The following is a 61,657-nucleotide window of genomic DNA, read 5'->3' as shown; positions in this document are numbered from 1 at the left end:
TTGTGACAACATCAGCTCATTATACATGATAGTAAATCCAGCTTTACATGCTAGAACTAAACACGTGGAAACGGACTATCACTTTGTAAGTGGAGAAGGTAGCTGTAGGCGCTCTTGTGACACACTTTGTGAGAACAAAAGATTAACTAGCGTATATTCACACTAAGGCAATGACAAAGCAGAGTTCACAAAATCTCGTAAGTTAGAGAGTGCATACCACCACCTCACAAGGTTGAGGGGAAGTGTTATGCAGATAAGACTCATGCACGGATATGGAGTCTTCCATGCATGAGATAGCCTAGTTGACTTACAATAGGTTAGCTTAGTTTAGTGTATATACAGTTGATATACAAGATGTATTAGGAGTCTATTTCCTAGTTGTTTTATACTTAGGACTCTACAATATTATGTGTATAAATAGAGCTAATTGTATATGATCGTATTAACAATAATACTCAACCTTCTTTCATCTCTTCGGCAGTGTAATTTTTACAGCATCCACAATGTAGTCACTAAATAGTCTCGTTTAGGGTAGATTATTCTCTCAATAGGTTTTATGTTTTTTATATTAATTTTCCCAAACCATATTAAATATTATGCTTCTTGTAGTATAGTTTTCTTTGTCGTCTGATTTATTGTTGTTCAAGGTTTGCAATTATTAGCTTCCGCATGACGCCCTGATTATTTCTATCCCAACAATTGGTATCAGCGCCAATGATTGAAAGAGATTGAAGACAGGTTCAATGTAGATTCAAATCAAGCTGCAACACCAATTTTACAATAATGAAGATTTTATCCGGAATGCTACATGTGGAGACGAAGTTTCAACCATATTTTCAACATTCCTGTTGTTGCATCTTTAAAAATAAAAAATAAAATATTTTAAAACCAATTTAACCCATAATATTTTAAATCCTATTTTTAACCATAACAAGCAGCAGTGATGAAGATTATGTGAAGAAGACGGATCAAGTTTTATCAAGAAAATCTAGGCCAAAAGGGGAGATTTGTTTGGGGTTTGCCCTGATTTTCTTACCATAATTGGATTTTACCTTCTTTTTTTTTTTTTTTTTTTTTTAAGAAAGGACAAAGATTTTACCATAATTGGTTTTACTTTTCCCAAAAGAATTTTTTTAATATTTCATATTTGTGTAACCTCTTTTTGGAGGGAAAAGTTTCGGACCTCTATAAATTGAAGAATCTTTCTCATACAACACAACACAGTAGCATCCACAATGTAGTCACTAAAGAGTCTCGTTTAGGGGGAGATTATTCTCTCAATATGTTTTATGCTTTTTATATTAATTTTCCCAAACCATATTAAATATTATGCCCCTTTTAGTATAGTTTTCTTTGTCGTCTGATTTATCTCTGTTCATGGTTTGCAATTATTAGCTTCTGTATGACGCCCTGATTATTTCGACCCCAACACTATTGGTATGATGTATGACATTTCCATTTTAAGGTTGTATCAAAGTTAAAATCTACAACCATTTACATACAAGTTTAAGTTATATACACATTGACAAAAGATAAATAAATTTTATACCATCATTTCACATTTACTTGCTAAAGCAGATACTATGTTTAATTTTTAAAATTTGTGATTTTGAAAATAAGACAAGGTGGTATGTTACAACAAACCATAATATAGAATGGTGGTGTACAAATTTCTTATACTAACAGAATATATATATATATAATTTGAAGTCCTTATCTATAGTGCAAATCACTGTGGAAAGTGAGGAGATGAAGATAAAATATTGCATGGTTATATGGCATAATGGAGGCTTAGTACTTATCAGATTATATTGAACATACAAAGCATGTTCATGAACCAGGGATGTTTTGATAGTTTTAGAGGAACTATTTAATTGGATTCTAATTATAGTGCATGATAAAATAACTTTTCCAACATTCTTTTTGTTGTTTCTTATTATGCACATCAGTGCTTAATTACGTTGAGAGCATGATTATTATCTTTAGACTACAATAGTTGAATGTGCTTCTTTAGCTGGAAACCTTGCATCATCTAAAACCACCATCGTGCACCAAAACGTTGACTTTCTCTTTTAAATTTTTTCATAGAAAAAATTGTCCTCAAGGGATATATAATCGTTGTGAACCAACTGAAGTGTGATCGTGACCTCTAAAGCTTAAACCGTGACAGAGTGCACGTTTTATCTACTTACATGTCTTTGATTTTATGGCCTGCTTCATATTCATGGCAAAGCACATTGAAATTCTATTTAGTTTGAATAATATATGATAGCAGTAAAATTTGAACCCATATGACTTCTATTATTGAAGTGTCTAACCATCTCATCTAAAAGCTTAAACTATTAGAGGTGGGGTGCGATTACGGAGGGGGAGGAGGAAAGGGGTGTGGGAGCGGGCAGTAGGGTGGGGGTGGGTGAAGTGTTGAGGTTTGGGAAAGACAATCGCATGGAGAGCCACTTATGAAACTTAGCTTGTTTTTCCTACTACATCAGGAAAGTCAATTTCTTGATTTTTAAAAACCTTATTTTCTTAGAAAAAATAATTTAACCAACCAAACATAGAAAATTTTAAAAAACATTCCTTCATACCAAACACACCCTAAAGGACACAATTTCTTGCTCTTTATTTTCCTTGTTTATAAACATTACATTAGAAGAATATCTAGAGAATTGGTTTAAAACTTAAGAAGGGCCCATGTTCCCATAGAAACACGGGAAGTGTACAAATATCCTATTTTAAGTAATATCTGTCCGATATTTTTTTTTTTTTTTTTTTTAAGGCGCGAGTATCCACTGTGCCGCTGAAGCTTGACAACTTCAGACATGCATGTCTGAAAGTTTGGCCTTGTGAAGGGCAAACATCAGACATTTGGTATGGCTTGCCAAGGCAAAGTTCGAACATTTTTTTGCTGAGCGCGTGTAAACATTGGCTTAAATTTCGTTCATGTACGTCTAACCTTCATTCGTACATGACTGAAGTACATGTAAAAGTAGGCTAATATTTCAATCATGTGTGTATGAATCTTTTTTGTCAAAAATAATTTTTTCAATGTATGTGTGTCCCTAAGGCATACATGACTGATATACATATAAAAATGGCTAAAATTTCAGATAGATGCGCCTGTACAAAAAATAATAATTTGTTCTTCAAATTTCAAAATTCCAACACAATTCAACACTCAAGTCTCCTATAAATAAGCTCAAATTTGAAACATAAGTTCCGTATATCATAAGGAACAAACCCCAATCATCAATTTGTCAAAAATACAACATACCTCATAAACCCATTTAACACACCTTATTTTTTCAAGTATGCCTGCACTTTAGTCATGTAGTATGAACTACATGTAAAAATGGGTTGAAATTTCATACTTATGCACCTGAGCAAGAAGAGCGTGAAGAAGTAATAGGTACTTGTTCAAAAAAACAAAACAAAAAAACGCAAAACAGGTATTACTTAAATAGTGGACCCAAAATAGGATATCCATAAAAAATTACTACTATTAAGAAGAGTGAGTTGTTACTCACTTTCTCGTCGTCCGTCCGTCCCAATTTAATAAAAAAAATTGTGGGCTTCATTGTGGGCCCTATATATTATATTTAACAACAATTAATATTTATTAAAAAAAAATGGTGGGCCCCATAATTTAATATATATATATATATATATATATATATATATATATATATATATCCGTTCCAATTTTCACTTTTTTCACTCCAAAGCACTTACCAAAATTATAAAAATAACTCCAATTTGTATTTACGCGCCCATGGCCAAACACAACTTCAATTCACAAATACCATTTTCACTTTGAAAACAATTTTTTTTTCCTTCTATAGACCCCATATATATTAAACAACAACTAATATTAAAAAAATAGTGCAATTAATAATGTCAAAAAAAAAAGTGCCCCCATATTAAAAAATCAAACAATATTCATGTAATTTTCAAAGTATCTCATTAAGTCAATAATGATGTATTCATTGCCACGTGCGTGTTCGTAGCAAACACTAATATAATGAAGTTTTAAATACGGAGAACAAACTACAATATTATATTAATCGTGTTTTAAACATAGTATCCCATATTGACAAAATCAAGCAATTCCGTTCCAATTTTTAAAAAAAAATTATAGACCCCATATATATTAAACAACAACTAATATTAAAAAAATAGTGCAAATTAATAATGTCAAAAAAAAAAAAGTGCCCCCATATTAAAAAATCAAACAATATTCATGTAATTTTCAAAGTATCTCATTAAGTCAATAATGATATATTCATTGCCACGTGCGTGTTCGTAGCAAACACTAATATAATGAAGTTTTAAATACGGAGAACAAACTACAATATTATATTAATCGTGTTTTAAACATAGTATCCCATATTGACAAAATCAAGCAATTAATAAAAAAAATTGTGGGCTTCATTGTGGGCCCTATATATTTAACAACAATTAATATTAAAAAAAATGGTGGGCCCCATAATTCTAATATATATATATATATATCCGTTCCAATTTTTTTTAAAAAAATTATAGACCCCATATATATTAAACAACAACTAATATTAAAAAAATAGTGCAAATTAATAATGTCAAAAAAAAAAGTGCCCCCATATTAAAAAATCAAACAATATTCATGTAATTTTCAAAGTATCTCATTAAGTCAATAATGATGTATTCATTGTCACGTGCGTGTTCGTAGCAAACACTAATATAATGAAGTTTTAAATACGGAGAACAAACTACAATATTATATTAATCGTGTTTTAAACATAGTATCCCATATTGACAAAATCAAGCAATTCCGTTCTCAATTTTTTTAAAAAAATTATAGACCCCATATATATTAAACAACAACTAATATTAAAAAAATAGTGCAAATTAATAATGTCAAAAAAAAAAGTGCCCCCATATTAAAAATCAAACAATATTCATGTAATTTTCAAAGTATCTCATTAAGTCAATAATGATGTATTCATTGCCACGTGCGTGTTCGTAGCAAACACTAATATAATGAAGTTTTAAATACGGAGAACAAACTACAATATTATATTAATCGTGTTTTAAACATAGTATCTCATATTGACAAAATCAAGCAATATATATATATATAAAAAAAAAGTGAATCCCATATTAAAAAAACAAATAATGCAAAAAAAAAAGTGCAAATTGTGGGCCCCATAATTCAAATATATATATATATATAAAAGTGAATCCCATATTAAAAAAATAAACAATGCAAAAAAAAAGTGCAAATTGTGGGCCCCATAATTCAAATATATATATATATATATGGGCCCTATATATTTAACAACAATTAATATTAAAAAAAATGGTGGGCCCCATAATTCTAATATATATATATATATATATATAGTGCAAATTAATAATGTCAAAAAAAAAGTGCACCCCGTATTAAAAAATCAAACAATATTCATATAATTTCCAAAGTATCTCATTAAGTCAATAATGATAGATTCATTGCCGCATGCGTATTTATAGTAAATACCGATATAATAAAGTTTTAAATACGGAGCACAAACTACAATATTATATTAATCGTGTTTTGAACATAGTATCCCATATTGACAAAATCAAGCAATACATATAATAAAAAAAAAGTCAATCCCATATTAAAAAAATAAATAATGTCAAAAAAAAAAAAAAGTACAGACTTTATTGGTAAAAACACTAATATAATAAAGTTTTAGATACTGAAAGACAAATTACAATGTTATATCAATCGTGTTTTGAACATAGTATATATATATATATATATATATATATATATATATATATATATATATATATATATATAATCACTATTCAAAGACAAAAGGGTGGGCCCCATACTAAACAACACCAAGCAATATAAAAAAAAAAAAAAAAAAAAAAAAGAAACTATATAAAGCATGAGTTTAGACCCATGATTCGTCGTCCGTTGTCCCTTAAAAAAAAAAGGTGGGCTCCATACTAAATAACACCGAGCAATAAAAAAAAAAGGAAAAAAAAAAGTGGAACTCACCATCTCCAAACTCTGTAAAAAAAAAAAGTGAACCCCATATTAAAAAATATATAATGTTAAAAAAAAAAGTCCTGGCTTTGTATTCATAGCAAATACTAATATAATAAAATTTTAGATACGGAGCACAAACTACAATGTTATATCAATCGTGTTTTGAACATAGTATATGTATATATATTATATGCATAAAAATAGTACAAACTAATAATGTCCAAAAAAAAAGGTGCACCCCATAAAGGGTAGACCTCATACTAAACAACATCAAGCAATATTTAAAAAATAAAAAATAAAAAAAAAAAAAAAAAGTGGAACAAGCCATCTCCAAACTTACTGTAAAAAAAAAAGGTGGACCCCATATTAACAAAATCAAGCAATATCAAAAAAAAAAAGTGAACCCCATATTAAAAATATAATAATGTAAAAAAAAAGGGCACACTTTGTATTCGTAGTAAACACTAATATACTAAAGTTTTAGATACGGTGTACAAACTACATGTTATATTAATTGTGTTTTGAACATAGTGTGTCTATATATATATATATATATATAGTGCAAATTAATAATGTCAAAAAAAAAAGTGCACTCCATATTAAAAAATCAAACAATATTCATGTAATTTTCAAAGTATCTCATTAAGTCAATAATGATGGATTCATTGCCACATGTGTATCAAATGAAATTGCTTTTCTTCAAAAAGTTACGTAGTCAAACCATGCAGTTTTTTTTTTTATATTAGTCTGAGATCTAATCTAGATATTAAAGTGTTGTATTTGTTATTCCGCCATGTCATTTATTTGTTATGTTCACTAAAATAAATATACTTAAAATATTTATATTTTAAAACAAGATAGAATTTAATTACTTTTTTATTTTTATTCTTATTCTAATAAATGTGAAAAGAGATTAATGTCGTAAAAAAAAAATATCAAATGGAGATCAAATAATGAATAAGGTAAATTAGTCAAATTATAATTCTAATCGACGATTTTTTTAAAAACCATGCAAAAGACAACATGACAAGTAAAATGAGCTAAACCGAGAATATTTACCAAAAATTAAAAAATAGTATTTCTTCGTTTAAATAGAAAATCAATTTCTACTTTGTTTTGTTTTAAACATGTAAAATTAATTTAATAATTTGAATTAGAATTATCCAAATCAAAATTTGATAAAAAATAATAAGTATTTTACACCTTTAAATTAATCGAATTAAAATTGAAAGTATCAACTGATGCTTAAATATTGCTATTGTTTTATCTCAAAGAGAGGAAAATAGTTTCTTTTTAAACAAGTGAAAAATAGTTTCCTTTTAAACAAGTCTTCTCTTTTAAAAAATATTAATAAATTTGCCGAGATTCGTAGCAAACATTAATATAATAAAATTTTATATATGGAGCACAAACTACAATGTTACATTAATCGTATTTTAAACATAATATATATATATATATATATATATATATATATATATATAAATCACTATTCAAAGACAACTACATACACATGATGCACTATAATCTAAAAGTGTTGGTTGCGTGCGCAGCACGGGCATAGACCGTCTAGTTTACCATAGAAATGTGAATGTTTATAGCTGGGCCAGTATATCTAAGACAGACCACAATGTATTCGATTTCAAGCTCATGCCTGCTGAGCCTACTGTGTAGCAGCCCATTTTGTATATCACGTTTCCTGGGGCTCTGAAGTAGGTCCAATTAGGGGGATTGACGTGGGATGCAATTTGCACAACATAGCGCAAATTTTGTTTTTGGCATCTAATAACCCAATAATGTATATCACGCAAATGTATGCAATGAAGTCGGTTCATATTATATGCTTATTATTTCTTCTCGTTTAAATGTCCTATGCTGTGTAGACAAAAGAAATGTTAATTTTCTGACTTTCTATTTTTACAATTGATACAAGTTGTGTCGAGGAAAATAGATTAAACTGGGAAAATTGACGTGGGATGGGTGGGAAGGGAGAGAAAAGTGCCAATTTTTTAAGCTTATGTTTGCTAAACATAATTCTTGGCTAAAAATATACCAATAGTTTCTAAGGAATGTATATAACTGTCAATTGCCAGTCCATTTATACGTAAAAATGTTGTGGGCTGGTCACTTCTTCGTTTGATATTGAATTTTTAGCCAGTGTTTGAAATGTAATTGGAAAAATAGCTAGTTTTTAACTAGGAAGATTTTTTAATCATTATCTTCCTCATTTGAAAGTGGCAAGGACTCGCTTTCACACTCTAGGAAATTTGCATGGAGATTGAATTGCTCATCAATTTTTTATAGAGTTTTGAACTAACATAGTTTAAACTTCAGGAATCTTTTCTTGGTTCTGCGGACAACTAAAAACATTTAACCAACTTCAAATATGACGTATTTAACTATCAATATCATATTGGATTGTTCAGGATTGTAGACTGTGGATTAATAATGAAAGAGCAATATATTAAATTAAACGAGAAGACATACAATGAAAATGACATCGAAATTGGTATTAAAGTTAATATTAAAGGAATTGCCGCGGAATTAAACACATCATTTATAAAGTATTTGTTAAAATCGAGACAGGGACGAGAATTTAGAGAGATAAAAATAATGAGAGAATTCTTTCTACCTTTCATTCATCATAATGATTTTATATATATGTAGGCCTCCTTGCCCTAGTCTAATATGGTAAACTTATTCCAATAATTTACAAATCCTATATTACCATAATTACAAATTCACCATAAATAACACAAACCTATTACAATTAGGCAGAATGTTCCTACTGACGTAGAGATTCACCGACTTATCCTACGTGACCGGATAAACTGGTCCGGTCTCAATAGTAACCAATACTAGATGAGATGAATGGCTTCTCGTAGTTATCCTACGAAGCGAGGCTAGTCAAATAGAATGGGCGCTTCTCGTTCTTTTCTTACGAAGCTAGTACAGTATGTAGGAATTTTACTTGTAGAACTCGAACTTCAAGATAGTGCCATGGATTCGAACTTATAACATTGAACTCCAGGATAGTATTCAATATTTTGAACTTATAAAATTAAACTCTGTGACAATATTTGGAGCTGGTAAATGCTGCATGATTTATTCGGATTTCAGAAAAAATTAATGAAAAAAGTAATCATAGTCCTAAAGAATGGTATAAGGATGAAGATTAATACAAAATTGAACTCTCAGTTAGCACTAAGACAATATGCTTAGATAATCTATTGTCTAAATAAATATGATTAAGCCATCAAAAGAGGGAAAAATAAGAGGGGAAAATATCTTCGAATATCCCATAACAAAAAGAGTCATCATGAGTTGAATACTATTAAAGATCCTAATATATCTAGTCATTACATTTTATATTATGGTTCTTTCGAGAAAAAGTCCTAGAATATGCGAATATCAAAATACAAAGAAGTCTATTATTACTGCTGTGAAGTGGCTTATTTTTTATTATTAGTAAGAAGCTTCTGCATCTAATTATTAATATACCACAAAGTCTGCCATGCATACAATAAGGAATATCATGACTTCTTCTAATTCACACACAAAAAATTATGTGACTCTTTAGAAACGATCTCACGGTGCCACTCTCTTATTTTAATTTCTCCCAAGGTATCTTTTTGCTATTATTATATTATAGTCTGATTATATATATTAACAAACTTGATTCAAGAAGGATCTAAAAATTTAAGTTTTGAATGTAGAATATTACAGTACCTATTAATAATTTGTGATGATGGATGCAAACTTAATATAGATATATACATTTCTTTTAGAAGTTGTTCAATTATATTCTATATATACATTTCTTTTAGAAGTTGTTCAATTATATTCTATATATATGGTTCAAGACTTCAAGTTAGGCAAAGTGGACAGTGGCGGATGTAGTTCTTCGATAACATGTTCATATAAATTCAGTAATTTCGACGTGAAACATAAATATAAATGTAGAAATTCACTAAAATTTGAATGATTATTAGATTTGAACCCATATAAGTTTAGTGTTAAAATTTTTAAAGATCGAACTAGTTTTTTTGGTCAAAGCCCTTTTTGATGAGAAATTTACTGAATAGGTAAACAATAAACTTTAGAACCTATAAAAATCCATAAACTTCAAAGTCTAGATCCACCTCTGCTATAAACTTATCCTTATCTTATTCATGTAAGAGTTAATTAATTTCCAAAAGAATTAAAGTACAAGTCTTATATCACATTATTGTACTGTGCCCCAAAAATATATTATTTCAATCAAGAATGACATACCATGAATGAAAAGTTCATAAGAAATGTCTCCGACGAATGCTGTTATGACTGGGCCTGAACCAGTATTTGTAAATGGGCCAACGGAATGGAATTCATGTTGCTAAATAGTGACTTGTGCGACAAAATAGGTTAAGTTGAAGCTTCTCATCCCTATTCTTTGTTACTGTTTCATTTTTTAATTTTCCTATTTCAGTTCGTTAAATACAATCATCTTCCTTGTTTGAGTATCTGTAATAGTGTTTACTACCAGTGGCGGACCCAGGATTTTAAGGTCTGAGTGCTCACCTTTAACGACAAATTATGGTCGTCTGAAAATGTAAAGTGATGGGAAAAGAGAAACTATTGTGTCCACGTAATTAATGCAAGTGATTTTTTTCCCCCTTTTTTACCACAATTAAGCAAACTAATTAAAAAAAGGAGATTAGAAGTCCAAAAAAGCAAATAAGCAGTGTGAAAGGACGGCCAGCTGGTAAAAATAAAAGGAAGAATCTACCCAAAAAATGAGAAACAACGCTCTAAGCAAGGACTGAACTTGAATCTCAAGCAAGCAATAGCTTTGAGTTCCCTTCTTTAACCAAAGCACTCAACAGCATCTTTGTACAATGGTTAAGCCTTTTATATATCGATTTTGTTGATTTTATATACGGAAAAGGGCCAAATATACCCTTGAACTATTGAAAAAGGGCTAAATATTCCCCTTGTTATACTTAAAGGCCAAATATACCCTTATCATTATATTTTGGGTTCAAATATATCCTTCATTTTAATGGAGGACACGTGTCATCATATTATTGGCCTATTTTAACTATTTTCAAATTAATTAAAAATTGAGGCAAGCTCTATCAATGACACCGCCGTCGCCAGAAGAGAACATGAAATTAGCTACGGCATTTGTCAGTAATCCGTTGCTAAATAGCTCCTCGCTAATTAGATTTTCTTATAATCCGTCGTTAATCCGTAGCTAAATGATATTAGCATGGGATTTTACTGTTTAGCTACGAAATTTTGTCCGTCGCTAATTTCATATTTTCTTGCACCATGCCACCCTCCTCCGCGCCACCTTCCGCCACCTCAAGAAAAAAACTCAATTTTGTTCAAGAAGTAAAAAAGTGGTTCTTTTTTCACTGTAAACCCTGATAAAATTTTGACCCCTGAAAAACAAGTAAAAAATGAGTCTTTTTCCAAGGGGGGTTGTCTCTTGATTTTCTTCAAGAATCATTTTCTAAATTACTTGATTCAAAATGTGTAACTTGTTGTCATCAAGATTTTGGAAATAAGTAATTTTCTGGTGTTTTTCATGACACACAGAAGGTATGCAGCTAGGTGAGAAAGGTGGTGGTGATAATCATAATCATCATCATAATCCAGGGATTTTCAGCTATTCTGAGCTGTTTATAGGGTCTAATGGATTTAGTGAGGATGAAGTTTTAGGAAGTGGTGGATTTGGCAAGGTTTTTAGAGCTATTTTATCTAGTGATGGAATAGTTGTTGCTGTGAAATGTTTAGCCGAAAAAGGAGAGAAATTTGAGAAAACATTTGCTGCTGGATTAGTGAATGAGAAGAAGTTCCGTCGTTATGAAGGTGGCGGCGGAGGAGGGTGGCGTGGTGGTGGTGAATATGTTTTTGACTAGCGCCAGTGACTGCGGCGGCGGCGGCGGATGGTGGCGAAGGTGTCATTGATGGAGCTTGCCTCAATTTTTATTTAATTTGAAAATAGTTAAAATACGCCGATAATATGATGACACGTGTCCTCCGTTAAAATGAAGGGTATATTTGTGCCCAAAGTATAACGGTAAGGGTATATTTTGCCCCAAAGTATAGCGAGGGGTATATTTAGCCCTTTTCCGTTTATATATAAATATGTATAGCTCAGGATGCGGTCAAGCAGCCCGGTTGGCGGAGTCAGGATTTTCACCTAGGGGATTCAAAAATATGAAGAAGTCAATACATGAAAAAGGCAAGGGGTTCAACATTTACTGTATATAAATAAGAGAATAATTTTAGTCTTATACATACACTGTAATTTTTCGCCGAGGGGGTTTAGATGAATCTCCGATAGCCTACCTAGCTCTGCCGCTATGAAGCACCACTTTGCACTATGTGGGTCCGCTCCTGTTTGCTACAAATGCTTCAAGATCTTCCGTTGGAAGCTAATTTTTCGACGAATACGTTCATCAGAAATTGATTTTGATTTGTAGTAATTAATAATGTGATGATATCACCAAAGTTGCTTCTATTTTTCTTTGTTTTCGAGAGATCACAAATTTGACAATGTTCACTTAATTATTGAGCCCAACAAATTAAAAACTTGTCCAATTGTGTAGCCCTACACGTGCAATAATATTGGACTTTTTCAACAAAAAACAAAGATCAGAGCTTTCAGGGAAATAAGTAAAGCTGGCCAATTTATAAAACTTATTACTATCTCTTAGATTGCAACTCGTTATGATGTGTACATTTTATTCAATCAATTCAAGTGAACTTCTTACAATCATCAGGTGAGACAAGGGAGTAAACATAAGTCCTGCATCTAATTGACATTATTGTAAAATCCAAATGATCAATTTATCTTGTCTTATTCATTTATTGTTTGATCAAGCTAAATTTGACTTGTTCACTTAAAAGTCATATGAAGTTAAACTATTAATTCCTGGATTATTTGATAAATTTTGATTTTAGTTCCTATGATATCCAACTAACCACATTAAATTGTCAATTAATTGAATTGTGCATTTATTATCCAGTTGCTTATGAATATTCACAAAATCATGATTTTTAGTCGTACTATCACTTTATTCCTCACATGATATGTTAGATTTGTACTATTATTTTATATTTGACGATAATATAGTACTATAAATGGTCAAATATAACATATTTTTCACATAAAGGGACCAAAAACACACATTCAAATTAAAGGTTAAATATATTGAGCTTAGGGCAATTGCAATAGGAGAATGGAATCAGTTTACCAGGATGCAAATCTGGCTCAAGTCAAGGGCAGTGGATACATGGCTGCAAATATTGTCCAAACTTTATGTACTCGCGCCTTGGGAAGTTTGTCTTTCATAGCAATATATCACCCCATAAAAAAACAGTCTACCAATTCTAAATACATTTAGCGTTTCTTGAGTTGAAAAGGTGATAATAATAAATCTTACAGCTGAGGAGAAATATTGGAATCCTATTAACATTATGGAATTAATCAGTTTCACCAAGCTGACTTCCATACAATACAAGTAGTTTAACTCATCAGTGCTTCGCATGTAAGGGAGTTGAGAAATGTTTTGAGTTGAGAAATGTTTTTTCTTTCTTTGGTAAAAACTTTTGAGAAGAAGCATTCAATTAGACGTTTGAACTTATTTTATCCTAAATTATTAAACTAGTTAACCAACCCGCACTTCGCGTGGTCATACATTTTTTTCCACATATTTAGTTGATATAAAAGAAATAAAAATTCTATAATACCAAAATTAAAAATATATGTAATGTAAGACGTGCATATGATAAAATAAAAAAAACTAATGTTTGACGACAATGTACATATGAAAAATCAAACAGGAAAGCAAATCAAAATAAAGAAAACATTGACTACTTTCTTATAGTTTCATAATTACAGTGTTCTCGAAGAACACTTCTCTCAATTTTAAAAAGTAAAGTTAAACTCTCATTCTATTAAGAAAACCTTACATGCATGTGGTAGGGATCAGTGAAAATCATCCAGTGATATAGATGTTAATAGATCTAATTATTGTAATTTTATTGGAAGTTGGAATAGGATGTTAAATTGATTGCGGTTAAATTCTTTAGGCAACGTGTCTTGCTGCTTTGTTCATGTTTTCTGTTTCTAAAGAGACCAAAAAAGTTGACTTTTGTATGAATAGTTTGAATAGACAGATATAAATAATTTTGTTGGCAAATTCTTTTCAACACTTAGAAATTAAAAGCCCAGTGCAACAACTATCAAGCAACACATTTGATAGAATTGATCAAAAAGTTACTTCTGAAATAAAAATAAAAAAATAGTAATTCTACGGCATTGCAGAATCTTTCAGCAATTTTACTTCATATTTTAACCACTAAATATTGAAAAATATTATAAGAAAACAAACAAACCATATGGTGATCAGAGGCTTCACCTTCGTGTTTCGAAATTGGGTGAGACCACTTTTTTCTTTCGTGTCCTTTCTTTTCTAACGAAAATGAAAGTGAATAACATTTTCCCCCATAATGGAAAAGCAATGAACACAGGAGTAGAACTCAAATATCAATTTTATATAAAAATGTATACACTGTGTTCCGGACACAGGAGATGAAGAGGTCATGCAGAAATTTTTTCAGATTGTATAGCAGCTTCCCTTTCCTTGTCTCTTTTCTTAACAAAGTATGGGGAAAATATTGGTAAGGTTTTACAATGTGTAAATATCTATTATGTAAAAATATTGTGTTGGAGAACAATCCATAAGTCATTTGATCCGAAGAAGATTGCCCATATATTTTGTATTATAATTTACACTTTCTTGACTTCCTCTTTTTGTAATTAATGAGAGCTTTTAGGGACCATTAATGGGGTATTCTAATGGAATCAGTACATGCTTGTAAGTTTTGATTTTCAATAAGGATTATGAAACTTTGGGGTAGTAAATCTATATATAATATAAAGCTAGGCATAGACAAGGTGATGTGGCACCTCTATATGACCACCATTCCTAATTATCTTTTTTCTCATTTTTTTTGGCCTTTTTCCTATTTTTTCACATTTACATGCTATGTAAAAAAAGCTTAATAATCACTCATTAAACTCTCTTTATTATGTCAAATGTGCTTAAGTTTTTACTTCGATGAATGAAACGTTTTGCAACAAATAAATGGCATATCACTTAAGGCAGCAAACTAATTTTTCTATTATATCCTTTCTTCCATCCAAGCAGGCCATGTGGAAAGAATTTACGTTTTGTAGTTACTTGCTCATTAATTTTTGAGTATTTACTTGCATGCCCATAAAGATTCGCCTCTGCTTTGCCTATTAAAGCCCAGATAACCGTTAAAGCCCATGCAGAAATTTTAGCACGAACACATTCTTTCCTTCAATTAGTCTGGAAAATGGAAAGACTCCGTCCTTAATTGTGGAATTCCAAAGGATTTTTTACCATCAAATTTTGAACTCAACTATATATACAAACTTATCTTTTGGCTTTGCTTTGATACGGGTAAGTGGATTTCATCTCTTTTTTGTTTTCATCTAAATACTTATAAAGTATAAATCTTTTTAGTTTGTTTCATTTGAACTAATGATATGCTTTCCTATAGGTGCAAGGTATGAGTATATCATATTTTATCTTTTAATTCAGTATCACAAACTCATGTGCTCCAATTATGTTTCTATCGCAGATTTCAAATGTATTGAATAAGCAATCATTGTGGTATTCGAAAATACATATTTGCACTCTCTAAGTACTTATATATCCACTCGGTATTTACACCAAATTAGGTAACTTATATAATTAAGTGATTTAATGAGGTGAGTGCATGTTAATTAATCATGTTAAACTTCTTTATGCAAATGCGTTATGCATCTATTGACTTGATATATACACCGTGTGCTAAAAGGCTTGGTCTATACACCTTGTGCTAAAAGGCTTTTACCTTTGAACACATGGTGATTACTTGGTTCATGGATATAAGTTATAGATGGATTATAGATTTTACAGTCAAGAGCACCTATTAATTGTTTGGCGTTTCAAAAGTTGTTTCTTTTTGTGTTCTATATTTTTGCAACTTATGCTTACAATAGTTGTGATGAAAGATTGTTGATATAGTTTCCTAGACTTAAAAGACAAAGTCAGTTTACCCTTTCTTTTATCTTTAGGAAAAAAGGTAATAAAAAGGACGGTAGAAAAGAGTAAGAAAAAAGAAAGCAAAAACCAAAGCCAAACACATAAGGTTGCAAAAATTTGTATGGATAAAATTAATATTTGTATGGATATACTTGAGATTTTATTTTTTTCTATTTTGATGGAATCTATTAAAAAAAAAAAAAAAAAAAAAAAAAGAGTTGAATTTATTGATGCATTTCATTTTGCGCAAGCAAATTCAGTAATTTTTTTCTTAAAAGCAAATGTATATTTTTTCTTATGACCGCGCAAAGCGCGGGCTATTTTACTAGTAATACTAATAGTTGTGAGGAAAAAAGATAATTTTCTTTCTTTCACATCACTTATCTATTGCCTAGCTTTATAATTTATTTTTGATTTTCATTCAGTGTCTTCTCATAATTCCCTTATCCAATTTAACATGCTCATTAAATGTACCGGTTACAATACAAAACAAATAACTGTTATTTTGAAAAGCAATTGAAGAATTCACATAAATAAATGCCTTCCAAAAGCATTAAGTGCTAGACTACGTGCACTTAAGCGTTAGTGAGAGCCATAGAAGACCACTGACGAATAATAATGGAGTAATAACGAATAATATAAAAGAAGGTGTATTTTATTTATTTATTTATTGAGATTTTTTGGACATCAAATAAGGGGAAAATTTCAAAAAAATGAGAAAAAAGATATATAAGAATGGCAGTCATAGAGAGGTGTCACATCACCTTGTCTATACATAGTTTTATAATATATATTGATTGATTGATTGATTGTGTAAGAGTTAATAATTTCTAAAAGAGTACAGTACAAGTCATATGCACATGGTACTATACTAATGACATGTCATGTTTGTTGCTCTCATCTCTATTAGTACTAGGCCAAACCCATCAAGAGACACCTGTGGTCATCCACTTCTTTCACTTGAGCACCTAAAGTGCCCCTTGTTCCATTTAGACACTTCAAGTCGACACTTCCTGTTCCACTTAGACACTTTTTGTACTATCAGTCAAGTATATAGAATGAGTGTAATACACTCGCCGATGACGTGTCAAAACAGCGAATTAAGTGAAGACATGTGGCATATATACTAAAAATAATTATTAAAGAATAAAATATGAATAGAAAAATTATTTTAAAACTATTTAGTAAATTAAAAAAAGGAGCCAAAAAAAAACCTATTTTCACCCCACCCACCTAACCCCTCCGTCCTCCACCTCCGTTCCCCCAACCTCACCCTCTTCCTCCATGTTTTTTCTTTCTTTTCTCTCTCGTCCATCTTCTCTATCACTATCGAAATTTCTACTAGATTTTCTCTCTCCTAATTTTCTTACAGATTCATTTCGTTTTCAACAATGATTAATTTATCAAGCAAGCAATTCCAAAGAAAAAACAGCAAACCCAGATGAAAAATTATGCAAAAGCTCATCACACACAGTCATCTACATTATCCAAGTTGAGAGCATAACTTTATGAATCATGAAGATTTTTTGGGTTACAATTAATACTTTACAAAGTTCTTCCATATTTGGGTCTCGAAAACAAGTTAGAAAACTTTTCAATCCCGATGTTATGATTCTTTCTTCTTCGTCACCTATTTCTTGTAGCAAAGAATTTGATTCACCTTAGCTAAACACATTAATCCTATTTTTGGCAACAAACTTCAAATAGTGACAAAATTGAGGCTGAAAAGGAGGCAAAGAGAGAAGAAGAAAAAGAAAACGAAAAAAAAATGGAACTAAAGCTTTCAGAAGTACTACTATACTAATGAAAAAGGAGAAGGAAAAAGTAATTAAAAAAAAAAAACTTGTTGGAAGGAGAGAAGGAGAGAAAAGGAAGAAGAAAAGATTTTTAAAAAAAATCGTAAACTTTAAGGTCCTCACGCGCCTGTTTAGCGTGTAATTCACCCAAGTTGCCATGTCAGTAAAAAATGTCTAAATGACACGCTTGAACCCTACCTCGGATGTCTAAATGGAAGAAGGGGCACTTTAGGTGCTCAAGTGAAAGAAGTGGACGACCACTTGTGTTTGTCGATGAGTTTGACCTTACTCCTATTATCCATAGATGTACATTTCATTTGTTCAAATAAAGACATAGGTTTAATGCAAAAAAAGTAGTTGGCCTTTCTTAAATATATTTCTTAGTACGTGTTTCTTTGATTGTGATGTCATGATGTTCGTTCTTTAACTAATTCATTATTATGTAAGACAAGTAAACATTACTTGAAAAAGCTTGAAATTATTAGGGACGCTCTTATCCAATGCCGTTAGAAATATGAGATTTTCGACAGAATATTTCTGACAAAAATCAATTTTTGATGGATTCTGTCAGAAAATTCCATTTCGAAATTTGAGTTTTTACTTACTTTGGAGTCAACATAAGTCCCTTACTTAATAATACCTATTTTGATATATGGTAAAATCAAAAAGAATTTATCTTGTCTTAATCATAATGAGATCGTGTAATCAACCTAAATTTGACTTGTTTCACTTAAAGTGAGTATACCTAATTGAGATGGTAAAATAAAACGAATTTATCTTGTCTTAATCATACTGTTTTAATCAAACTAAGTTTGACTAATTGCACCTTAAGTCATATGAAGTTAAATTTTAGGAAGATTTTTACATATGCCTCTAAATATTGGTTCCTTCCACTGCTTTGGAGGTTACATTTACGTTCTTTTCATACTCTCCTCATGGTACAACTTCGCCATCAGAATCACTCTACCAAGATGATCGTTAATCAATTGTTGATTCACATAAAACTCTACGTGTCCTATGTTATTTGTGTCAGAGCCTAAACTAGTGATGTTTTCGACCACTAATCTTCCATCATCTAAGATGCATCATTCAAACTGCTTCGCGTAGCTGCACTAATTATCATAGAGTAAGTGATATTGACATTTCAAAATTATTTCTACCGACAATGTAATATGCATGCACAACAACGTGAACAATTTTTTCTTGAAAACACATCAATCCCTCTAAATCAAGAATTTATTAGTCCACTCTCTACTTGTACATAATTAAATCCCACTTCACAAGTCTTTGGTCCATGCAAATCACAAGTTGGTGCCAATTAAATTCTTTGGACTTGTCTACCATATGGCCCAACCTTATACTAGTAGATTTTAATTAAATGCAAAACTTGAAAATTCTTAACTAACTTGAAAAGAAAATCAATAATTTTCTTCACTCGTTTTCTTAGAATAGTCATACTTGGTGGCTAATATGTGCCGTTGTCTCCCTATTATCTTTATAATAATTACTTTGATAATGATAGTACTATACTTCTATATTCTATAAATAACAACCTAAAATGAACATCTAAAATATAGCAACTTAATTTCTTGCGTATTCTTGAAAACAAGAAATTAAAAAAAAGTTGTCATTACTCAACAATTATGTCTTTTTTAAGATTTATTGTTGTAGTTCTCTTCTTGGTCTCAGTTTTTGGATCATCAAATGCTCAATTGAGTGCTACATTTTATGCTACCACTTGTCCTAATGTTACAGATATTGTACGTGGTGTCATGGTGCAAACTCAAAGTACTGATGTTCGAGCTGGTGCCAAAATTATTCGCCTTCATTTCCACGATTGCTTCGTTAACGTAATGATTCACTGTATATCATTATTTAAAAAATGTGAATTTCTAACAAACCTTTCCCTCAGAACGCAAGTTGATTGAGAACGTTTTGGACAATCCAATTTTTGATGGATTCCGTTAGAAGTTCGCGTTTTCTTAGTATTGTTTCTTTCTAACTTATGTTTTCATGCATGTTTATGTGTCTTACTGCATTAACTTACGTATTTAAGTTATATAAATTGATGGTGTAAAATATTTTTACATACGTAGTATTGTTTAACATGTAGATTAGTCACCACTTTAACTAAGGACTTAAGTCATATGTATTGGTAGTGTAAAGAATTTTTATACTGCTAGTACAATTTAACCGGTTAAATCAGGTTACTACTCTATTTTCCAAGTTATCATATCAAGCATGATATGTAGAGTTACTTGTTATTGCATCCTATAGGTCTAACCTTGATAATAACAAAATTCTTTGCATTCTCAGTGTCAGTTCACAAAAATAAATTATTTTACTGGAGTTTAAGTTTCACACACTAATAGTATAAAAAATATTTACGCTATTGGTGTGTATAACTTAAATCCATTAGGAAATCACAAATTTTTTGTTTATCATAGAGCTTTAACCTGTAATTCTTACCATATAATAACCTATTTGTATAAATATATTTTACATTGTCAATGCATCCTAACTCAAATAATTGATGGTATTTAATTTTGTATAGGGTTGTGATGGATCCCTTTTGCTAGATAATGCAACTGGGATTGAAAGTGAGAAAGCTGCACCTGCAAATGTAGGTGCTGGAGGATTTGATATTGTGGATGATATTAAAACTGCATTAGAAAATGTTTGCCCTGGTGTTGTATCATGTGCTGATATTTTAGCCCTTGCATCTGAAATTGGAGTTGCCTTGGTAAGTACTCACAAATGTTACATTCTCTAATTTTCTTTTTGTCTCTTGTCTAGTGTTTGGTATCCGTTTTGGTGTCTGCACTAATACGGATCGATTATTTATACATATTTGATTTGGTGTCTCGACCAGAGGCGAAGCGATCGCTATCGTTACGAATTCGACATAATTTATTAGCTTTGTCCCAAATCCTGTAATTACTTTGTATTGAAAAATTTATTTAATATGTATAAATAATCTATTGAGAACACAATAAGCAAAAAAGATTGTGGTCCAGATCCAGCGAACTAAAAATCCTGGATCTATGACCTATTAAAGGGAAACAAGCTCTCTAGTCAAGGAACTTTTTTTCATTATAGAGCTCGAACCCAAGACATCTGATTAAGGGTGGAGGGATCTTATCCATTTCACCGCAATCCTTAGCAGGGCAACGATAGAATACAAATTACCAGTTCATTTGAATCCACTTACTGTATTCTAAAGCCTATATTTATCTTAAGAAATTCATTAAATATTTATAAATTATCATTACACTTCCAATAAATAAATAAATTGAGGATTCTAAATTAAATCTAATTAAATTTTCAGGTTGGAGGTCCATCATGGCAAGTTCTTTTAGGTAGAAGGGATAGCTTAACAGCAAACAGAAGTGGAGCTCTTACTGATATCCCAAGTCCATTTGAAAGCCTTGACCAAATGAGACAACAATTCGGTAACAAGGATATGGATTCTACTGATATTGTTGCTCTATCAGGTACTAATTAAATGAGAAAGAGAGAATATCATTTTTTTCCCTTTAAGAATCCGAAGTCCGGATCTACTAGCCCGGCCAATCCGAATTCACGCTCTAGAAAGTTCATTATGAGCGCTCTTTCACCGGATTACACCCTCAGAGTTCAAATCGGGACCTCTGGATAAGGGTGGAAAACCTTTGCCGTTTGCTAATCCTATTTAGCGACGAATTAGCGACAGATTATCAAAAAAAATTATTAGTTACGAGTAATTTAGAACAGATTACTGATGAAGTTCACAGTTAGTTTCAGTTTTTCTTGTAGATAACTAATCTAACTATGACGACTACTAGAGTTTGAACGGAAGTGATATAAATGGTTCATAGAACTAGTCCTTAGGTTAATTTGAGATTGAAACATAATTGATTGATTTAGCATTAGCAATATATTTTTATATGGATTTAAGTTATATACACTTTGTATCATTAGTATAATTTAATATTTTATAGCAAGTTACCATTTATCCAAACTTACCAATCAATGTTTATTACAGTTAAACCTCTTTATAACAACATCGTTTATCTAGAATTTTTTTAATTGTTTTAGCAAAATATTGTTAAGGAGTACATATAATATCACATAACATAAAAAATCAGTTTCAAAAAGAAACTCGACCGTTATAGTGAAATATATTATGAAAAAGTTCGACTGTATATGGAGTTTATCATAACTAATCACCTTTTAAGTGATCTGATGGTGTAAATATTCATTTTGTATTGTGTAGGTGCACATACATTTGGAAGAGCAAGATGTGGCACATTTGAGCAAAGACTTTTCAACTTCAGTAGCAGTGGTAGCCCTGATCCTACCATAAACTCAACTTTTTTACCAACACTACAAGGAATTTGCCCACAAGGTGGAAATAATGGTGCTACTTTTACAAATCTTGATCGATCAACTCCTGATAATTTTGATAATAACTATTTCACAAATCTTCAAAACCAAGAAGGGCTACTTCAAACTGATCAAGAATTGTTTTCTTCACCTGGATCTGATACAATTGCCATAGTGAATCGTTACGCGAGTAGCCAGACTCAGTTCTTTACTGATTTTGCTAGCTCGATGATTAAATTGGGAAATATTAGTCCGTTAACTGGTACTAATGGAGAGATTAGGACAAATTGCAGGAGGGTTAATTAGTTAAGTGAATTTTCACCAAGAGTGCTTTAATATAATTTATACATGTTCTTGTGTTGTGTTTATGTCCCAAAGAGACAGAGAGATTGTCAAAGTTTGATATGATCTTGAAGTGTAATTTTTGTCTCTTGTTTGTTTTTGTGTAAATGTAGTATGTGCTGAAATAGCAATTCCAAATAAGACATGTTTGTGCTGAAATAGCAATTCCAAATAAGACACGTTTGTGCTGAAATAGCTAGTCCAATAAGGACTTTACCGTCTAATTTATTTTGCACTATTTTCTTTTTGTTTTTTCAATTGGTGTTGAGTATCCGCTTTTATACTAAATGTATATAATAAGTTAAATTCAAACACTACTAGAACTATCAAAGTTAGAATTAAATAAGTTTATTATAAGTACTGATTTTAGGATAAAGCTAGTAAACATCAACAATATAATCATATGAGCTGAGAACATATTCACATTGGTCATATTTGAGAACTATGACCAGTTATCATTTGTCAAGTGCATTAAATGACATTAAGCAAATGGCAATACGTGATTCAGTTGACTATGTCAAATTAAGTCAGCACATGAAGGAGTACTAAACTAGGTGTTGTCTATATTGATCGAATTCTTAAAAATTTTATCGTCATCTGTGTTTGATTTTCAAAATGTTATTTTTAGAGGACTTGACACACACATGTTGATATTTTTTAAAAATCTGAGTAACATAGAATATGATTGTATGAATATTAGAAATTGTATGTAACATAGAGTGCACTAATAGATTAAATTTTGGGGAAAATAGACTTTTGGTAATTAAAAAAAGCCGGGTTTTGATAGAGTAATGCTTGTCCTAAAAGGATTTAAACCCCTTATGTTATAACATGAGTTTTGTGGCAGAACTTTTCAATAATTTACAAAGGCAACAATAAATTGAATTTCTTACGAGAACAAGGATGTGAATATTTTGAGAAGAGAAGTAATTTATTAGGCAAATCTGATAAGTTGTACTGTATATGTTTATGAGGCAAAAGGCAGGTATTTATAAAATCTGTAGGAATCTGTTAAGAGGATAAATATTCTTCATAGACACAACTCCCCTTAATAGGCACTTTAAGAATCATCTTTTAATTTAATTAATACTCCTTCCGCTCTAAGATAATTGAAGTTTTAAGTTTGGACACATGAATTAAGGAATTCACTAACTCCTAAAACTAAGAGGGGTTTTGACTAAAATACCCTTAATTATGATTTTCTTTTCCTTTTAGGTTGACATAATTATTATGGGAATACGTGAATGTGTCAAGGGCAAGTTTGGAAAAGAAAACTAAATATTTTCTTGATTTTGTGAAACATCAATTATTTTGGACCAGTTTTTAGAGACTAAAACCTCAATTATTTTGGACCGGAGTGAGTATATTTAAGTTTTCTTCTTTTCTCTTTTAATTAGGGTTGTCAAATGTGGCTCAAACATTAGTGAACCGTCTAATTTGCCAAGATTATGGGTTGGACACAAAATAATTTAATAATAAATTAAATTTTAATCGCTTTAATCGAATCCATTTTAAAACCATTTTTTTTTGTGTGCAGAGTGCCCTTTAAATGCACTGGTCTTTAATTTTTGCCTTCGCCTAAAATTCCTAGGTTCCAAGTTCGAACTCCCGCCCAGATTTCGCCAAGTAGAACTTGAATTCAAGGTAGAATTTTGCTTTCAAAACTCTACCCTAAGGCAGAATTTCGCGGGCAAAACTCTGCCTTAAGGCAGAATTTTACCTTCATTTTCCGTGTTCTTCAAATCTGATTTTCCAACATTAATCATTGTGATCATGATCTTTGAGAGCACTTAGTGTATGCAAGGGGTGTTCATGGTTCGGTTTGGGTCGGTTATTAATTAAAATCATAACCAAACCAATTTAGTCGGTTTTTAAATGTCTAAAACCATAACCAAACCAAATAAAATAATAACCACCGGTTTGGTTATTGTCGGTTTGGTTCGGTTTAGTTCGATTTTTCGGTTTATGACTAGCAGCCATGAGAGCTATCAAGAAACATTAAAAAGTTGAAAAAGACATGTCTTTTTTTTTTTAAATTCAAACGATAACTTTTATTTATAGTTTAAGGTGGAACATACATCATAAAAACATTTTCACTATTAGTGATAGTGTAGTACTCAAGTTACCCAACGTTGCTAAACTATTACATATAGAGCTAAAAACTAACTTAGTAGTGGCTGCACCATTTTTGTCATCTTAAAACACATACCTGGAAATAAAATAGAGCATAGGAGCTTTTAGTTGTTGTTACAAACATACACATTAATTAAACATAAAGACTACCTAAAAGTAAAATGAAAATATGTGAAATAAAAAAACTTTGTCTGATGATCCCAAACTTTGGGGTAGTACTTGCATCTTGCCTTCAATTCTCCCATTTTATTAAAAAAACTTTGTGTAATGATCCCAAACTTCAGATGTTTTTCTATCATTATCCCCAAGGCTAGGATCTCGACTACAAGGAGTTGTTCTTTTCTGCTTTTTAGGAGGATTACCCACAGAAGAAGTATTAGGGCATTACCATGTGCTTGAGCAAATGTTGATGTTACTAAAGTATCTTCTAACCTCCAAATCTACAACCTCTGTCCTTTTCATATGAAAAATATTAGAAGTTTAGAACTCATTCAGACAAGAAAAAAGAACGGTATAAATTTAAAAAAAAATAAAAAAAATAAAAAAGAAGAAACAACCTAAAATCAAATGGCTGACAAAGAAAGGCTAAAAATTTAAGTTAAAGACATTAGACCCTAACGTGAGCTTCTGTTTGTAGGTTTACACTTAACACTTAAATAGTTAAAAGACTTAAAGACATGGGCTTGGACATATTCTTAAAAACATGGGTCTTAAACAATCATATGAAATAAGTAGACCAAAAATCAAATTAACGATTAAAAGGTATAAAATATTTATAATTATTTATGAAAAACTAATATTATACATATAAATAATTATAAAATTTATGTATATAATTTATCGGTTTGGTTCGGTTATTTATTCGGTTATTTTTTAATAGAACCATAACCAAACCAAATATTATCGGTTTTTAAAATTTAAAACCAAATCAAACCAAACCAAACCAAATATCGGTTTTTTTATTCATTTTGATTAAATTTTCGGTTTGGTTCGTGAACAGCCCTAGTGTATTGAAAAATGATCTGGTGAAAGTATGCTTTCTAAAACGATTTGTGAAAATATGCAAAAATGATCTACATTGTCCCCTTTTACACCTTCATTCATTATGGTTCAGGAAAATTCTGCCTTAAAGTAGAGTTTTGTCCAAAACTCTACCTTAAGGTAGAGTTTGAAACTCCGCCTGAAGTAGGCAAAATTCTGCTTGCAGGCCTAACTTTGGCCCGAATAGGCCTAAGTTTGCTATAAAACTCTATCTTGCGATTTTTTTTTTTTTTTTTTACTGAGCTGGGTTCAAACCCCAAACCTCATGGTATTAGGCGAAGGTCAAAAATTAAAGATCACCAATTTGAGGGACAAAACTTAAAGACCACCCCAAAATAAGGGCATTCTTTGCCCTTTTAAAACAATCCTTTTTTTTTTTTTTGCACGGATTGCCCTTCAGTTGGGGTGGTCTTTAATTTTTGCCCTTCAAATTGGTGGTCTTTAAATTTTAGCCCTCGCCTAACACCCTAAAATTGTGGGTTCGAAAATTTTGCAAATCTACCTAGCGAAATTTTGTCTTAAGGCAAATTGGGCCGCACAGCAGACTTTGCGTAAAACTCGCTCGTGCCATGTAAATTTCGCTGAACACTTATTTTTTTTTTTAAAGACCACCATTTTTAAGCGTAAAAATTAAAGACCACCCCAAAGAAAGGCCAATCCTGCAAATTGCCCAAACAATCTCCAACTTAGCCCATTTCCCAAGGGGCAATTGGCGCGAATGCCCTTCAAATGCGCTGGTCTTTAATTTTTGCCCCCGTAATGCGTGGTCTTTAATATTTGCCCTTCTAAGCTAAAAGATAATAAGAAAAGACTTTACTATCCCTACCCATAACATATAAAAATCTAAAAGTCCGTAATGAACCCCAAACATCCAATTAAACCTATCCATCATTTCAACAACAAACCTTTCAATCGTTCCATCGTTCCAACATTTCACGAGAAATCTCCATTGATTTTGCTGCTACAACATCGAAAAAGATAAAATATATAATATATAGCGTTTCAATTGAATGTAATTCAACTCAATTTCATGCTTTATTAAGTTTAGATTTGTTAATATTTGAAAATAACAACAAATCATCTTCTATGAACTAAACAACTCGATATGCAACTGAGATTCAACATTGCGAATCATAATTTTACTCAACAACATAGAATTGATCAAATTTATTGCTTTGTTCGATTTTTATTAGTTTATACGTTCCATTTGATTAGTATACAATGCTCAATGACTTAGACTTGAAATTATAGTAACTTTAACAAAAAATAATCGTGGGCAAAGTTCGAACAAGTATGTCGGAGGCGTGTTTACTTTACAAAAGAACAAAGTATGTTTTAAATTTCATTTTCATAAGCAAAATAAAAAATACACAAGTATTAAGAATTAGACAAGTATGCCGGAGGAGGCAGAAATTTACATTAGAAAAGAACAAAGTATGTTCGAAAAACTTTCATTTTTATGAGCAAAATAAAAATTTACGCAAGTGTTAAGAACTAGAAAAGTATGTCGGAGGAGGCGTAGTTCACTTTACAAAAGAACAAAGTATTTTATAGGCAACTTTCATTTTCATAAGCAAAATAAAAAATTACACAAGTGTTAAGAATTAGACAAGTATGCCGGGAGGCGAATTTCACTTTACAAAAGAACAAAGTATGCTTTGTTAGAGGCAAGTATCTTGTTAGAGGCAAACTTTCATTTTCATGAGCAAAACAAAAATTTACGCAAGTGTTAAGAACTAGAAAAGTATGCCGAGGAGGCGTAAGTTCACTTTACAAAGAACAAAGTATCTTGTTAGAGGCAACTTTCATTTTCATAAGCAAAATAAAAAAGTACACAAGTGTTAAGATTTAGACAAGTCTCTACGAGGAGGCGAACAAAGTATGTCGTTAGCGGCAAACTTTCATTTTCATAAGCAAAATAAAAAAATAATACACAAGTGTTAAGAATTAGACAAGTCTTTTCACTTTAAAAAATTACAAAGTATGCCGTGAGAGGCAAACTTTCATTTTTCATAACCAAAACAAAAAAATACACAAGTGTTAAGAATTAGACAAGTCTGCCGGAAAAAAAATTACAAAGTATGCCGTGAGAGGCAAACTTTCATTTTTCATAACCAAAACAAAACATTATTAACAAAACAACACCAAAAACACATAAGATTGCATAAAAATCAAAATTATTAACAAGAAAACACCATAAAACCAAGCACACATAAATTAACTTAATTCATGAAGTTATCTTAGGAACAAGCATAACTTTATGCCGGAACCGCATAACTTCCCAAAATCAATAACTCGACTTATGTTGCCTCAAACAAACACATTCTTCACAAAAACCAGATTATTAAATAAAAAAAGAAGCAACAACATAAAACGGAGTTCACAGCAAAACTTCAATGATTCAACAAAGAGAAAACCAAAACGCATATCAAAATCAACTAAAACATATTACGACATTCATAATACGACATTCAAAAAACTAAAATATATACATGGGGAATGAAACTAAAGTTCAAAAAATCATACATACACTATAACAAGACATTATCATTTTAAATAAAAAAGGATCAATTAAATATAAAAAACTGAAGACAAAGATATTAATTCAACAAATAACAATTTAACATAAAAACAAATATTGAAACGAGCAAAAGATCCAAATTCGTACCTACGTTTTAGAACATATGAGACAAACACAAAACAGAGGAGGAAAGAAGAAGCAAAAAAAAAAAGGGGGCAAATGACGAAATAAAAAGGATTTTAATGGGGTAAGGATAATTTCGTCAAAAAACTTTCATTAAACAGGCGGCAAGGGCAAAATTTAAAGAAGACATAAATGAGGGGCAAAATATAAAGACCAGCCCAAAAGAAGGGCACTCCGCGCAAAAAAAAGTTTCCCAAGTGTAACTAAACCCGCTTTGACGGCTTTGTAACAAATACTCCCGACTTCTTTGTTATCGCTCACTAATTAGTCTTCCTCTTATAGTGGAGTCCTTTTTGGTATGAGTGTTAAAATTTCTGGGATCCCGCTCCTCTCTATTTCTCTGCTCTTCATTATTCCCAAGTTCTTACTTGGATCGGTGACATGTGTTCTATTTTAATATCAATAGTCTAGATTAAATTAAATAAACTGAGGGTCTTAACTATAATTAAAGTAATATATATTTTAATATATATTTCCATAGATTTCTCCCAAAATATTTGGTAACCCGCCAATTGAATTACGGATGCAATAATTAATATTCTATTAATAACAAATTATCCTACAGCAATTAACCCCTCCAAATTTTAAGCTTTTATTTTTACAGTTTATTTTTGCCACCTCTCGATTTTTATCATTGAACTTGGATACTTCAAGCTAATCAATTTTGAAAACATCTTTTATTTTTGTTGGTAGTAGAAAGCTACCTTTTGAATTTTTTGAACAACGATATACAACCTATATCAATTAAGAGTTTTTATGGCAAGTGATGTCACAATAAGCATATATAGCAAAAAACAGGAACAAGTGATGTCACAATAAGCATATATAGCAAAAAACAGGAACATACTTTCGAATATGAAGTCAAATTTATAAAAATTAATAACTAATTATTTGTTCAATTTATAGAATAAGAGAAGTTTTTTGAATTGATTAACATCAAACCACCCATGTTCAATGATAAAAGAAAAAAGAAACAGATTAAAATAAAGTCTAAAGATAATAGCTTTAATTTTATAAAAAAAAAAAAAAAATTGGAAGGATTAACTGTAGACGTTTCTGTTATTGACAAAAGATCGTAATTTAGCTGCTATGAATATTGTTAGAATTTTTTAGAGCGAATATATATATTGAAATATTCGGGAGTTCTTTAAACTGAATAAAATATTAATTATCTAAATTACGGTTAGAGCCTTAGTTTAGTTAATTTAATCTAGACCATCAATATTAAAATAGAACATATGTCACCTACCCAAGTTAAAACTTGGGAAAAAATGGAGAGAAGAGAAATCGAGAAGAGCCGGACCCAAATTTCTCACAGTGACCTATTGACGAGTCCATATTTAATCAGGTCAGTAAATTAAGAAACTTTTCTTGTGACGCAAGCACCCTAATTCAGTATCAAAACCCTACAAACAAATCAGGTAACCATCTTAATCATCTATTCATCACCACTTGATTAATCACAAATTAAATTTCTAAGTAATTCAAAGATTTTCTAAGATTTCTTCTCCTATATATGGCGTTAATGAACTTTTTATTGACGGTGATGGGAGCAAGCGCTGCGGTTTTACTGATGAAAAGCGACGTCAAACAGTCTGCCTCCATCTTCAAACGTAACGTCCGTCAAATTCGCCATTGGCTTGAGAAAGAGTCAATGGAGAAGGCAAAGCCAAAGTAGACACCTAAGAAGGACATCCCCAAGGAGGACAAGCATTAGATTTGACTCAGGTAGATATTTTTATCAGACAGGACATGGCACATCTGCAGCTTACGCCTTAAGGAGGACATGACTATAGGGGTTAAGGATTAGGTTAGAAGTAGAGGCGGAGCCAGGATTTGACGCTTGTGGGTTCGGGGTTCTAATTCTTTAAAGTTACTGGGTTCGTAATTAATTATTTGTATATATTTGACAAAAAATTTAATACAAATATATGATTCGGACAAAAGCTACTGGGTTCGGCCGAACCCACACCCAAAGGGCTGGCTCCGCCCCTTGTTAGAAGGATAGTATATAGTCTGAGTGTTGTCTAGTTTTCCTAAGCAGTATTATTATTGTTTCTCATTTACTCTCCTACTATCTTATTCTTCGATTTTATTATCATATGTTGTTTCTTTGATTTCGGTTATCGTATTATTTGTTGTTGATAGTGTTCTTTTCTCAGCCCTTTTCTTACTGATTTTGATATGTTTTACTTGAGCCGAGGGTCAATCAACAACAACGTCCTCTGTACCTTCACAAGGTGGGGTAAGGATTGTGTAGACACCACCCTCCCCAGACCTACTTCGATTTTGGAATTGTAGAACTACTTTAGCGAATCTCGTGTCATTTTACTTCGGATGTTCAGATCGTTTTGATGTCCTTGGTTTGTGATTGATGAAACTTGTTCTCGTTATATATATTGGGATTACGGATTAATTGTACATGAATTATCGTAATGCTTCTGATACAAAGAAGACTATCGAACATTTGTCATGAAAAATGGGGTTTCCAAGTGAGCCAAGCTTCAAGTTAGCGCCCAGAATTATTTTAAATAGATTAAAAATGAACATAAGACACGTAAATTGGAACAACGGAAGTAGATAGTTAAATCCTTGTTGGAATAGTTAAATCCTTGTTGGAATTGCTATTTCAGCATAACATGTCTTATTGGCGATTTGCTATTTCAGCACACATTACATTTACACAAAAACAAACAAGAGACTAAAAATTACACTTCATGATCATATCAAAGTATCAAACTTTGACAATCTCTCTTTCTCTAGGACATAAACAAACACATGAAAACATGCATAAAGTAAAACACACTTGATTGCAAATTAAATTAATTAATTAACTATTAACCCTCTTGCAATCTCTCCTAATCTCTCCCTTAGTACCAGTTAATGGACTTATATTTCCCAATTTAATCATTGAACAAACAAAATCATCAAAGAACTTGCGCTGGTTTTTTGCATAATTGTTCACTATGGCAATTGTATCAGATCCAGATGTAGAAAACAATTCTTGATCAGTTTGAAGAAGCCCTTGATGGTTTTTAAGATTGGTGAAATAGTCATTATCAAATTCATCTGGAGTTGATTTATCAAGATTTGCAAAAGTACCCCCATTTCCACCTTGTGGACAAAGTCTTTGAAGTGTTTGTAAATAAGTTGGGTCTATGGTAGGATCAGGTCTACCACTTCCACTGAAGTTGAAAAGTCTTTGATTGAATGTTCTACATCTTGCTCTTCCAAATGTATGTGCACCTACCCAATAATCATGAATATTCACATGATTAGATCACTTAGAAGATAACGGTAATTAAGTATATGTAATTATGTATACAACAGCACCAACATATTTAGTGTAGTCCCACGATATGTAATTTTGTATAATATAGGATAAATGGTGTAACTTGCTATAAGGTGTCAAATGCTGGTGGTAAAAAGATTTATATTGTTAGTGCATATAACTGAAACTCCATAAGAAAAAGAAATTGTTAACGTTAAATCAACCATGTTTCAATCTCAAATCAGTAAGGACTAGTTATATGAATCCTTTTTATCAATTTCGTTCGGAATCTATTATTCTAAGTAGAACTTAAGTTATATATATTTAATGTGAGGAGTTTTTATATCAAGTTACCATTACTTGTAGCCGGTATTTGTTTTATTTCAAGATTACAAATTTCGCATTTTAGGAAGGCTTACTTGTAAATTTTATTTGAGTGATGACCTGATTGTGTAAAGATTACTTATACCGATGCCTGAAGGTGTATATAACTGATACTCTTCATGAAAGTACTCATCATAGTTAGACTATTTTCACGCATACTGTCAACCTACATGTTGTAATACATGAAATTTTACTAACGAAGGGCTGTGGTGGAATGACAAAAGTTTTTGCGTCCTTTAATTAGAAGTCTCGAGTTCGACCTCTGGGATTGTAGTTCTCTTTGAGCTAAAAGCCTCCATACATAGGGAACTTTCTAAAACACGAATTCAAATAAGTCAAACCGGTTAATTACCTGATAGAGCAACAAGATCAGTTAAATCCATTCCCTTTCTAGTGAATTGTGGTATCATAACAGCAAGGCTTTCAAAGGGGCTTGGGATATCAGTATTAGCTCCGCTTCTGTTTGCTGTTAAGCTGTCTCTTCTCCCTAAAGGAACTTGCCACGATGGACCTCCCGCCTGAAAATTTAATTTGACTTAGAGTTTTGCAATACATTCACTAGTGAGAAAAAAGTAGCTCGGTGCACAAAGTATTTCGTGTTTAGACAAGATTTGGAGAAAGGCCACACCCTAGAGGTGTAATGTTGACAGTCTACCCCAACGCGGGCTTCAATGACAGCTCATATAAAATCATCTTTCTAGCTTTTAGAGCCGAGATAATTTTGAGTTTATTTCCAAATACTTTAAAGCTAATCTTGTAAGTAAATCATCATTAAATAGTTAGAAAAGACTTTAACAACAACATATCCAGTATAATCCCACCAGGTGGGGTCTGGGAAAGTTCGAAAATACTTCAAGAACAGAAAATATGGCATCTTATGGTGAAAATCAATAAGGATAGAGAAGATTTTTCCATCCTTTATCAGAAATTTCGGGTTCGAATCTCAAAAATAGATAATATTCTTATAGGGAGTAATTTCCCCTTTAATCGGCCTGACGCGTCGCGAATTTGGATTAGTCATAGAAATAGCGCTCACTGGCCAACTTTTCAATCCTGTTTTTGAAAATAATCATTATGAAATTTAAAGCTTCATCACAGTGACTATTTTTAAATCATATGAAAAGTGACTATTTGTGAATTTTACCCGAATTACACGGGTGAAACTGCATGATATATATGAATTTTAAAATTTCATGACACGGACTATTTTTTTAATTACTGAGATTAAAAAGTGACTAAAGAGCAGTCCGGTGCACTAAGCTCCTGCTATGCCCAGGATCCGGCGAAGGGCCGGACTACAAATAGTCACAAGACGTTAAAAAGGGACTATTTGTGAATTTCACCTGAATTAATTGGACCAACCAATACGGATACCAAACACCAGACGAAAAATAAAAAGAATTGAGAATGTGACATTAGTGACTTACCAAGACAACTCCAATTTCAGACGCAAGAGCTAAAATATCAGCACAAGATACAACACCAGGGCACACATTTTCTAACGCAGTTTTAATTTCATCCACAATATCAAATCCTCCAGCCCCCACATTTGGTGCTGCAGCCTTCTCACTTGCAATCCCAGTTGCATTATCTAGCAAAATGGATCCATCACAACCCTGTACAAAATTAAATGCCATTAATTGTCTGAGTTATGATACATTGACGATGTAAAATATATTTACATAAATAAATTGATATAAGGTAATTACAACTTAAACACTGTGACAAGCATTTAATTTGTTATTTTGTAGAGTATTTACATTATATACACTGACAACATCATTTTTTTTTTTACATTATCAGCATAGTTTAACCAATGATATAACATGTTAATTACCATTTTTATAATAAGATTATGTATGAATTAATGTGTTATAGAAATTAATTTGTTTGTTACCTTATAAATGAATTGCTTGTGTAATTATTTCCGACACCTTCAACGTGTAAAACTTAAATTCCGGTAAAAGAATTTATTTATTGTGCACAGCTACTGACAGTGCAAAGAATTTGTCACTATTATGTTAGACCTACATGCTACAACAAGAAGTAAACTCTATATATCACGCTCAATACAGTAATCTAACAAATAAAATAATAATTAACCTAATATAATCAGTTCAACATGCACTATAGTGTAAAGATTATTTACACTGCTAGTGCATATTACTTATATTCTCAGTTAAAATGGTAACTAAGCTACAATCATCCACATGTTACACTCTGATAATAGTGTAAAAAAAGGTACTATGTCGTCATGTATAAAACTAAAATGCGTAACTTAGTGCATTAAGACACATAAACATGCATGAAAACATATGTAGGACTAAAAAAGCACGAATTTCCGACTGAATCAAAAATTGAATCATCGAAAATTAATTACGAGAGTAATTACATTAACGAAGCAATCGTGAAAATGGAGGCGAATAATCTTGGCACCAGCTCGAACATCTCTACTTTGAATTTGCGCCATGACACCACGTACAATATCTGTAACATTAGGGCATGTGCGATCATAGAATGTAGGACTTAGTTTATAATGAGCATTTGATACTCCAAAAATTGAAACCAAGAAGAGAATTGCAACTACAAATCTTAAAAAAGACATGATTAATTGACACACTTTTTGATTAATTGAGCTTATTTTTCATGCAAGAATACTTAAGAATAAGTTGCTATTTATAGAATTTAGTAGTGAAGTTGAGCTTCGCTTGATTAGATGCTATAGCTACCACCAATTAAGGTTTGTGGTTGAGTGGTATTACAAAGGCAAAACGAGAATTTTGAGTTTTTGAGTTCTAAATTCTAAGACAGCTTAATTGATTCTTTGATAAAATAATTTCTACATATTAAGTGAAATTTCGTAACACACAAATACAAGTTACTGGGGTTTGTTGAACTTGTAGCTTTCTCTGTAAATAAGCCCCTAAGTGGTAACTATTCTTCTGTCCTAGTTAACCATAGGCAGAGATGGCATTTGAAGTTTATGAGTTCGGGAGTCAAGCTGTTGGATTCTAAATTAATAATTTATACATATTCAATGGATTTTTAAGACAAATACAGAGTTTAAGACAAAACTACTGAGTTTGCACAAATCTATAAGCTATACTCTAGCTCCGCCATTTGACTGTAAATCGATCTCGGGCTCGAGCCCTGGTATGGAGTCACCTTTGGTGATGAAGAACGTTTTACCCTTAAAGTGATTTTTTTTAATATAAATTCGAATTAATCGGGCTCCAGAAGAGATACTGAGAAAACAAAAACATTAGATGCTATGGCTATTATTGCCAAGAAAATTAGGTAGACAGAGGGCCAATTAGCCGCCATGTCACTATTGTAAAGAAACCGAAGTGATTGAGAACCACGTCCATGGACGACTAGTCCAAGAGGATATAATTGATCAACTCGTAGGGATTCAATTGGATAAATGTGATTGTCATTTGCATGGACAAAAGATTGGTTAAGTGGGGGAGACGATTTTATTAGAAATAGTGTAGAATAAATTCTTGACATGAAGTGTGTATCTTTAAAACAAAACAAAAAAGAATTACTCATGTTGTTGTGTATGTTATTTTGGTTTTCTTCGATCGTTGATAAGCGCTTTGAGGTCTGAGTAATCCTGATTTGTGTTGGAAAATTTTGCTAATTAATTTTGCTTTAGAGGGTAAAGCACATCTAGTATCAGGTATGCACTTTAAGGGTAAAGTGCATCAGTGTTCAAAACCTACTTTGGGCCCCGATTAATATTGATCCGCGTTGAAAAATTCCGCTTTCGAGAGTAATAGGCATTCAACGCCTGGTACTTGAATTCGCGCCAGAAAATCCTGCTTTTAAGTGTAAAGCGCATCACTTCCTATCAAACACGACTTTGTTTCAAATTTCGAACCTAAAACCTCTAATTAAAGATGAAATACTTACCATCCGTCACAATCCCTAATGGTGTATATGTTACATTGCCGGTGGAATTATTGAATGCAAATCTTTCAGCGTAATCATATGATTAAGACGACAAATTCGTTTTAGTTTTACCATCTGATCAATTTTATATATCATGACTTAAGGTGAATATAGTCAAACTTAGCTTGAATAAACAATATGATTAAGACAAGATAAATACATGTGTTGATTTTACCAATATGTTGACTAGTTATTAATGCAGATTTAAAAATTGAAGTTTGTGAGTTCTGAATTCTAATTTTTCGGAGTTATTAAATTCTAAATTTATATATAGTTTATACGTTTATGATCTTTTAAGACAAACACAAGCTTTGAATTAAAGTTTACTGAATTTTGCCACGCGTATCATAAGCGGTATTATTGAGGATGGATTTAATGGATTCTCTGACCTAATAATGAATTGGTTAAACAATTTACATCATGAAATCACAATCAAAGAAACACTTACTGATAACTATATTTAATAAAAGCCCAACTACTTTTTTTGCGTGAAACCTCTGTCTTCATTCTTTTTCTTTCTTGAACAGGTCTAGGCCCCAAAAATTGCTACTCCTATAAATGTTTATATAAGAATTTAATACCTTTATTTTCATATATATATATGTTTAAGAAATTTCATCCTCTCTCTCATTAAAACTCGTATTATAATCTACATGCTCAACCAATATTAATTCACAGTATTTCAACTTCGACTTGACATAGATAAGTTAAAGTTGAAAAAGTGACATGTGAAGTATTTCTGGTGAAATCTGCACATCACAAAACTTCGATTTTTTTGTGAAGGTCATAACCAAACCTAATTGCGATTTCTCTATTATCTTTTCCAATTTCAACTTTTACCAAGTATTGTCCTAATGGAATATAAATAATTTGAAATACATATTCTTTTTTATTCTTTATCACGTTTTCTGTTTGACTTTCACGTTCACATAAAAATATATAAATGAATCTTATCTAATATATATTTAATGCTTCGACTTAAATTTGGCTAGGCCACAACTCCATTAAGCCGCCATGTCCACGTGTATGGCTACAAAATTGAATGAGTTTTGTTAGGCTACTTTATGTGGCTATTCAAATATGTCCCCAGAAAAAGAGAGTAACAACAAATCGATAAAAGAGAATTTCTTTGACGATGATATTTGATAAAACACTCAGATAAGTGGCTCTTGATTTCGTAATATTTATGTTGTTGCTTTTTCACTATTAATGAGTAGGCAGTTTTGAATGCTTATGAAAATATGATTGTGATAAAATTCTGCTTAGGTGTGCTTTCTTGGATGCTACTTAAAATAGAGACATCTAAAAATATAATACAAAGGAAAAAACCTTCACGCTTATTGATGCTAAAAATAATTATTTATTTCATTTCGCCTCAAGAATGGATCCTGGCTGTTGGTTTTGATGCTCCTTATTTGGTAGGAGGTTGACTGTTCAAAATTTAAAAGGCTTTTTCTTTTTCTTTTTTTTCCCCCAAAGAGAAGTAAACGGAAAAAAATAGAAAGGATATGAAGCTAGAGTTTTGAATTGGCAAAAATTATGGCAAGTAAGGTAATGAAGTTAAATTAATCAAAATCATAGAATGGGGTTCATATTGAGAGTATTAAATTAATCATTACAACAGTCAGTCTTATAAAAGTGTGAATTTCAGAGCTCATAGTATTCCACTGTATAGAGTTACCGGTTACAATGTGCTGGGGACAAAGAGGGAAAGAAGATTATATCTTGTATTTCCCAAACTTTCCATAATCAAAAACATTATAGGCACTCTGTCTTAACAATATCATATCTACACACTAGTGACACTATGGCGCAATGTGACCAAGAAATCACGGCTACAAGCCATGAAAACAGCCTGTTGCAGAGATGTAAATTTGCATACAATAGACAGTGCGGTTTGGCCCTTCCCCAGACTCCACAAATATCTGCACACTAGTGATACTACGGTGCAATGGTAAGAGGAGTTGTGTTGTAATCGAGAGATCACGAAAGATGTGCCCCAAAAAATGTTCTCTTGCGAGTAAATGTAAAGTTGCATACAATAGTCAATTTGGTCTGACCCTTCTGCGGATCCCATGCATAGAGCGATATTTGTGTACGGGATTCCCTTTACACTACCGCGGTGTGCCTAAGAACCTATGTGCTGCTGTTGTTGCTAGTTATGTGTCTAATAATGCTTCATTAATAGTTCACCGAAAAGGAGCTCATTAGAATCCGGACTTCTTCTCTTTCTTGATGTAAACTTCGTTCTCCCTTAGAAGTTGGAAGACTTGACGTAGACGGTCCACGTAACCCGCCTACTTCACACCTTCTATGATAGAGGAAATACTTCCGCACGAGGCAAATTAATAGAGCTATTTTCAACTAGGAACCAATCTGCTGCTTTTGTTGTTGTTTCTGATGATGTTTCATCAGAAGTTGAGCATATAAAAGCTCATTCCAGGTATCTGGTACACCGGGAAGGCACCAATGGCTGCAATCTTGGTACCTCAACGTCGACCTCCTCTCCTCGTCCGTCATGTTTGGCTTCCTGTACACTGATGGATGTCCATCCTTGCGAAAATCCGTCATTCTAGTAATATTCAAATAGTAAACCGGCGCATTCATCCACCTGATCACATTCTCTAACATCCCCGTTGTTGGAGGATAAAGAGAAGGCGATAAGTCTTTCTCATCGTCTAATGGCTCAGTATCGCCGTCACATTTTCCACCAGAATACCACTCCCCTCCACTGCAAAGGCATCAAATTTCACATTTTCGTTCTCATTACACGTAGTTTATTCTCCCTCTGGGCCCAATTTACGTGGCACAGTTCGAACTTCGAAGTCAAACTTATAAATTTTGACTGTAAATTTGTACATGGAATTTTAATTATTTTGAAATAAAATTTAATATTTGGAAACTACGTTAAAAAGTACTATAAGTCACAATAATTGACTATTCAAAAAAATTTATAAGGCGTATGAAACAATTGTGATAAAAAGGAGAAATTTGACTCTCGAAATTTGAAAGGCGCCACATAAATTGGGACAATGGGAGTAGTAATTGATGGTCTTAATGTCTTATACCGAATAGAGCGTGTAATTACCTAAAATGAGAGACTGAATATCCTCTGAAGAACACTTGAGTCTTGATTGGATCAACATTAGCCTCGATCCATCTTGACCATGTTGTCATTGCCTTTCGAAATGCCTCGACTACATTTAATTCACTATAAACATGGCTACCTTCTTGATAGTAACCTTTCCTACAGAGTTTATCAACATGCTAAATTAGTACTGGCACTTCCTTTCCTTACTACAATATGCCCAAGAAAATAAAAGGAAGTGAAACATATCATAGAGCGATGGCACGATTTTTAAGTGACCTGCGTAACATATGTGAGTGGTAGCCTTACATGGACAATTTGGTAGCCCTTTCAAAAGAAAGAACCGACCACATTGAAATTTATGCAAAGAAGTAGCAAAAATATATCCTTTGTGTAATTCATTTTGCAAACAGATATGTAAGAAAATCCAAATATTAATGAAGAAACAGAGAGGGTACCCTGCAGATGTTTTCTCGTGAGTCCACCAGTGCCCCGTGTTAAATACAAGGATGTCAGCGCCTTTGTATTTGTCCAATGACATTTCAATAAGATCAAGTCTGAGTGTTTCTTTCTTTGATCCGTTCTTATCCGGTACTTCCCATTCTTGAACTAGAAACGGAGAACGAACAAACTCCACTGAACAATTGTAGTCCTGCTCAAACATTTAGCAAAAGATTAGCAGATTGTTCCAAGGACTTAATGAATCTAAATTGGTTGGTTATTAAGGTATGCATATAATAGAACTCCTTATCAAAATTGTTCTCCTTCGAAGAATCAACACATTTTACTCTCATTCGCAAAAGTGTAATAATAACTTCTACCACTATATCCCTCAATCCCAAACAGTTGGGGGTCGGCTATATGAATTCTCACTGATCATGTCGATACATTTAATGAATCAGCATAAACATTTGACATAGTACAAGACAGCTAACTCATGATAGATACTAATCATAGGCGTCATTATGTTAAATTTGGGATTGCATTTATCCACCGTTTGGTTATTGGTATTAGCTACTACCACTATAAATTTTATACCAAAATCTTGGTATTATCCATCCCATATTTATAATCCTGGATTATATAACCCTTTTTTGAACCAAATGACCCCTTATGCACTACGGCCCATTCACTATGATCATCTACAACAACACCATCTAGGCTTCCTCTCACCCCATTAATTCATCGTATCGGTTTACCAAACTTTGCAATACGACAAGAACTACATCTCAATCCCAAACAAGTTGGGTTCGACCATATGAATCTTCACTTCTCTATTTATAATATTTGCAATAACTTTGCCAAAATCATATGATAATGTTGATGAAATCACTAGTCAAAATTGAAGAAAACATACCATGAATATAAAAGAATAAGCACCCTCTTTCTTGAAATCATGTCTACCAGAGGCCTCAAAAACTCTGCTCTTGTCTTCAAGAGAGTTTCTAAGCAAACATACCATTGATTCCCACATATTTCTGTTCAAAGAATCACCAACATAAACTAGTCTTTTACCTCTCAACAGTTCTAACATCTCTTTGGCATTCAACCTTCAAAATGAACCAAAATACGATATCAAAAAATGACGATATCAAAAAATGAACATCAACAAACTGAACTCAATTCAATAAATATAAACACAACAACGACAACTATGCCTCAGTCCAAAACAAGTTGGGATCGAAGTATATTAATATCCGCTACTTCATTTAATCATGAATATATAACTACTACTACGCCTCAGTCTCAAACAAGCAATGGTCGGGTATATGAAAATCCGCTACTTCATTTAATCATGAATATACAACAACAACAACAACAACAACAAACAACTACTACTACTACTACTATTACTCTTCAGTCCTAAATAAGTTTGAATCGGCTATATGAATCTTCAATTCTTCATTTAATCATAAATATGCAACAACAACAACTAAGCCTCAGTACCAAACAAGTTGAGGTCAACTATATGAATCTCTGATTCTTCATTTAATCATACAATATCAAGCAACAAAAAGTATATTTTGTCAAAAGTTTGCTAAGTACCTTGGAATATTACAGTGCTTAGGCTGCCACCTGAACTTCATATATCCATTATCAGGCCTTCCATTTTTATAACAATCAAATGGTTCATCTATATGAGGACATGAACCATGTTCATATAAAGGGCCAGCTTCATCTTTCATCCATTTCCCATTAAAAATATCACAATGACTCATTTTTTCCCACCAAGACTCAATTTTTTCATTTCCATTTAATTTTCCACTATCTTTACTAATCCCATCTCCATTTTTCATATAATTTGATGAAAAATTCAATCTTTGCTTCTGTTTCACTTCTTTTTCTTTGGAAGTACCTTCATTTTCATCATTATTAAAACCCTTTTCACCATTTTCAGTGTTATTGGTTTTAGCAACTGAACTTGACAATCCATTTTGGGAAACAGAAGAATAATTCAAATTCACCCCATTAATTTTTCTTGAAAATTGGGGTGAGTGAACATGAGTGTTTTCAAAAAAGGTGTAAAAATGTGATCTTTTCTCCAAGATTTTCTTGAACCAAATAGAGGAGCGGTTATTAAGTGAAGGATTGTTAAATACAAAGAAGACCACACAAGTAAAAAACAAGAATGTAATACCAAAAGCTAATGTCATTAAACGTTGAGTTCTAAAATATGGAGTCTTGAAAGTTTTTGGTGAAAATAAGCTTTTTTTTAGCTCGGACATAATGGGGTTGTTGTTGTTGTTGTTGCTCTTAATTGTTGTCAATGGCGATGGTGTAGGTGATTTTGCCTTCATGAAGTATATGAACAGATTGTTTGTACAGTCTCTATGGTAAATAGAAGGGAGGAGAAATATGAGAATGAATTATGAACTTATGAGCTTAGTATATGTATGATATATTGATATTTGAGGAGTAAGTTTGTAAAATAATTCTGTAGTTGTAATCCAGAAACAAATGCTTTCCAGAAGAAAGAAAAAAACTAAAAGAACCATTAAGGGTCGTTTCGTGGCTGGTTTGATAGTGAGTAATGATTAATATTATATACTAATATATACTATAAGTTATGAAAAAATTTATCTATTTATTTATGCAGGATAAAAAGTAGAATAAGTAATACATGAATATCTTATGCATGACATTTGAGGATAGGTTTTTTTTATGTCAAAGTGCATAGATACTAGATTTAATTACCTCCATCATAATGTATTGGGTGTGTGTGAAAATTTATATGTCCCCTCACCTCAAAACACCCTTAGACATGCGATGCTTGAGTTTTATGTGGTTGAAATCAGTTATTTTTGTGTGAAGTGCGTAGACATACAACTCAAGTTCACTAATTTTTATTTGAACGTGAGGAGAAAATATCTGAACTTTAATCACATATAATTTTAGATACCATATTTCTGAATTGTTTCAAAATGAATAAACTTGCAAAAAGAATATCTCGTAAAATTTTGCCCCCTTGGGTCGGAATTACTTTATCTAAAAAATGAAAGTTTTCAGTGAAAATTCAAATTAGTCTGTCGCAAAATAAATATTAGACAACAGATAAAAATTAAAAAAAGAAAAGAAAGTAAAATATTAAAAGTCTTTGTAATTCCAATGCCACGTCCAATTTAGTTGTCGGTGAAATAACTATGCTTATCAGAACAAATGTCAACTACTGAACCTAACATTTACTGATGTTCATGTGCCTAAAGGCTTATAGGGGACACTAGGATAGCAAAGTGGCACATCTGAAATTGACAGATTCTGTAAATTACTACTCACTCCAATTGTGGCATATTTTTTCTTTGGTATTTCCTAGGAAGATAGTCATCTTTCTATTCTTCCTATAATAAAAAATAATCTTTATTCTTAATGATAATACTGTAATTTATAGCTATACAATGTGTTAGATTTGTTTTAGATTAAAATATTTAAATTTTTATTTTTTTCTTATACTTTATGTTTAATTAAATCGTGCCACATAAATTGAGAAATAGAATGAACAGTAACCCGATGCCTAAAGCGTTCAACATTTATGCAAGATTTAGAGAATGATTGTGTCTTAAGGACGAATAATATAGACTGTCTATTTAAATGCTAATTAGTTCCATGAGTAAATTTATAATCTATAAATTATATAGAGACAAATTTACTCATTACCCCTAAACTCTCCTTCAAATACTATTTTCCATAATTTAGATTTTTTTTTTTTAAAAAAAAGTAAAAGATGAATAGTTTTCTTTTGTAGTTCCACTGCCACCTCAAATTCAATTGATGGTGACTTTCAAGGACTATTTTATGCCATAAGAACAAATGTCAAATACATAAGCTGCCATCAACTCACCACTTCATGTGCCTAAGGTTTACAGGAACACGAGGATAGAAAAGTGGCACATCCTAGACAGACAATAAATGATCTAAAATTGATAACAAAATTCTTTTTCCCATAAAGGCTAGAATAAGCACAAAGTATTTTGATCGAAAAATTATTCTATGTTAAGTGGTGGTTGATTTCATAACTTGAACACTTAACTTTTGAAGTTGTGATGAAATATTAAGTACTTATTCATTTTTAATTAGAGATATCAATTTTGAGATATGATATAAAATCACTTTGTTAATGCGTATTTTATCTTTCAAAGTGAAACTTTGATGCAATTCTGGATTATTTGAGTCCCGAGTATGAACACCAAGCACAAAAATAAAAAAAGTTATGACAAATGCCAAATATCGAAAATGAAAATCAACCCACTCTACTCGTGTGCCTTAGGTTCCTAAGTATAAAGTGGCACATTACTAGCCAAAGACTAATTGATCTAAAATTGACAAGATTCGGTATTAAGTTAAAAGATTTTCATTATTGTAGACAAAAAATTTGTCTCTTAATACCATAAACATTTTTTAATAGGCTAACAACTAACAAAATTATACACTATAGTGCACAGAAGTTAATCCTCCCATTTTATAACCGACAGTGCTATTACCTTGGTAAAAAGTGTCATTTCATCATCATTTCTCATTAGCCCACGTCTTAATTAACTTCACAAATGGAAAAACTTCATTGATGATAAGCACGGTTAGTGGCTGAGAAAATTAAGAAAATATTGAGACTGTTTACTAAAGGACCATGTGACGCTGAAACTTCTGAACCACTTATCATGCCCTATTCCATGGCATAATGATAGATCTTGCATTAAGATTACTGCACCAATAATAGTTATTCTCAATTTCAAATAAATTACAGTCAGATTATATGAATCCTAGCTAGTTTATTGATATATTTAAGCTCATCTCAAGTTAATATGAAAAAGGCCAGCTCGTGCATAAATCATTCCGCACTCACTCAATGTCCAGGAAAGGACTTATCATTATCAATAACTGATTCCACGATAATATTATACAAATATAGAAATAAAAAGTACTAGAAGTACTCTATATTTTCTGATGGTATATAAATTCAACAAATTTCTTAAAATTATAGGCCTTTTGATATGACTAAAACGTATTCCCAAATGCAACTTAGAATTTTTTCCAATGCCTGATTTCCACGGCATAATCGTAGATCTTGCATTCCGAACTAATTTACTAATTTAGGATTATAATATGAAAAATATATCAGATTGGACTATATATATGGTTTTCTATTTTTCAATCCACTTTGCGTCTCCATTTATTTCCGGGTTTCTGAAATCTGGAAGTTTGTAGGGTTTCAATTTCCCATGTCTTGGTGGTTCAAAGGTTCTTTAACGACCATATGTGAAGGTGGACTGTGGTTGTTTAAGATAGAATGTTAGTAAATAGAAATATTAAAATATTTGAAAAAGTAGAATTTTAAATAATGTTGAAAATGAAAGTTTAAATTTATAGTATATTAGAAGAGGGTGAGCCACATGGATCGTCGACATGTTAATTATTGGAGATTAAAATTCATTTTGAGGGCATTTATTTAAGCCATTGCATAAAGAAGTCATGCGTGGGTCCTCAATGATGTAGTGATATTTTGCGCGGACCAGATCATTACTGCTCCGTTTATATAAGCATAAAATAATAAATATTTACAGTAAGATTTTTTTATTTATTTCATTTTCGAAGAAAAAATTTCAGATATAAAGTATGATTAAATTTTACTTCCACATTTGGTTATTGTACAAAATTAACAGAATATTTAAAAAATGTGTTAATTAATATTCAAAAGATTTTTATATCTCTTAATAAAATAAAAGTAAATTATGTTTAAAGTGTAAGTTGTATTCATTTCTTATTAATAAGTTTCTAAAGATACATGTTTCAGAAATATTTATTCTCTATTTTAATCAAATATGTGAATAAAGCTATTCAAAGAAATATTTATCTTCTTTATTAAATTTCATAAAATAAATACATAATAGCTTCTTATTTACAATTGTAATTTATTTTTAATAATTACATTTTAATATATTTAGTACAAATATACCTCATAGGGTGAAGGTGTATAATTTTCTTAGCGTAGGAGGTATAAGTGTTTGATTTTAAAATATAAGGGGTGCATCCGAAACTGAGTCATAATAAGTTCAAGAAAACTAAAAGTAAAAAAAGTGGATTTAGATTGAACCCGTAAAACACTAAGATGTGTGTACACATATTCTTTGAAAAGTATTAAGATACAGCAGTTGTTTTGTACTTTTTATGTAAAAAAAATTTCTTCGTATTACATCCGGAGAGAGAGCAATTAGGAAAAAAGGAATTATATGCAATTAATGGGATTTGAACAGTGGAAGGCAAAGAGCTCGCCAAAGCTAGCGCTCAACCCCTTAGTCTGTACGTAATAATATAGGATTATAACAAATGCTATATGAATTGTAATTGTGTTTATGTAATAAAATTTTCATAATTTTGTTATCAGACCGACTCATTTTTCGTGCACGGGCTTCGCATTATCTAGTTTTAAATAGTAAAATGACTATGAATCTTAAGAGTTGTTAAAAAAATATATACTCCAATAATGTTAGTAAGTGTACTGCTTTGAACATTCTATAGCACATCAAATTAAAAGAGTGTCATATTTGAATTCATCTTTTGTTGGGTAGATTAAAGAAACAACCTTCTTGGGAACAAAAATTTAAATACAATGAAATGGAAGTACATATGTAAAATGAGAAATGTTTGAAATTTGGAACTGGAAAACCAAATTACAGACAAAAATATTCGAAGTTTGCTTGCACAAACAATATGTCAAACTTCCGACATTTTGTTTGAGTAATGCAACTTCAAACGCAGAATCCCGTAGCTTTGAAGTTGATTTTAAACGGCTAAATTTACAAAGTTTTATGAACTTCGGCTATGGTTGAAATAGCTGTTCTTAAATCGGCTATCTAAGCCTAATTTATCGCACCACATGGGCTGAGCTAATTTATCTTTTGAAGCCCAAACGCAGTCTTGCCCATGGTCCAATCAAATAACGTAGTGAAGCCCATTTTTTCCGGGCAATTTGCAGGACTGTCCTTCACTGCGGGTGGTCTTTACTTTTTGTCCCTCAAATTGGTGGTCATTAATTTTTGTCCTTCACTAAAAAAAATTTGGTTTCGGGTTCGAATCCCCGCTCAATTAAAAATTTTAAAAAAATTCGCAAGATGCAAGGACAGAATTTTGCAAAATTCTGCATGCCTTGCGAAAATTTCTTCTTTTTTTTTTTTTTTTTTTTTTTTTTTTTACTGAGCTGGTGGGTTCGAACCCAAAACCTCAGGATATTAGGCGAAGGGCAAAAATTAGAGACCATCAAGTTGAAGGCCAAAAATCAAAGACCACCCAACTGAAGGACAATCCGAGCAAAAAAAAAAAGAAGATTTTTTCTCCTATGGGCTGCTAATTAGTTATATCTGAGATGCGTGGTATTCCAAAAGTGTCCGGTCTTGAATTTTTGTTCCCGGCTTATTAAATTTGTACGAAATAACCTCAATTTAAAAATAAAAAAAAATTGTTGGGAAGAACTTTTATATCCCATCAGGCAAAAGCAGTGGCAAATATAGGGGGTAAACAAGGGTTACGTGAACACATGGTTACCCGACTAAATTCGGTATATTATGTGTATACTTCTTAAAATATATGTAATATTATTACCTTTTGGAACACATGCTACAAAAAGCTTGGTGATGCACTTTGTTGAAAGCTAAGTAATTTACCTAGAGGTTCGAGGATCAATACCACTTGAAGCTTCTTTTTTTTTCCTTCTTTCTTTAGTAGTGAACTCATCTTATAAAAATTCTAGATTCGTCTCTAGGCATAAGTTCTAGCTTTTACTTCTATTCATCTTCTTTTTCATTGGAAGTAGCCTCATTTTTATCATTATTCAAACCATTTTCAGTGTTATTGGTAGGGGTGTATATGAACCGGGTTGGTTCGAATTTTTTAAACACCAAACCAAACCAATTGCATTGAATTTTTAAATTTATACACCAAACCAAACCAATAAAATTCGGGTTTTCCAACCTCGGGTTTTCTCAGGTTATTCGGTTTTCTTGGGTTTTTGGGTTTTTTTGTTTTCGGAATAGTCTTGATACAAAACATATATCTTTTACTTCAAATATTTCTTTAGTCCTAGTACGATATAACTATATAATTAAGACGTTTCTTAAGAAAATAACACAAAACGTGAGAAGAGTGATGACATTGTATTAAAATATTCAACAAAAGCTAATAAAATCGATTAAAATAAATATTGCTAATTAACAAGCCACAAAGAAAATGACCATAATCTAAAAATATTAAGTCATGCTAAAATAAGTACGGCTAATAAGTATTAATTACATGACAAAGAAAAAAAAAACTTAAGTTATGTATTTTCACTCTCTAAATCAATTATGAAAAACTAAAGAATAGATATCCAACATTATTGTCATTCCTAGTAGTAAATTGAATTTCTTTTATCAAGATTATTAGTTTTGAGTTGGTTTTGGTTTGGACTTTATTTGAGTTACTAACATCCATAGGATATAAAACTTATTGACATTCAAAATTTAATTTCAAGCTTGAATAATATGATAATAGATAAAACAAAAATATATATGAAAAAATTGAAGAAATATTTATAAATTATATTACAAAAAAACTTTTTTATGTATAAAATATTTTAAAAATTGAATACATTTAATGTCGGGTTGATTTGATTCGATTTGACTTTTATTGGTTTTAGGAATTTGAAACTCATTTTGAGAATAAGAAGAATAATTCAATTTCCCAAAACCCCATTATTTTTTCTTGAAAATATGGGAGAATGAGCATAAGGACTTTGAGGAAAAAAATTTGAAAAATGTGACCGTTTCTCCAAGATTGTCTTGAACCAAATAGAGGAATGGTTATTAACTGAAGGATTGTTGAATACAGAAAGTGAAAAACGTGTGAGTCCTAACAGATGGAGTCTTGAAAGTTTTTGGTGAAAAAAGAGTCTTTTTTTTAGCTCTGACATTATGGGGTTGTTGTTGTTGTTCTTGATTATTCTCAATGGTGATGGTGAAGGCATATGAACAAAAACTCCTACAGTCTATATGGGAAATACAGAGGAATTATGAGCTAATATATAATGTATTTGAGGAGTAAGTTTGTAAAATAGTTTTGATGTTGTATCCAAAACAAAATTCAAATTAAAAGAATAGGTAAAGATTTTGGTAGGAAGGTAAGTAGCCTTTATCCCTGATTAGAAGTTTTGAGTTCTAGCTAAATTGAGTCGTCGCCTACGTAAGGTATCACTTAGTAGTTCAGTTGATTGGCTACCTGAATTTTCACCTTATTAGCGAATGTTTGAATCCCCATGTTGTAATTCACTTCCCCATTTCCCCTTCCCGTACCCCTATGTAATTAAAAAAAAAAAAAAAACTATCACTTGCTTCTAAATGCGACTTTTCGCACGAACTCGAATTAATTGCCCCAACAAAGATGAATCAAATTTATTAAACTCTATGAGTTCAACGTTTAGGGATCATTTGGTTTGAAGACAAGTTATGATGAGATTAGTTATGTTGGGATTAGTTATCCTCATATTATTTCTTATTGATTGTTTGGTTTGTCGTATTAAAAGTAACATGCATTGCATAATTTTTAAGAAAAAGTTGGTTGTTTATAAAAATATCCTCCACCTTATTTAGTAGAAAAAGGGTTTAAGGGACCTCAGGACTACTTTTGTCATTTTCATTATTTTATTCTAGGATAACTAGTCTTGGGATTGTTATTCCACCCTCTGTCACGGATAACTTATCCCAGTACAATTTTTAGTAACCAAACAAGGGAGATGGTGATACTAAATTTTATCCCAAGACTATTTTTCCTTATCCATTATACAAAACGATCCCTTAAGGTTTTTACAGTTGAATTCATTATGTTTTAAAAATTAAAGATTTATATACACTATTCATTAGTTGTACTTTCCGCGAATTTATGTTCTGCAATTGAGTACTACACTCAAAATAAATCCGGTACGCAAGGCTAGATCATTTCTGAGCTCCAAAGCGAGTATCGAAGATTAGGTGACAAAACCAATAAAAATAAAAGAGATAATAAATATGTTTTTTATCATTAACTCAAACTAGAATGGAAGTAAAAAAGTGAAAGTGAAAATTTTATTCTTGTAATTTCAATGCCACCACAAATTCAGTTGATGGTGAAATCAAGGACTAGTTTATGTTATAAGAACAAATGTCAAATATTGAAGCTGCCAATAACCCACCCTCTTCATGTGCTGAGGCTTATAGGAACACTAGGATAGCAAATTGTCACATCTAGAGTAGACAAGGTTCCACAAATATTATTTTTAGTGAAAAACAGTTCAGTACACACAATGTTTCATATTTAAATAGGACTTAAAGAAGAGACGCACAATCTATAAAGAAGAGACGCACAATCTATCCCGATGCAAATATTAACGGTTTACTCTTCAGTTCAAACTCGTGATTTATAGATGATAATAAATAATAAATACTTGTTCATTTTTTATCCAAAAATTTTGAGGTCGAGACTTAAACATGAAATCACCTTTGATAAGAAAGTTTTATCTTCCAAAGTCTAAAAAGTTTTCGGATGAAAATTCAAATTAATCATGTCCGAAAATAGTTGTGAATACCGAATGGAAAACCAAAAAGTCATGTGCCAAATATCGAAGATGAATCAACCCTCTCTAGTGTACAAAGTGGCACATCGCTAGGCAAAGACTAAGTTTCTCAGCTCTTTTCAGTACACATTGTGTGATTTTTTTGTGCTTTAGGTACAAATATTTTTATTTAAATTTTATTTTCGTATTGAAAAGTGACCATCCATTACGAGTTGGTGCATGCTTCCACAAAAGTAGTTTTCTGTTATTGCTTCGTAAAGAACAAGATATATCTTGCGCTTTTATTAGATTGTTTATTAAGGACGACCAATCATTTTTTATTAATTGAAATTTTATTTTCGTAAAAATGCTAACTGAATGAAAAAAAAAAAAAAAAAGTGACCATCCATTACGAGTTGGCAAATGAACAAGATGAATCAGATATAAGCTTCCACAAAAGTAGTTTTCTGGTTTTAGCTTCGTAAAGAACAAGATATATCTTATTTATTCGCAATATTTCTTAAATTTTTTCGTAGCTATTATTTATTAGATTGTTTATATAAGGACGACCATTTCTTATCAACAAAAGAAATTCAATTTACCACTTCTAATATATATCTATTCTTTAGTTAATTGAAAGCTACAACGTTCTTTCTTGCCGTAAAAATGCCAACTGAATTATTTTTAGATTATGGTCAAAAAAAAAAAAAAAAAAATTTTAAACAATGAAAAATTTTGAAAAACACCTTAAACATAATTGTATCTTGCTAGGACTAAAGAAATATTTGATTTATATGTTTTGTATCGATCTCATGTATTAGTGCTGGCAAATGAACAAGATGAATCAGATATAGGCAACAATGGAAAATAAATTACGCAAAAATGAATATAGGATCCAAGCTGCATGCATTTAATACGGACAAAAGACGGATAGAGCAACAAATAAAACTAGTGAATCTTCCAAGCGAATATAATATAGTTGTTTTAATATAAAAATAATGACTAAATTCCCCTCCCTCCACTTTTGCACGGCGTAACCGAAAGGAATTACTTATCCACGTAAAATCGAAAAAGTACGACTCTTTACTCTAATTTAATATTAATATGACTTGAGCGTCTTTTTATCATAAGCTGAACTAATCATGTTTCTTAAGAAAATGAGATATTTTAAGAATATAATAGAATTTATAAGATCTTGAACTACGTTATAATTCTTGTTTTCCTAATTTATATTGGATTAATTAAGTCACCAAGTTATGTTCTTTCTAATTCTAACCCACCCTGATTGCATATGTTAAAGGTAAGTAAATTATTCTTTTGCCTAAAACTCCACTTGCTAGTATATTGGATAATTAAGTCACCAAGTTATGTACTTTCTAATTTTAACCCACCTAGATAGAATATGTTAAAGGTAAGTAAAGTAATCTTTTGCCAAAAACTCTACTAGCTACGAAGTTCCTTCCATTTAATCACATTTCCATATTGTAGTAATCTCCATAAAAATTTAAAAAACCCCTATAAATACAACTATTTCCTCCTCATATTATTCAACAATATAGTTTTTTATGATCCCACTAACCCTTCTTGATTGCTTTCCACTTCAACTTAATATCTTTTTTTATGATCCCACTAACCCTTCTTGATTGCTCTTCACATCAACTCAAGATTGAGGAGAGCCTTCATTCTGTCAGCAGATCTCATCACTGAAATTCTCTTAAAGCTATCGGTAGAATCAATCATGAAATTCAGGTGTGTTTCAAGTAATTATTTTGATGTTTATATATTCGTAATAAATGTTTGGGTTACTAAATGTTTCTCCATTTAGTAATATTGATTCTTCTATAATTTGATACGAGAATTAATTACTTTTGTGTAATTGAATGTTAAGCCTAAGACTATTCAACTTCTTCTAATATGTATAAAATAGTTGCTGCTGAAAAGGATAGAGAGGATCGAATTAGCTAGTTATCTGCCAAGAAATGTTATAGATGGTAAACTTGAATTCCTGTTTGTTGAGGATGCAACAAGAATAAGTATTTTGTCAAAAAAAAAAAAAAACGGAGATATATTTGGGTCATGCCCCCAATTATTTGGTGCTGCATAAGCTCTTTTGTAAAAAATTATCAGTAGAATCTAAATATGCCTTCAAACAAGCCGTAGACAAAATTCTCTTACAACATCTTGCAGACATTGTGAAGTTTGACCATGGTGTTTTAGGAGTACATTTATTTCCCTGTCCAAGTATTGATAGAATGTTTTATGCCACTAGAAATAGTGTTAAAGGAGCTAACCCTTAACGTGTCAAACAATATTACATATAAACTACCTTCTTATATATTCAATTGTCCAACACTAAAAATTTTGAAACTTGTCAATTGTGTCTTCAACAGAATCTTAGAACACTTTGTATGGAAGAATAACATTTGTGCCAATGATAGAATTTTGGGTTATCAACGCTTCCCTTCTTGTCTGTTTGACCTTGAAAGACTGCAATGGTACACAGTGCCTCGAGATACTATGTACCATTGCATTCTTTCAATGTCAAACGGACAAGAAGGGGTGCATTGATAACCCAAAATTCTATCATTGGCACAAATGTTATTTTCCATATAAAGTGTTCTAAGATTCCGAAATCGAAAATAAATAAATAGGTGTTTTGAAGACACAATTGAAGAGTTTCAAATTTTCATTGTCAGACAGTTGAATATATAAGAAGGTAGTTTACAAATAATATTGTTTGACATGTTAAAAGTTAACTCCTTAACATCATTGCTGGTGGCATAAAGCATTCTATCAATATCTGGACACGAGAACAAATGTACTCTTATAACATCAAGATCAAACTTCACAATATCTCCAAGATGCCGTAAGAGAATTTTATCTACGGTTTCTTTGAAGACATATTTAGATGCAACTGATAATCTTTTACAAAAGAACTTATGCAGCACCAAATAATTGGGTGCATGGCCCAAATATATCTCCATTTTTTTGATAAAACACTTGTTCTTGTTGCATCTTCAACAGACAGGAGTTCAAAGGGTACTATCTATAATATTGGTTGGCAGATAACTAATTCGATCTTCTCTATCATTTTCAGCAACAACTGTTTTGTTACATATTAGAAGTTAAATAGTCTGAGGCTTAAAATTTAATTACACAAAAATAATTAATTCTTGTATCAGATTATAGAAGAATCAATATTACTACGTGGAGAAACAAACATAAACCCAAACATTCATTTCGAATATATAGACATATCGAAAAATTTACTTGACTTGATCAATATAGCCTAATTAATCCATCATAATACAGTAAGTCTCGTGCCTTTTTCTGTGTTAATAATTTAGTTTAAAGGTACTTCTCTTATTGATTTGGAAAAAGTTTATCTCAGTTGTTTGCATGTCATTTTTCATGGCTTCTCACCGTTTGATTATTTTTCAGGAGACCCAGGACTGTAAAATGGTTATTCAGTTACTGCATGTGTGTGTTTTGACATTTCTTCCTCATATATTGTTTGAAAATTGCTGAAGGTTGAATGCCCCAAATTTATGTTAAAAAAGAATAACAGAGAAATTATTAAGGCATTTAAAGTCAATATCTTTCAAGAGTTAGTGAATATTCTTTAGGGATTACAAGCAAATCTCTATCAGGATACAACAAAGCCTGAAATCATACATGAAAATTGTATCATGGGATATTTTATAGGGATTAAAAGGAGACTGAAGAAACTCACCTTTTCTGAACAGACACAATGTTATGTGTTATTTGAAATTTAAATATTAAATTCAGATTTTAAATAAACAAAATCTGTTCAAAATTAAAATACGAAATAAGACCTTTAATTAAAAGATCCGACCAGGCCCGTGCCCTAAGCCCAAGTCCCTATCATTTAGATATATTATTAAATATATATAACTTTTTTTTGCGCGGATTGCCCTTTTTTTGGGGTGGTCTTTAAATTTTGCCCCTCATATTTGAAATTATGCCCCTCATATTGCAGGTCTTTAATTTTTGCCCTTCGCATTTATAGAACGCAAAATCATGAGGTTTTGAGTTCGAACCCCCGCTCAAGCATAAATTTTTTTTAAAAAATTGCAAGACAAGATTTCAAAGGTCGCGTGTAACTCACCTTTTACTCATGCCTTATAAGAACACAAGTATGGAGTCCGACATAACTTAAGAATTCAGCCACAATGTTCTATGTTATTTGAAATTTAAATATTAAATTCAGATTTTAAATAAACAAAATCTGTTCAAAATTAAAATACGAAATAAGACCTTTAATTAAAAGATCCGACCAGGCCCGTGCCCTAAGCCCAAGTCCAAATCATTTAGATATATTATTAAATATATATAAATGCACATATCTATCCATTTGAATATGCCAAATGTTCATCTTATTAGACTTAACTTTAACAAAGTGGCTCATGTGCCACCTATGTGTGAAACTCCCACATATTACAAGTATTCATCAGTAATTCACTCTGAACCGTTGAAATTGGCATGTTAACGCTGATTAATATAACTTAGACTCAATTCTTTTTTACATTTGAGGGTGGGGTAAGAATTCATTATAGTTTTGGGAGTATGACGCTTTGTTTCAAAGTTTTCTTTTATTTCGAGTGAGTTGTTCTATTTTGAAGTACTGGACTTCGAATTTCCTCCATATGGTCGTTTTTTAATACGTTTATATTTAGCTATTTCTTTTTCTTATAGGGTGACTTCAAAATAAGGCCAGAAATGAGCTCACCAAATCATTTTTGCTTTTTGCTGAGTCAAGTAAATCTGGGCTGAATTATTATCACCTTTATGAGCAAGTATGTGATGTTTTATTACATGGTTTTGAAATATGATGTTATATTATTATCATTTAAGAAAACATTCTGAATTCAAGAATTTGATAATATTTCCTGTTTTGCTAGATGATCCGTAGTTTATCCCTTAAGTTCTACTTTTTGGTCAAACGAGATGTTAGGCTCCCAGATTCTTAAAAAATTAGATATGAGGACAAAAAATGTGCTTTAACTGTAACATTACCCAACACCAACAATTACGTAAAAAAATTAGCTTCAAGATTTATTTTTTTCTACTACTTTTAAGCTTTACTTCTATTTATATATAATCAACTGAAACATAACTTTATAACATATATACGATATGCTTTGTGCATATTTTTTGTTTTTGGGAAGAAATGTTGTTATTAGACATTAGGCAATGAATATGTAAACTGCTTCATCAAGACTCTTAAATATCTCTCGCAAGTTTTGCTACTCTCTTTCTAAGCTTATTCTTCTCACTTTGATTTTCTCACTCTGCTTATTTGTTTAGGAAGGAACATTCAATAATTTTATGGGTTTGATTGCAAATAGAACATCATTTCATTTGGACAATTTCTTAATTGAGACAAATAGGAGAAAGTTTTCTTGGCTAGCTTCTTTTTACAGTAATCTACTATGAGCTATAAGGACATAGTTGAGAAAATAATATTCTTCAATTAATTTGTATGAACAGTTTTTTCAGTAATATGTAAAAAGAAAATTTCCAGTGTTCGTGGCCCTGGCCCTAATAATTAAAGTATTGTTGTGTGACCTACGGACTTCATTGTGCATGTACGACATTCATTAGACATTAAGTGTTAGTTATTATATTATCAGTTCACTAATAGTTGCTTTTTTTTTTTCCTGTAATTACTCACTATAAGATTGGTGTTACCATAAATATATAGCTTTAAAAAAATTACATCCTTGCTTCTCCTTCTCTTCTTCTCTAACTAGTTTTCGACACGTGCGTTGCACGTGTATATTATGCTAATCAGTATAATATTTCTAAAATAATATATAGAATTTATGTGATGAGTTGTAGAAATTTAATTAAAAGCGAAAAATAAAAGCTCAAACTAATGATTTTTGAGCTTATTCGATCCACTTAATTGTTAAATGTGAAATGATTAACATTTGAAAATTGAATAAGTAAACTTTTAGTTATGTAAGTATGATACGTAGTGAAATAAATTTTGATGTTATTTGGTACAAACATGTGATATGATCGTGTCTCACTCAAACACCTACTTATAGTTGATTTAGTGGTATATCTCCCATTATAATGTTTGTCATAACCCGAACTCTTGTTATGAGCATTAATATCGTTCTTGAGAGCAAAACGTACAGTTATCCATAAGAGAAAACATATGCAGGAAATACAAGCTAACATTGAGAATTTGACAAGGAGTTCGATACTACAATCACAACATATCATAAAATAATCTTTCAAAGTATCATATATTGGAGAGAGCAATTTTTGCTATTTAAGTATTTATTCCAAATTTGGCTGTCCAACTTTAAGAGCTGCTAGCATGCACAATTTGAAGAAAAAAAAAATTAATATATATATTGAACAAAGTGAAAATTTGTATCAACAAATGTAAATAAAAGATTGAGAAAATAATTTATGGAGTTGAACATCTGGGCAACATTTTTCCAGAATCATAAATAAGGTTAGACAGTTCTTCTTTTAAATTTCAAGCAAACAAACAATTTTACAATTTGATGTACAAATTCATGATAAGGATTCTAGAAAAGTATATAAGGAAAGAACATCTTTAATGTTACCACAATAATATTTAAAAAATTAACGAAAAGAGGAATAAAATTACCTAATTTGACACATGCAAATTAATTGTACATTGCAAATGGAGAAAAATATACCATATGATACCAACAATTTGCTTACATGGGAAGAAGGTTTTACCAATTGTTAATTATTTTTTCTTAGAAATAAGAAAAGGGGAAGTAATGTTACACATCATTGTGCACCTTGTTTTATTTTGAAACAGAGAAGGTAAAGAGGCTGCCATGAATAAATATTAGTATTATTATTGAAAAGTGTAAGAACAAACGGACACAAATCTAAATTATTATTGTGTTATTTTGTACAGTTATTGAAAGATGAAGGTGTACGGGCGTTTTCCATAATGGAGTAACTGTATGCGCTGCTATGCTATTTGCTTCTCATAAATTTCACATTAAAAGGACAATCAAAGCATGTATGAACGTATGCAAATTTAAGGGCGGAAGGAAAACTAAAAGTTGCAATAATTAAAGTTCAGTCGATAGTGGAGACTGTAAGAGTTGCCATGTACAGAATTTAGTGTAGTTGAAATTATACATTTAATTTTAAAAAATAATAATTAAAGGGCCGGGCAAAATGATGAATTAAAATATGATGGGCATTTTCATAATTCAACTTTATGCTTAGAGTCTTCCCACTTTTAGTATAACTAGTCTCTCAACACGTGCGTTGCACGCGTATTTCGAGTCATGTATTTTACAATATTGTAAATAACATTAATATTATTAAAATAAAATATTGAGTAAATAATTATACATGAAAGAATATGTTGTACAAATTTATGTGAAGGATAAATGTAAATTGTCGTATGATAACTTGTTTGTCGAGATCAAGATGATTAAATATCGTTTAACCCTACAGAGATAATTAGATATTCTAAGTAATTGTAATTTTTTTTTTATAATTTTTATTCTATTTAATTGTTGTTCAGCTTTATTTTTTTCTACATATGTATTAACTTTTATATTCTCTATAATGTATTAACTTTTATATTCTCTATAACTATTCCTTTCTACACTATAAGTGCACAATTCATTTGCCCCCTTGTGCTAGCTATCACTTTTTACCTTAAATATATACTTCCTCCATTTTAATTTATGTGACACATTTTAAATTTGAGAGTCAAATAATTTTTTTATCGGATCTTTTTATATATGCCTTTTAAATATTTTAAATTATTAATTATTGTGACATATAATTCTTTTTACGTAGTTCCAAAATATGGAAAAAACAATCTAGGAATTACATGTCTAAATTTACAGTGAAGATTTAAATGTTTAAATCCGAACGGTGCCATATAAATTCGAACAGAACCAAATCTAAACACAATATCATGCAGTGGTAAAAAACTGGACCATTCTTATATTTTGTATAAAGTACAAAATCTTTGCTGCTTAAACAATCAGCACATATCTATTTATGATCATCAAAATTTATAAGAAATTTCACTATATATTTTCAACGTCAATAAAAAAGGTGCTAGATTCCATAACTAACATGAGTATTTTGTTTATCTTTTCTATTTTAATTCCTAAAAGATAGGGGAATATATACCTTGTACTGCCTAGTGCCTACTAATCCTCTTCTTTTTCATTTCCAAGAAAACGTAGCATTTATTGATTCCAAAAGTGTAAAAAAAAAAAAAAAAAAAAAAAACGACACTCATTGACAGCACTCATATTTCACATCTTCAAGTCCAATTTGGGAATCAAATGAAAGGGAGGGAAAAAGGACAAAAAATAACAAATAGGCATACACCACTAACAAAGTGTTTACGTTATTCGAATTCCCCACTAACACGTTGGAAGATATTATCACAGACGTCATTATTTAGTGGAGAATGTACTTGTGAGAGGATATTATTTGTAAAATAGAACCGTTGTGGGTTATGGCTTGTTTGTAGTAGACGTGTTATTTTTAAAAATATTTGGTAAGGGGGCATTCTGCCAAGTTTCGCATTGATTTGTTGTCCATTAGAATTGAATCTTTTTTTTCCTGTTCAATTTTAATGTTATTTAGAATTGTCAAATACGTGAAAACTCAGGTGACAATGTAAAGGAACAACATAAAGACCAATTTGAATAAGACAAAATACATATATAGATTGAATAAATTATGTTAGATCTTACAGTATACTATAGTTTTGGTCTAAACCTGTTGAAATGCAAGGAAATATTTGCAATAGCGACAGTTCGAAAAATTTCTCTCAAGTTGATTGAACCCACTGGCTTCACATCACATGCCACTTTTTTTTGGACCAGCATTGTCCCATGTGCCCATATCCGCTGGTTGTGTATCATAATCCTTCAATGAGAATATAAATAAAACATTAGCACATCTCATTTACTTTGCTCCATGACCATATGTTTTTCTTCACGTAACTGAAGTTGATGAGTTCCAAACATAAAAAAGAAAAAGTTATTACTTTTCTCTCGTTAGCCTTCAAACTTTAGAGACTTCATGACCAGATTCATTCTCCAATATATTGCGGCAAGTAGTTTGAAGAGAATAGCCACCGCCTTGATTAGGACTCACATCTGGAAGCTAATAAGAAAAGAATGAATGCAAGGGTTGTGACTGTTGGGTTGTGCGTATGCGTTCTTTTTTTTTTTTTTTTTTTTTTTAATTATTAGAGTACTTATTAGGTTAATATAGGGGTATTTAAGTAATTTAACTTTCAAGTTAGGGAGTTCATGCTTTTAATATAATATAGATATGATGATCAATTGCATGAGTTTTCATCAAGTAAACTCATTTAACATATCTATATTGTACTATTATTATAAGAACACAAACATACAACGAATACATGAAAAAGTACAATTACATACAAATATGCAGTTAAAACGATTAGGCCTGCCTAATTATTGTTTATTCAAATACAACCATAATGGGAATACAACAACTTATGAAGATACAAGACTTCAATAAAAAGCAGAATGACACGATTGACAGGGGTACTACACAATCGTCAGTCTTTTTTGAAAGTCTGAATGCCTATGAGGACGGTCTGAATTATAGTCATACTGACCGTGAAAATAACAGCAAGAAACACGAGGAAATTCCAGGGACCGCTAAACTACCTTTGCTGAAATTCAGCATAGGCAACTCTTAGAGGGAGCCTTTTGCTTTTGCAGTAAGTAGAAATCTGTCGTTTGACACGCTTAATAACTTTAGGATTGGGCTCATGATGTGCTGTTATATATCTGAAGAAGTCAAGCGCTGCGTGATCATCGTCATCTTTGTTGACCTGGAGTATTCCCCTGGCTCGCAGCTCCTTAACATCTTCCTCTCCATGAATGAACATACCCATGAAACTCAAGTATGATGAGAACCCTAAGGATCTATATTTTGGGCTGCTCGAAAATTCGTAAGCAGCTAGGTTTAAAAACAGGATCTTTACACAGATCTGGAGCAAAGATTTGGACAGTCAAATGGTGCTAAACTCTTTCATTTGCAAAAAGAGTTAAGTGACATTGTTCAGGGAAACACAATTGGCGGGCTTTGGGATGAGCTAGATTCATTAAATACAGACAACAAATGCAGCTGCAACTGCATTTGTGGGGGAAAGGAAAAGCTAACTAAATCTCTAGAAGATGAGAGATTGATTAAGTTCCTCATGGGGCTAAATGAAACCTATGGGCCATGAAGATCCTCATGATTGATCTCAATGCCTAAATTACTTTTGCGGAAGAGAACAAAGAGAATCATACATTAATGCTAATGTATCTCTTGGGGCTTGGCGGGAAAACAAGCATATGGAACTAACCAAGTTTATGCAGAAAATCAGAACCATGTCACCAATCATGTCTATGCAGCCCAGAGAAACAAACCATCTAGTCAAGGGGTTTGGGAAAACAAATCACAAACAAGGTTTCAGCCCAAACAAAGCAACCTGTTCTGTACCTACTGCAAGAAAACTAATCATACCAGGCAAGGTTGTTACAGATTGATTGGGTTTCCTCCTGATTTTAAATTCACAAACACAAGGAAAGAAGAACCAATCTGAAGCAAGAAGTAACTCGACAATTGAAGAAACAGAGATGATGAGTCAAGACACAAACATGGGAAATAATATGGGAAACAACATGAATCAGCTAACCAAAGAGCAATACAATCGGTACATTGGGAAAATGGGAGAAGGCTCAACTAAATAGCGGTGAAGGAACAGGGAAAGCATAAATGCTATAACTTATACACTCTCTCTTATAACTTATACACTCTCTCTACATGTTTAGCTTAAAAATTCTAGTTCCCGGATCATAGATTCAGCCTGCAACTTCAATCCTAAAGTTTTCAGTTTCTTGACTCCTCTCTCTGATCCTATGTTCATCATTTTACCAAATTCTTCTAAAATAAACATTACCTATAAAGGAAGTGTGTCTATTTTTGCTGATATTGTTTTAGAAAATGTCCTATATGTTCCTTCTTTTACATACAATTTAATGTCAGTTGATAAATTTGTTAAACAATTTCAATCAATCCTCTTATTCACTCCTACTGGATGTCTTTTGCAGGCCCCTTTTATGAAGAGGGCACAAGTTTTTGGTGAATCAAGGGATGGACTCTTTCTTCTCCAACCTAATAGTACGACTAGGAGTTTTTATTTTAAGGAAAACAAAAATGTAGTAGTTTCAGAGGCTACTCCTGTTATATATCATTTCTTTTTCTATTCAATCAAACTCTAATGTAAATTTTTGGCACAAAGATTGGGGCATTTGCCTTTTCATGCAATGAAATACATTAGTTCTTTCAAGTTTCCTTCAAATTC

At 31.4% G+C, this 61,657-nt stretch overlaps 3 protein-coding genes and 1 long non-coding RNA gene across 4 annotated transcripts; 2 read left to right on the top strand and 2 right to left on the bottom strand.

The window, feature by feature from the left end:
* The first annotated feature begins 4,809 nt into the window (after nt 1–4,809).
* LOC132035173 (uncharacterized) lies at nt 4,810–5,673 on the top strand. The gene is made up of 2 exons (XR_009409192.1): nt 4,810–4,908; nt 5,411–5,673. It is a non-coding gene; the product is annotated as an uncharacterized LOC132035173 (long non-coding RNA).
* A 13,828-nt stretch (nt 5,674–19,501) lies between these two features.
* On the top strand, nt 19,502–22,796 carry LOC132032752 (lignin-forming anionic peroxidase-like). The gene is made up of 4 exons (XM_059422453.1): nt 19,502–19,780; nt 20,485–20,673; nt 21,259–21,424; nt 22,186–22,796. The coding sequence occupies exons 1-4, from the start codon at nt 19,574–19,576 to the stop codon at nt 22,599–22,601; spliced, it is 978 nt and encodes a 325-aa protein (XP_059278436.1). The 5' UTR covers nt 19,502–19,573; the 3' UTR covers nt 22,602–22,796.
* Nucleotides 22,797–31,116: 8,320 nt separating this feature from the next.
* On the bottom strand, nt 31,117–34,823 carry LOC132032751 (lignin-forming anionic peroxidase-like). Its single transcript, XM_059422452.1, has 4 exons — nt 34,563–34,823; nt 33,598–33,786; nt 32,523–32,688; nt 31,117–31,761 (listed from the first exon to the last, which is right to left on the bottom strand). Exons 1-4 carry the CDS (start codon nt 34,773–34,775, stop codon nt 31,346–31,348), a joined length of 984 nt encoding a protein of 327 aa, XP_059278435.1. The 5' UTR covers nt 34,776–34,823; the 3' UTR covers nt 31,117–31,345.
* Nucleotides 34,824–38,184: 3,361 nt separating this feature from the next.
* Nucleotides 38,185–42,066, bottom strand: LOC132032750 (protein trichome birefringence-like 4). The gene is made up of 5 exons (XM_059422451.1): nt 41,259–42,066; nt 40,570–40,762; nt 39,671–39,864; nt 39,213–39,371; nt 38,185–38,855 (listed from the first exon to the last, which is right to left on the bottom strand). The coding sequence occupies exons 1-5, from the start codon at nt 42,008–42,010 to the stop codon at nt 38,489–38,491; spliced, it is 1,665 nt and encodes a 554-aa protein (XP_059278434.1). The 5' UTR covers nt 42,011–42,066; the 3' UTR covers nt 38,185–38,488.
* Nucleotides 42,067–61,657: the final 19,591 nt, after the last annotated feature.

The sequence above is a fragment of the Lycium ferocissimum genome, chromosome 10, assembly GCF_029784015.1.
Source record: "Lycium ferocissimum isolate CSIRO_LF1 chromosome 10, AGI_CSIRO_Lferr_CH_V1, whole genome shotgun sequence".
Classification (NCBI taxonomy): Eukaryota; Viridiplantae; Streptophyta; class Magnoliopsida; order Solanales; family Solanaceae; genus Lycium; species Lycium ferocissimum.
Note: the sequence above shows the minus strand (reverse complement) of the source record. Positions and strands in the feature narration are given on the sequence as shown.

What these genes read in the sequence shown, in the direction of transcription:
- LOC132032752 (XM_059422453.1), top strand. Translation starts at nt 19,574, where the DNA reads ATGTCTTTTTTAAGATTTATTGTTGTAGTTCTCTTCTTGGTCTCAGTT. An exon ending in TCCACGATTGCTTCGTTAAC is followed by an intron (nt 19,781 to 20,484) that starts GTAATGATTCAC and finishes AATTTTGTATAG; the next exon opens with GGTTGTGATGGATCCCTTTT. An exon ending in CTGAAATTGGAGTTGCCTTG is followed by an intron (nt 20,674 to 21,258) that starts GTAAGTACTCAC and finishes TTAAATTTTCAG; the next exon opens with GTTGGAGGTCCATCATGGCA.
- LOC132032751 (XM_059422452.1), bottom strand. Translation starts at nt 34,775, where the DNA reads ATGTCTTTTTTAAGATTTGTAGTTGCAATTCTCTTCTTGGTTTCAATT. An exon ending in CTGAAATTGGAGTTGTCTTG is followed by an intron (nt 32,689 to 33,597) that starts GTAAGTCACTAA and finishes TTAAATTTTCAG; the next exon opens with GCGGGAGGTCCATCGTGGCA. An exon ending in TGATCTTGTTGCTCTATCAG is followed by an intron (nt 31,762 to 32,522) that starts GTAATTAACCGG and finishes ATTATTGGGTAG; the next exon opens with GTGCACATACATTTGGAAGA.
- LOC132032750 (XM_059422451.1), bottom strand. Translation starts at nt 42,010, where the DNA reads ATGAAGGCAAAATCACCTACACCATCGCCATTGACAACAATTAAGAGC. An exon ending in CTTATTCTTTTATATTCATG is followed by an intron (nt 39,865 to 40,569) that starts GTATGTTTTCTT and finishes ATGTTTGAGCAG; the next exon opens with GACTACAATTGTTCAGTGGA. An exon ending in CACGAGAAAACATCTGCAGG is followed by an intron (nt 39,372 to 39,670) that starts GTACCCTCTCTG and finishes TAAACTCTGTAG; the next exon opens with GAAAGGTTACTATCAAGAAG.